The sequence below is a fragment of the Nilaparvata lugens genome, chromosome 5, assembly GCF_014356525.2.
Source record: "Nilaparvata lugens isolate BPH chromosome 5, ASM1435652v1, whole genome shotgun sequence".
NCBI lineage: Eukaryota > Metazoa > Arthropoda > Insecta > Hemiptera > Delphacidae > Nilaparvata > Nilaparvata lugens.
Genome location: NC_052508.1, coordinates 17,770,046 through 17,842,134, shown reverse-complemented (window position 1 = coordinate 17,842,134; position 72,089 = coordinate 17,770,046). Strand labels below are relative to the sequence as shown.

At 34.5% G+C, this 72,089-nt stretch overlaps 5 protein-coding genes and 1 long non-coding RNA gene across 9 annotated transcripts; 2 read left to right on the top strand and 4 right to left on the bottom strand.

Moving 5' to 3' along the window:
• Positions 1–2,118: 2,118 nt before the first annotated feature.
• On the bottom strand, positions 2,119–5,476 carry LOC111053243 (extensin-like). Its single transcript, XM_039427795.1, has 2 exons — positions 5,453–5,476; positions 2,119–3,107 (listed from the first exon to the last, which is right to left on the bottom strand). The coding sequence occupies exons 1-2, from the start codon at positions 5,459–5,461 to the stop codon at positions 2,223–2,225; spliced, it is 894 nt and encodes a 297-aa protein (XP_039283729.1). The 5' UTR covers positions 5,462–5,476; the 3' UTR covers positions 2,119–2,222.
• Positions 5,477–17,211: 11,735 nt separating this feature from the next.
• Positions 17,212–21,317, bottom strand: LOC120351252. Its single transcript, XR_005571255.1, has 3 exons — positions 21,096–21,317; positions 19,099–19,208; positions 17,212–17,297 (listed from the first exon to the last, which is right to left on the bottom strand). It is a non-coding gene; the product is annotated as an uncharacterized LOC120351252 (long non-coding RNA).
• A 12,224-nt stretch (positions 21,318–33,541) lies between these two features.
• Positions 33,542–37,391, bottom strand: LOC111053204 (glycine-rich cell wall structural protein 1-like). Of its 2 annotated transcripts, XM_039427794.1 has the most exons (4): positions 37,254–37,388; positions 34,750–35,413; positions 34,414–34,701; positions 33,542–33,749 (listed from the first exon to the last, which is right to left on the bottom strand). In XM_039427794.1, exons 1-3 carry the CDS (start codon positions 37,260–37,262, stop codon positions 34,481–34,483), a joined length of 894 nt encoding a protein of 297 aa, XP_039283728.1. In that variant the 5' UTR covers positions 37,263–37,388; the 3' UTR covers positions 33,542–33,749; positions 34,414–34,480. The 2 variants fall into 2 exon arrangements, with proteins under 2 accessions (XP_039283728.1, XP_039283727.1); XM_039427793.1 differs by having other exon boundaries at positions 34,414–35,413; positions 37,254–37,391.
• A 2,567-nt stretch (positions 37,392–39,958) lies between these two features.
• On the top strand, positions 39,959–42,351 carry LOC111053203 (spore coat protein SP85-like). The gene is made up of 2 exons (XM_022340056.2): positions 39,959–40,113; positions 41,632–42,351. Exons 1-2 carry the CDS (start codon positions 40,102–40,104, stop codon positions 42,214–42,216), a joined length of 597 nt encoding a protein of 198 aa, XP_022195748.2. The 5' UTR covers positions 39,959–40,101; the 3' UTR covers positions 42,217–42,351.
• Positions 42,352–42,961: 610 nt separating this feature from the next.
• Positions 42,962–52,541, top strand: LOC111053202 (leucine-rich repeat extensin-like protein 3). Its single transcript, XM_039429396.1, has 4 exons — positions 42,962–42,974; positions 44,677–44,807; positions 48,160–49,007; positions 50,444–52,541. The coding sequence occupies exons 1-4, from the start codon at positions 42,962–42,964 to the stop codon at positions 50,625–50,627; spliced, it is 1,176 nt and encodes a 391-aa protein (XP_039285330.1). The 3' UTR covers positions 50,628–52,541.
• A 1,603-nt stretch (positions 52,542–54,144) lies between these two features.
• LOC111053201 (alpha-L-fucosidase-like) lies at positions 54,145–65,561 on the bottom strand. 3 transcript variants are annotated; one of them, XM_039427789.1, is made up of 10 exons: positions 65,199–65,561; positions 63,719–63,871; positions 61,949–62,090; positions 59,594–59,700; positions 57,833–57,993; positions 57,024–57,216; positions 56,532–56,672; positions 55,896–56,061; positions 55,519–55,663; positions 54,145–54,654 (listed from the first exon to the last, which is right to left on the bottom strand). In XM_039427789.1, exons 1-10 carry the CDS (start codon positions 65,356–65,358, stop codon positions 54,559–54,561), a joined length of 1,464 nt encoding a protein of 487 aa, XP_039283723.1. In that variant the 5' UTR covers positions 65,359–65,561; the 3' UTR covers positions 54,145–54,558. The 3 variants fall into 3 exon arrangements, with proteins under 3 accessions (XP_039283723.1, XP_039283724.1, XP_039283725.1); XM_039427790.1 differs by lacking the exon at positions 59,594–59,700 and having other exon boundaries at positions 61,935–62,090; XM_039427791.1 differs by lacking the exon at positions 59,594–59,700.
• Between the last annotated feature and the right edge of the window lie 6,528 nt (positions 65,562–72,089).

Below are 72,089 nucleotides of genomic sequence, written 5' to 3'. Positions count from 1 at the left end.
TGCGGCAGCGGAACTTCCTTTATTAAAAGTGAATAAAACTTTTTGTATGGATCAGAAAGTTTGTATTCATTTTTTGTAATGTAGTCACATATGTAAAGTTTTGTTTCAATTAGTTTGGAACATCAAAAATCAGGTAGGTAACGTCCCCTGTTCTCCATAAACTTAGTAAACCGATTTATGGCGTTTGTCTTGACTCCTGCCAGCATTGCAGGCGATATGTTAGAAATTTATTCCCCTGATCTTGTCGTCGAGTCTTGTATGGTCCTTGCACGGTTCAGATAAACAAGGGATTTCAAAAACCCCCATAGAGAAAATCACAAGGGCTCAAATCGGGATATCGGGCTAGCCACTCCAAATCACTCCTAATTGAGATGAGGCGCTCTGGAAATGTTCCCTCAATTGAAGTCACGTTCAGAAAGTTTCTGCACAATTGCCATCTTGTATGGATGGAAATGGAGATCATAATGAAGAATTCTTATCACAAAACGAACGGAAATCCAAGAGCAGACACATGTTTGCGCGCAGAACTCTGTGGTGATTGCAACATTGAAACTCTCACTGCCTTAATGTTCTCACGTTACCTAACGGGCTGAGGAACTTCAGTTCTAGTCGCACTTGGAGTTTATCTGAACGTAGTGACCCATGTAACAATTCATTTTTGGACCAGGACGGTAGCCAAAGCAGCTAAATTAAAACGATTTCGAAATGCGCGCTGGGTTGTGATCACAGAACTAAAAAAATAAGTCTCAACAGCAAATACACGCTTCTCATCGTTCTAATGCATGATGGCGACTAAGCATGTCGGGAAGAAAACTTTATAGTCTGGCCCCTCTAACAAGACCAATTGCGACATCAGGTGACTGAATGGCATTCACTTCAAAAAAGGAAGTTTTGCTGCCGCACTCGGCATATTAATATTACACAATATTCGTCACCATTTTGAGAGAATGTCACTTTCCAACCAATTGTCGATTTCGGGAGAAAATTTGAAGCTTATGTCCACTCTCACTTCAACTTAATTTTTATTTAGTCGAGGTCTATGATGGGCTTATCACTGGTGGTTTGTACATATCTTAATTGAAGAAGACGACTTTGAATTGTCACAAACTTTTCATAGAAAAAAATTACTATTGAGCAATATTGACTCAACAATTAAACAATCTCTAGTAAACTAGAACTTAAGCATGTGGCAGCCGAATATACTATGTATATTGTGGATTGAGCTTCAAAATTGGAAGTTGTCTATTCCATCAAAGTGAAGGTAGACCATTGCCTAAGACAAACCAAGCCCTGTTTGTACAGATCATTGAAGATACAGCTGAATGTGAGGAGCACACGTAAGATTGACGGAAAAATGATGAATGAACGACCACAACTCTGTCATGAAACCGAATTGTGGCCATGTTCTTTCTGAAATATTTTAATTATGTTCATCTGGCTGTGGTACATAATGTGTATATCTTTGACTGGAATCGCTATAGTTGTGAAGATTCAAGAGTACTCAATCATCTGCCTTGTCTTTGCCTTGCCTAATACGAGTACTGTATTCAAAATCTTCTCCAGCATCACTCATAATGATTTTTAACCAAATATCATACTAAGTAAAGTTATTTGAATCTCAATCATTCCTCTCATTCGGAAATGATTTCTTCTTTCCTCATACTTCTTTTTATTTGGCCTAGAAAACTAGCTAATTGTAGTAATTCCTCAGTTAGTATCTTACTGAGGTACTAAAAGTCTCATCAGAATTTACAATCTCCAATAAAGTGAGTGAAGAATATTTAATTTGGACGCTGGTGTTATCTTACTCCCTGTCAATTCATGGTATTCCTAATATTCTAAGGAATACGTTGATCTGTTCTCAAGAAGGATTCAATAATTGGATTTGCTCATTTTAGAGGTTTTCCCGATTTTTATTTCTTGCATTCATCCAACTCGATCAATATTGATGAGTTAGAATAGCATAGATACACTTATCAGTTGAATAATCTCGCAACACACAGACATTCTTCTTCTACAATGATATGACAGTTATGTAAAACCAACACTTTCTGGGGTTCAATCCAATTCATTTAATCAGTCACAGCGACAAAATATAAGGAACTGCCAAAGATTCGAATACAACTGTACTTGAAATATTTTATTACATAATCATAATCACTCACATTTTCATTTCAATACATAGTGATCACACTCACATCATCAAGAGCTAGATGAAGACTCTAGAAAATGGATGGCGGTCCATACGTTGTGGCAGGAGCTGGTGGTGGAGGAGGAGGAGGAGGTGGAGGTGGAGGAGCAAAGCTTGGTGCACCGACAGCGGTGACACCGCCCTCTGGTGGCACTGGGTTGAATGATGGTGTATAGGACGCTGGGGATGGTGGTGCAAAGGCGGGTGGAGGTGGTGCAAAAGCTGGGAATGCATCAGATGGCGATGAAGGTGGCGGTGGAGCATAAGCAGGAGGTGGTGGTGCAAAGGCTGGGGGTGGTGGTGGAGCATAAGCAGGTGGTGGAGGTGCAAAAGCTGGGGGCGGTGGTGCAAAAGCTGGGGGTGGGGGTGGAGCATAAGCAGGTGGTGGAGGTGCAAATGCTGGGGGCGGTGGTGCAAAAGCTGGGGGTGGTGGAGCATAAGCAGGTGGTGGAGGTGCAAAAGCTGCGGGTGGGGGTGCAAATGCTGGTGGTGGAGGTGCAAAAGCGGGAGGTGGGGGTGCAAAAGTTGGTTGGACTGCTATCACCTCTTGTGATGGATAAGGCGCTGGAGGTGGCGCGAACGCTGCAGCTGATGGTGGTGGAGGTGGTGGTGGCGGTGGTGGTGGAGGCGGTGGAGGAGGTGGTGGTGGAGGTGGAGGTGCAAATCCAGCCGGTGGTGTTGGTGGTGAGAATGGTGGCGAGTAGGAGACTGGTGTCGGTCCGACAATTGGTGGCGGTAGTCCTCCAGTTGGTGGCGCGAACGACAGTTCAGGTGAGGGTGGAGCGAATTGTGGCGCGGGGGCAGCTCCAGGTGGTCCGTAGCTGGTTGCTTCAGCCCTTGCCGTTGGGGGTCGTGAGCGCCGCTGGGCACACAGACCCTGCGACAGGGCTGTCAGTAGCAGGACTACTATTGCTGCCTACGAAAATATCGAAAGTACAAATCAATACATTTTTCAAACTTAAAATGAAAGTAAGTAATATAACATTATAATGAAGTTGTGACTAATCTAACCATAAATTAAATCTAAAATTAAGTGTAAAGAAATGGAAAAATTAAAAAACTATTAAACAAAATTTAAGAAAACTTCTTGTGTGGTTGATACTTACTCCTGAAACATACTTACTTCCAAAATCATACTGTATAACTATCAACATTCACAAGTCAGATGCAGGAAATTTATGTTATTACTACCCAGGGAAATCACAAGTCAGTAGCAGAGATGCTATTGCTGCCTAGGAAAATATCGAAAATATATCTCACTATCATTAATATCAAGTTAGTAGCAGTACTGCTATTGCTTCCTGGGAAAATATCGAGAATACAATCATTTTTTATTCTAATACATAGAGGTTTTGACAGATTGAAAGCTTGAAGAAAATAAGTGACTATTTTTCAAATATCCAACTTCAAAGCGATATTGTGGTATCAAACAGCATAAATATATGATACAATATCAGTACAGTAATCGTAACAGATAAAGGGAATGGATCAACTATAGAAATGCTTATAAGAAGGAGAGATGTTTAAAAATAGTTATTCATGTTCAATTCAAGAATATGATATGAATTATTATCAAAATACCAGGAGACTGGATTCTGCAATGAACTTTCATAATATATAGAGGCTGGGCTTGCAAAAGTCGAAACTTTTGTACTTGCATTGATTATTTCATTTCTGATAAAATTATTATTTCAATATATGAAATAAAGATTAGATAGATCAATAGAATTTCTCCATATTGGCCTCTTCAAATAAGCTTGTATGGAATGCTTGTATGGAAGCTTGTATCGATTTATAGGTGGTGGCTTCCTCCCTACTGTTCACATGAAGTTTATAACACTATGAGATATAAGTAATGAGGGGAATGCTCTGATGTGTCATTTGTCGAATATTGATGACTGTGTATTGATGCGTGTGTGTATGTGTCTTATCGTTTTCATATGTCCCATTATTCAAACTCCTATTCACGGACAAGGGCTTTGCGGAAGCTCTTTTGTGAATAGTATTTATGTTTGCATCGGTTCTCACATAAAATGTTAAGGTTCATTTCCATCATCAGTTACATTATTCAAAAATGTTGATATGAGTTGTGTACTTATAAGTTTAAAGTTGATTTCTACTGTATTATTGATACATTATGATATAGTGCCAAATTAACCTTTAGCTTAGTATCTTCAAATTGTTAGCTATAGGTATCTGATGAGATGTTTTTTATTTTGTTGTATTGCTGATGTAAACAATAAAACTTGAAACTTGAACTTGAATGCTTCAATGAATAGCCCCTTAAATAATATTGTTGAAGATGGGAAGTAAAGGGAATCTTCATTGTAGCAGTAAATTTATTTAAATAACTTTTACTATTGTCAAGAAGTTCTTCAAACTCTCCTGTTGTTTTGTTCAAACAAATTTCTGTTACTTTTGTTTCCCATTGTAGGTAATATCTTTTGGAGTTTATAAGGAAATTAGATACATCAATCACACTCCAGATAGTAGGATATTGTTGAATTCAATACTGTAGCAGTACTATACTGAGTGGAGGGAGGGGTTTATCTTGGATTTTTGGGCCTCATTGTTGAGCTCATGGAGGGGGGGGGGTTGTAACCTGAAAACTGAAAACCCCCTCATCCCTCATCACTACGCCATGATTGAATAATATTATGGGGAAAATTCACATAAGCAGTGAGAAAGGTAACGTATCACCAGGTCATTATTTGATCATTGATTAACAACTGATTGAATTAACTAAATAATAATATTCGTATGGTTTTTATTGGTGGTAGTTCCTGACGGAAGTTCCTGAATATATCATTTGAACCGTCAATGGGCCTTACGACTGTCATACTTCAGCCGGGACCGACAGTTTAACGTGCCCATCCGATAACACGGAAGTGACCTGTTCAAAAACTTTTGGCTCTGAGTGGGTTCATACGCATTAATTTATACGCATCAGGTTTATAGTTACAGGTCAAAGGAAGGATTACATCAATATTCAGGCTAATTAATGTAATATCACAAATTATTAATTTGGTATCTCCCATTACATGATACTACTTATTTTTCTATCTTTCAATGGAAATAGATATTTGAACTATGAAATACTGATTGTACTATTGGTGTAACTTTCATAGTAAATATGAAGGAGTATAATTGAGGATGAAGTGATTAACTACGATGGAGTTGAGACATTTAGATCACAATACATTGAGAGTTATTCTGTTAGAAGTATGCTCGTTATTGATCAAAACGGAAGTATTCACTTACCTGTTTCATCTTGATGCTTCTAGAGGAACTGATGCCAGAATAATTGTCTCCGAAATTTATATAGTTCTCAATGATCTAATTTGGGATTAAAACAATTAACGTACATATGATTCACATAAAAAACTCAAATTGTTCAACATTTTCATAAGCCATTAGTGGAGTTTTGTGTAGTACATTTTGTACAGTATTCTTCGTGTTAACAATACATTGATAGTAATCAAAATTTAATTGATCACTTTCTAATACATTATCCTATTATAATGTCCAAACAATATTTCAAAGTTACATCAAGTGAATTAAAAGGATCAGAGGTATCATTTGGAGAAGTCATCAACTAGGATGTGCTGTCTTATAAGGTTATTTGAATCTCTGAAGGTGATTGAAATAACTGAATCATTCAATTTGAAATGGTCTACCTGGATGTAGTACTTCTGTTATTGCTCTTCGAGCAATAATCAATAATCAATAACGAATTGATTGAACGTTGATTCACTGAACGTTGAGTGAACGAATTGATTGAACGTTGATCAATAGAATCAAAAATTAGATTAACTGGAACAACAAGAATAATTTCAGTTTTGAATCCTCAACTTGTCGAACGAGAAGGTAATAAAACGAATTGTTCATAGTTTGATAGGGTATTCAAAAAAATGCTTATGGTAAGGTCCACGTTATGATGGCAGTATTTGATTAACATTGGTGTGTCTATCATTCAACAAAGCAAAAAGCTATACTTTTCTATCTCCGCAACGTTGTCAGATCAGGTTTAAACAATGTAGAAATGTAATTAATCAACAAAACACAATTATCTATCACAGATCATCAACACTAGACATCACAATTATACAGAGTGAGTCAATATGTATGGAAACCCTTCAAGAAATTGGAGACTGTTGTAGATATGAAGGTGCGTACAGATTTACGTGCCGCGAACATGAGCAATTCACTTTTAATCAGCTGATGCCAAGCTTTTTATATCTGTATCTTACCGTTCCTGTAAAAATACAGATATAGTCAGCTGATTAGTGAATTGCTCATGTTCGCGGCGCGTATATCTGTACACACCTTAATACTGTAACTTTCAGCATAAGTCATTGGTCGAATACTCTACCTTTTGATGTAAAACTGAATTTCAACCCCTGATAAGGGGGTAACTTGGAGTTTGTAACTTGAATATTTTGAATTTAAACACCCATTGTGTGGTACATGATTATTTGTGTGGTACCCCTCATGGTTGAATTCAGTTGTACGTCAAAAGGTAGAGTATTTGACCAATAACGTATCCTATAAGTTACAGTATTACAAAAGGAAAACTGGGAATGGTGAAATAATACATCATTTCAAAGATGAAGCTGTATGGATGCTCTACACTTTTTGTTCGCTGGAATTTTGTGATATTCTCAACAGTTCCCGAGATATTTGCTCTTGAAGGAGTGTAATTGTTAAAACAGCAGGTTTTTATACAATGTTTTGCTCTTTCAGGGCTTATAACTCTCCATCAATGCACCATAAAGACTTATGCTTATCGTGGGTTTGTAGAGCATTGAATCCTCTTTGAAATTATGTATTATTTCACCATTCCAAGTTTTCCTTTCATTGTTATAGCAGCTTCAATGTAGGGGGTGAAATTTTCATAGCTGCGACAAGTGTCAACTCAGCGGTTCCACACCTTCAACAGAGGAGATAAAAATGCGCACTTTTGCTATATTCACCCATCAACTAGTCTAAATTGAGCTGCAAAGTCAAAAATTTTGTCACAGATACCCCCTTCAAATGTCATTGTCAAACGATCAATTTTTGCAGCAATGAATACTTCATCCCCTACATTGAAGCTGCTATAACAATGAAAGGAAAGCTTGGAATGGTAAAATCAGGGGTGCCCAGCCCCCCCAAGGGCAATGGCGCATGTCCCCCCCAATCCAAGAGTAATGTCCCCCCAATCCAAGAGTAATGCCCCCTCCCCAAAGTACCCCAATTCCCAACCCTCTAGTTTTTAACATTAGTCAGTGTATGACAATAAAATTCACATCTTACATTCTAATCTTCCAAAGGACATTATTCACCTTTGGTCTTGTAAGGAATTCTTTCTGTGTTCATAATATTGTAAAAATATATACCATCGTTTCTTATCTCGTTTAAAATAGAAATAAAGTACCTTTTTGATATTGTTTTTGAGACTAGCAGTGCACCCGTTCTTGTTCGGGAGGACTAGAAAGTACTACATTACATCAGGAAAAACTACATGGCAAATATTTTAATAGGATATTAAAAGATAAGTAAGGGAGGCTTTGCTTTTTAAATGTTGAGGTTACTTTTGAAAAGTTGAATAATAATATCATTGATAATTCTTTATTGCAAAAGAATATTGCATAGCAATTTTGGTACCTAAACATTCATACAATTTTGAACGATTTTATTCATACAATATTATAATGTCGGCAAGTTTAGGTATTCCAAATCCTATAATATTAAACGAGCAATTTCTGTTTAGATGTTTACATGTTTTGATGTTTGAATGTTTAGATGTTTGTATTCCACCGGATCTCGAAAACGGCTCTAACGATTCTCACGAAATTCAGAACATAGTAGGTTTATAATAAAAAAATTTATTGCACTAGGTCTCATCCCTGGGGAAACTCGCTGAAGGACATTAAAAGAATTTATCCATCCTTCGTGAAACAGCTGATAATTTCGTCGTCTGTTGATAATGGGAGTGAGTAAGCGAGTGCATGAGTGTGGGACTGAGACAAAATAATGACTCAGCTGTTGAACTTTTGTAGGTACCTGATTCAATCAGGTACTTAGTGGCAGTTGTACAAAAGCCGGTTAAATTTTAATGCTGATTAATTCCAGTAGAACCGATCAGATAAGCTATCTTCTTGAGATGGTCTTCTGTGATTTGGTTCACGTGAAATTAATCAGAATTAAAATTTAACATGCTTTTGTGAGAGAAATTTTGGCATTCCTCTGCGAATTAATCTCAATCCACTGTAATTAGATAGAACCTTTCTGTATGAACTATGAATATTTTTTATAATTTCTTCTTTCGTAATAATTTTTATATGCTTTTGTAGGTACTCCAGAGCGGAGCTCGGTGTCTCGATATTTATCATAAATTGGAACAGGTTGTCACTGATGTTGTGTTGTTGGTAGTATTCACTTTTTAAAATTACAGGAGTAAATAACACAAGTCGAACAAAATGTATCTTTAAATGGTTTGGTTTTTGGAATAAAGATATCATCTGAACAAGTACATTTTGTAAATTCTATCTATTGATACCAAATATCGGGGCACCGAGCTTTGCTCGTTATTTATTCATTGATAAACAGAACTCAATTCTTTAAAATGATTGGGGAAGTACTAACAGGCACAGCCCAAAACTGTTTCTTCCCCGAATTTTGATTTATATACTAATAACAAAATAACACTCACTAATCACTTAGAACTGTAAAATGATGATTAACTTTGAATATTATGATATATACCATCTCATGTCAACAAATCATATCACTGTATTTTGATCGAGTCAATTAAAATTTCTTGATTTCTCGCGAGATACGGTAAGCTAATTGATTACACAGCTGATCCACACAGGCACACGCATCTTCTGTTATCGACAGACGACGATATCATCATCTGTTTTTACAAGGATGAATTATCCTTTTCATGTCCTTCAGGGAGTTTTCTCAGGGATGAGACCTAGTGCAATCGAATTTTGATATCATAAACCTACTATATTCCCAATTTCGTGAAAATCGTTAGAGCCGTTTCCGAGATCCGTTGAACATAAATAACCATATAACCAGATAGCCAGATAACCAGATTTAAAAATAGAGAAATATGAACAGATATACAGAAATTGCTCGCTTAATATAATAGGATAACAACTTATAGTCCATTTGACTGGTCGTTTTTCAGGAAACTGCCCCGAAAGAATTTTTTTTATGGTTCTATAATATGTATTTTGGGGCGCTGAATTCTAATCTGAAATTTGCTGACACGCCAAAGGGCGACTTCACCATCAAAACTCTGCACTTTTTTTAAGTTTTCCATTTAATCTCGAGAACCTTGAATTTTTCGAGAAAAAGCATTCTCTATATAATATTAAAAATAATGAAATTTCCAATTAATTGAGTGGTCGCGCAGGACTATTTTTTGGATTTTTTATCTGAAGTGTTCCACAAGATACGCAATTTTGAATGTGCGAGAAATTTGTGATATTTCCTCCATTTTCACAGTCTCGCATATGCAACGTTGCGTATCTTATGGAACACTTCAGATAAAAAATCCAAAAAGTAGCCGAGGTTGTGATGAATTTTCTCCTCTTCTCACTCCCATTAATATTATACTTCTGTTTCCAATACCGTTCAAAAGTTACAGCCAATTGAATGATGATCTTTATTTTCTCATTTTTCTTGCGATTTTACTGTTATTAAAGAGTCTCTAAATTGAGACATGATAGTAACTTGCGATTGGTCTTAAATGAGAGAAAATTTCATGCTCTATAAGTTGAGTTACCTTAAATTGATCTTGCATTACTGTTTACATCGAAAAACTGTCGAGACTGTGAAAATGAGAAAAATATAGCAAATTTCTTGATTTTTTGAAACGAACGTATCTTATTCCAAGATTATATTTTTCAAAAATCATTCACCTCACATAAATAAGGAGATTATTTTCTTCAAATCAAGACCAAGTATCATTTTGAGTTACCGAGACACACAGTTTTGAATATAGAAATCGCTAATTTTTCTATGCATTGAAATATGGGCTAAAATACACTAAAGGAGGAATTTCCTATTTTTTTACAGATTTTAGTGTTATGATACATGATTTTCAACCGTCTTGACGAGCTGATATGAACGAGCTGTAGTACGAGAAGATGTGATCATTCAGTCAAAAGTTATAAGTGATTGAAGTTTTGATCCTGGACGTATCCTTATGTGTGCCCCCCACTAGGAAATACTGAAATCTAACGAGTGATTCTCATAGAACACAACCTTCGTAAGGTGATTTCAGCCGAAATATGTTTCTTTTTTCTAGGAAGGCCATGATAAGGTATTATAATGAGAATTTGAATTTTGGCAGTAGGACATGATTTTCTATTTTTGGGTGTATTCCCCCTGCCACCACTACTAAATTCAAAAATACCTAAGGAATTCTGTTCAGAATTGATATTGTTAATTCACGTGATATGTGGCTTTCTATCATTACTAGAAGAAGATCCTAGTTGTACAGGGTAGAAGTGGTAGGTTTGCATAATTTTGAAAACCCCTTAAAAAATACCCCATTTTTGAAAACTCTTAGCTCCGGAATAAAAAATCGTAGAGTTCTGCGCGACCACTCAATTTATTGGAAATTGTATTATCTTCAATATTTTAGAGAATGCTCTATCTCGAAAAGTTGAAGGTTCTCAAGATTAAATGGAAAACTTGAAAAAAGTCCGAAATTTGGGGTTTTTTGGGAGTTTTGGAAGTGAAGCCGCCCTCTGGCGTGTCAGCAAATTTCAGATTAGAATTCAGCGCCCAAAATACATATAGAACCGTCGCGAAAAAATCTTTCGGGCTCTTTCCTGAGAAACGACCATTTGACTGGACTATTATACAAAACAGAAAAAATTAATAAAGCATTACAATAATTAGCCTACTTGATTACTGTGTGGTAAATAGGGTGTAAATTTGAAAGATTAAAATTGGCTTCATTTGATATTTTTCACAAATTTTTGATAGGAGTAGTTTTTTCTTCTGTCAAATTCACTAGAGTTTGCGATGTTGTTTATAATTGCATTCCCATTTCAGAGACATTAATATCATCATGGAACGCCTTCGAAATTAAAATAATTATTAGATTAAAATGTACATTACAATTCAACTTATCATTGTGCTTTTAAGAAAATTAAGTTGCAAGGAAACTCAAACACAGGACCATTGAAAATTAAAATTAAGCAAAGGAAATCAGAATAATAGTAGATGATGAAGTTAAAATTCATTTTTGTCGAAGTCATTTTTTACCTTCAAACTCATAGACTTGAAATTACTAAAATTCCCGCTCACAAAATATTTTTTATGCTTTATATTAAGTTACACATGGCAAAATATAACATTGTAAAGGTGAGAAAAAATATTTAAATTAACTACATTAGGATATCTCTATTCAATACCTTGATTTTTTAACCATGATTCAAAATGTTGACATAAAATATAAAAAAAAATCATGCCCCCCCCAAAATGTTGATGGCGCAAATTGCGCCATGCCCCTCCCTTGTGGGCACCCCTGGGAGGTGCCCATTTCATTTTTACCGTGAAATGATACATCATTTCAAAGAAAGTTCAATGCTCTGCAAACCTACGATAAGCATAAGTTTTTATGATGCATTGTTGGAAAATTATAAGCCCTGAAAGAGCGAAACATTATATAAAAACCTGCTATTTTAACAATTACACACCTTCAAGAGCGAATATATCGGGAACTGTTGGGAATATCACAAAATTCTACTAAACAAAAAGTGTAGTGCATCCATAAAGCTTCATCTTTGAGATGATGTATTATTTCACCATTCCAAGTTTTCCTTTCATTGTTATAGCAGCTTCAATGTAGGAGTTGAAATATCCCAATTACACACCTTCAAGAGCAAATATCTCGGGAACTGTTTAGAATATCACAGAATTCTACTAAACAAAAAGTGTAGAGCATCTATAAAGCTTCATTTTTGAATGATTAGTTTTGTTGATTGAACGCATTGTTCTCGAGATATGAGCGTTGAAGCAAAATGCTGAAAAAGGCAACTTTTAAACCACCTCATCCCCTTAGAACATAAGTTAGGAATGAGGACTTTTGATATGTTTTCCTCCTAACTAGTCTCTTCAAAGCTGCAAAGTCGAAAATTTTGTTAAAAACAATCCCTCCAAATCCCTTTGTCAATTGGTTTATTGTTGCAAAAATGGAGATTTCACACTCAACACTAAAGCTGCTGCAAAAGGTGTAGGGAAATTCGTAAATGTGTAAAATTATACATAAAACTGGAGAGAATCTAATGCTCTATAAGCTTATAATCAGCATGGATTTTTCCGTTGATTTTTAGAAAGTTATAAGAATAAAAATAGAACAAAATTGGTGGCAGACATGTTTTTTTTCAAAAATGTCACACCTTCAAGAGCGGATGTCTCGAAAACTAGAGGAGATAAGAAAAAAGTTGAAGAATGAATATTGTAGGAAATAATGTAAGCTTCAATTTTTCATATGACAGTAAAGTCCTTAGGAAACATAGTTTTTGAGTTTTATGCGAGAAACCCCTTAGCACAGGGGGTAGGGGTGAGGACTTTTGAGATGTTTACCTCCTTCCCACCCTAAACAGAACTGTGGGGTCAAAAATTGTCTTCCAAACATTTCCCTGTATACCCTTTTTGAGCATTCATTGTCTGGACTGAATGGAGAAGGAGAGAAAATTGAAACTACTCTCTTACCTGGCATTTCCACTCTCTTTTATTTAGAGCATTCATCTATTGTAATATCATTGTGGCTCCTCTAATCTCATAATTATGTAGTAGAAGAGATGATTTTACGAAAGTTGAAATTCTTGTTACAATCCTATACAATGTTTTACTATTCATTCCATTGTGGAATTTTGCTTCTTGCTTGCTCTCTCCATATCACTCTATTTTCTTTACATAACAAATTTAACAGTTCCTGTCATAGTTTGGCTATACATGCTGGCTCATTGAGTTCAGAGAAAGAAGAAATTATTTCAGTAGACTCGAAAATCCATTTTATTATAAACTAACGGGTAACCCGTGCTCCGCAAGGGTCTATTTTGGAATTGAATGAAAAAGACTAAGAAATTGTCAAAAAACCACTGATTTATTGATAATTAGAAAGACCGGTTTCGGTTATTACACCATTGTCAATCTCTGATAAACTAAAACTAAATACAAGAGCAGCAGAATTTATACTAGTAGGCAAGTACTGCTATTGGTCGAGGGCATGAACGCCTGCCATTGGCCTAGATAGACAGTCTCCTCCCCCTCAACGGTGTGACAAAATGGCGGCTTAAGCAACAGAATCGCCATGATAATAAAATTTACTTTTAGTACAAAATAAGAACCAAGAAAACAAGTGTGAAAGATAATAAAACAAATATGTAAATGGAAAAACTATTGACTAATGTATGCTTACAATTTTATGATAAAACTAAATTCGTAGTGTTGTACTGGTTGAAATGAATCTGGTCATTTAAACTATACTGGGAATTTTCCTTAATTACTCTTGTTATTTCTAAAGCCTCTAGAATATTCAAAGATCTGCCTTTGTTATCAACATGCAAAAACTCAACATTCTCCTTAACTGTGAACTTGTGATTATTTGTTATCAAATGTTCTGCAAAGTTAGATTCCCCATTGTGTTTATTCCAATCTCTGATGTGTTCTTTAATTCTACTTTTGAAACTTCTACCAGTCTGACCCACATAACAAGCATTACAATCATCACATTTAAATTTGTACACCCTGCTTTTATCCCAAATATCAATTTTGTCTTTACTCCCGCTAAATAGACTATTTAAAATCGGTTTGGTCTTGAAAGCAACATGAAATCCATTCCTCTTCAATTCCCTACCTATTTTATCAGATACAAGGCCTAAATATGGGATTGTTATCCAAGTCTTCTCCTCACAGTTTGAGCCTACAAAGCTAGAATTGATTGAAATTTTTCTATTAATTTTACTCAATAATCTGTCCACAATACTTTCTTCATACCCATTTGTGACAGCTATCTGTTTAATTTTAGTGATCTCAATGTCAAAATCATGATGGTTCATAGGTATTGTTAGTGCTCTATAGACCATGCTATTGAAAGCAGCAAGTTTGTGAGAAATAGGATGACAAGAATGAAGAGGAATGATAACATCAGTATGGGTTGATTTTCTGAAAATAGAAAACTTGTGAAAACCAGTGCTATGATCTATTCTTAAATCTAGAAAATTCAATACACAATCCTGTTCTACCTCTACAGTGAATTTTATACTCTGATGTAATCCATTCAGATAGGAAAGAAAATTGTCTAGTCTCTTACTTCCTTTCCATAAGCAAATAATATCATCAACATATCGAAACCAGTGAACAATTTTATCTTTGAAATGACTATTTTCAATGATTCTACTTTCTAACTTATCCATAAATAATTCAGCTAGGAGTGGTGAGAGGGGTGACCCCATTGCCAACCCCTCTCTTTGTTCAAAAAATCTATTGTTAAATTTGAAATAATAATGCTGAGTGCATAACTTCATCATTTCATTTTTCATTTCATTTCATTTTTTTATTAATGGATCATTAATAGAGGCTTCCATTATTTCCTCAGCTCTTTCAAGACTTTCTCCCACCGAAATGTTAATGGAAAAAAGTCTATTTTGGAACTTGACGAAATGAAATCTTGTAAAATTAAAAATAGGCCTGTAACCATCGCGGGTTAATTGAGAATCTATATGCAAAACTTCAAGTAATTCAGTTGAGTAGTTCAGACGTGATGATGCTTGATGCGTCAAACATAATTTTCCTAGCCCGTACGTGAAGACAGTTCTTTCTTTATTGTGGTAGGCTATAGATGATATGGATTCTTACTTATGAATTTATAAATTATATAACTCAATCGCATTATATCCATTACTGTGAATGTGTCAGTAAAAATGTTGTGACTATGTGGAAATCAAAAAGCTTCATTTTTAAAAACTTCAATTTATCATTCACAACATACGATGCCATTTTCAAGTTGATGAATTGAATAGAGGGGAAGAACATTATTTCATTCATTCACTCAAAAATGGTATTAATATATTGGAACATGTCTTGAGTAATATAATAAATTTAAAAAAATAGCAAGCCTTTTTTGATTTCTTAATTTTCACACAGATACAAGTAGCCCTTACAAAAATAGTTGATTTGTCTATTTAGTATCGTGTAATCTTATGAAAAAATGTATTTGACTTGTTAACACAAAAGCCGTAAAGGATTCAACAAGTTTTCATATCGCTCTGGACTCAGTTGATTTTCACTCTTGTCTGTTCATCATCCAACATCTAATATAAACATCTAATTATGTTTTTACAGAATAATTCGAGCTATGGAATGGCTTTAGATGTTTTCCATTTGCTATGAAATGGTTTTAGATGTTTTCCATGAACTAGCTATGTATTTTCTCAATTTATTACTCGGTTGAAATTCATGTTTTTATTTCGTGGAATCATGTAATGCCCTATCATGATGTTGCCATTGTAGTCTAGGCCTATTATTAATCAAGATTCACGTCTCCTACCGTGTGAAAGGACCCTATGTGACGGAAGAGGCAGAACATTCTCCAATCTCTGCTTAGAAACCTGCTTATGTAGTTCGCGAATGACATTCGCTCTTATTCTCTATTGAGCTCTCACAATATCCTCATTATGGACGTCTCATAATGTTTAATAAATTAAAAATAATTGTTCAAAAATACGATATTGATTGAATTTATGTGCTACTTTGTGTGAGCCTATTTGTCTGATTACCTACAATAGGTTATCAGATCTCATTTGAAATATCACTCCACATCAGTGAAGGTTCTTCCAGGTTCTGCTTTCCAGGTTCTGTAAGCTCAAAATCATCTTCTTTAAAATCAATTTTCCAATACTGTTCTTTGGTATGTCTGATATTGATTGAACATTCTATGCATTTTATGAGAATATTATTAAATACATGAATAGGCCTATTTTTTCATATGAAATTTCATTCATAGCAAACATAAGGGCAACTAGCATAAGGGAGATAGTCCAATGATTCAAAGCATAACGTTTCTACGAAAACAATACAATCTTTATTAACAAGTTCATAATATCCTATATACATCAGACTTATCACGTATTTTAACAAAATTGGTGTTACAAAATTTAACGAACGGTTACATCAAGAGAAATGAATAGAAAATCCTCATAATTCGTCTATGAGTACTGGGTATTTTCATATTCCCATTCATGTATGAGGAGAAATGTTTTCTTTGCTTCAAGAACTGACAAGGAGTCTCTTATGGTTATTTATGAATTCGATTCCATAACAAAACGTGTAGCATTATATCATGTTCATGGAACGTCCTACATAATTCAATTCCAGTTTAAAGGAAAACCTCTCTGAAGAGCTACAATCAGAATATGCGGCGATACTTATGTGGGCGTCCAAAGTGATTGATTGTCGATATAACGGGAGAAGGCGAGTACTGGAAATCGTCGGATGGGTCAGTGGGCAAGCCGGGAGGCAGGTCGATGAACGTCTTCTCCGATGGAGGAGCTGGAGGCGCGAAGGAAGCCGAGTCCGTCAGAGCGAATGAGATCGGAGGATTGAAGGTGGGTGTGTAGGAGCTGATTGGGGGTGGCGCAAAACTATGCTGTGACTGCGATGATAGGAGGTAGGGTGGTGGTGGTGGAGGAGGAGGAGGTGCATAGCTGGATGGTGGATATGGAGCTGATGTTTCTGATGATGCTGATGGTGAAGAACTTGATGAAAATGGTGGTGGTGGAGGAGGAGGTGGCGGTGGTGGTGGAGGAGGAGGAGGAGGAGGAGGTGGTGGTGGTGGAGGAGGAGGAGGTGGTGGAGGCGGCGGAGGAGGAGGTGGGGCAAAGCTGGCAGCAGGATAAGGAGCAGATGGAGCTAGTGCAAATGCTGGAGGTGGTGGTGGAGGAGGAGGTGGAGGAGGTGGTGGAGGAGGAGGAGGAGGTGGAGGTGGAGGAGCGAAACTTGGAGGTGGCTCAATGAACGATGACGACAGCACCCGGTACTCCACATCGCTTCTCACTCTCCATGCCAACACCAACGTCAAAAACAGTGTCAACTGCAATCAAATATTGTCAATCATGATAGCTTGTGATTATTCATAATTACAATTAAACGTAATTAGAGGTTCGTGTTTGTCATAAATCATGATTTTGAACTAAATAACGAATCATCTCAATAAAATAATGTTTCTGATCATCATTCTTCTCATCTATTCCGCTATGAATTATAATTCTGAAACTCCACTATATTTAAATATCACTTTTCAAGAGTAATGAGTCCTGATCTTCTCAAAATGATTTTGCGGTTATCTCCCGCAATAATTCATCTATTTACAACGAAAATGACACTAATGTAGTAACATTGGTATATAAAATGATAGGGTAGTCCTGTGATATTTTTCTTCCAAATTTATAGGTGACAAAGTCCAAGATAAGGTTAGAGTTCCACATGTACAATTTTTACAAAATTTTAGTCAAAAATGAACATGAAAACTATACATTTCGAATTAAAAAATTCATTAGAAATAGTTCACTCAATCACCACTTGTAACGAAAAGAATAATATTGAGTTATTAAGGAAAATTAATACTAGAATACGAAATGTTCAAACGTCTCAGATGTTAGTTGAACTAACGAATCTTCAATTCATCTTTTAAACTACAAATGAGAAGTTTCATAATCCACAGGGATTACCAGAGTCTTGATGTCCTCAAGACAACGGAGATGTTATGAGACTAGCGTGGCTAGTGTCACAGTGTCAACATTCATTTTGATTGATCTATAACTTCATACAAAATATATATGGGGTTGATGATAGAATAAGATGCCAATTATTCATGCGTTATATATGGGAGGAATCAGAAAACGATATTCTATCAATGATCAAGAAAACTAGAGACCAGCAAAGGAGACTTAATTTGTGGCAACATGAAAATCATAATTAGTTGAAGTATTCTAATTTCCAGGCAAGTTCCATGGGAATGGCTAGGATATTTCTATTCACATAATGTGAACATAATAATAATAATGTTATTAATATCTACCCTTGAATACGTATGACACACACAGTTATTATCACAAACATGCTTATTTATCCACAATTTCTGCTAGAAAAGAATGGTTGTCAATATTGAAATCAACATGAAAATTGTAGACCTGATTCGAAAAAATTCAAAAACAATCAACATAAAAGACTTGATTTTACAGGGTCGAGTGTTGATTTTCGGAATTATTACAGATGAATATTAAGAGAAATATTCGAGATTTGATCTTCATCATATGATAGCTAATATCTTTATAGAGACTATTATAGCTAAGAGACTATACAGCGACTACTGAGCTGTTGGTTAATTCTCAGAATCATGACACCTATGAACACACAAAATATTCAAAATAGAATAATCCTGAATCAAAAAACACGAAATAGATGAAATTATAGAGTTGCTTTTCATATCAATGAAGTTGATAATCTAAGTAGATAATCTCAACGCATATTTTCATTAAGCAGCGAAAAGGTTAACTATGTAAACTACTTACTACAAACTATATTCACTACTTAAATGAGTCATAATTCGATGTTGAATAGTTGTGAGAATGTCCGATTATGAAGCTACACAGTTGATATTTTGAAATGAAAGATGAAATATAATATAATCCATTAATAAAAATCCTCACTCAAATGCTTAATCAATTTGGGAAAGTTGGCGATGCCCAACTCGAAGACTAAGTTACTCATAATTTGTTGGAAAAACTCAGTGTAAAAAATTAAGGAATATTCAACAGATTGTTAGGCTCTTGTGAACCTCAATTATGAAAATAGCAAATCACTAGATTAGAATAATATTCCAAAGTACAAACCTCCTTGTTGAACATGATGTTTCAAGCACAGTAGTGTTCACATCCAAAGAGTTACTGTGATCGAATATTTATAATGAAGTTTGATGAATGAAATTCATTGCCGCTTTCACCTGTTTAATTTGATGTAACATTCTATTAGACGCAATTTGGTCTATTCTATAATTATAATTCGATAAGACTTAATTTGAAATACATTATCGTAAAGGTTTAAACGTATTTAAGGTACTCCTTCCATCCGTCTACAATCAACATCCAGTAATTGATTGATTGACCCGTGCCATAGAGACGTTGACTCCTTGATATCTTTCAACGATAACTTAATTAAATTACAGTATGGGAGTCCCAACTATAGGTTGGTGACCTGCTATTGAACTGTAGTTGGTAATGGATCATCTGCTTTTTTGGAGGAAACCTCTGAATACTAGCACGTGTTACTAATATTTCTATATCAAATATAGAAATAATAGTGACGCTTTTAATAAAAATATACAGTAGATAATTTTATAAGAAATCAAGAAACTCTTGAATGGAAATCTTCCCACTAAATTTCAATTACTTAGCTTGCCAGTTCTCCTGATAATTGAACCTGTGATGAAATATGGAATAAGAGCTCATAGAACCAAACAATGAGTATTGTTCTTGGTCAGCCTAGTTTTCGGATAAATTATACTTTTTGATTCCCAGATTTCATTATTTTTCAAATTCTGTCTTGCAATTCTTGATGAAAAATCTACTGAATTGATTGATTCAGGTCTACCATTCATGCAATCTTTATATTTTTTAAATCCTTACTTCAATTCGCTACATTGAAAATATGTGTTGGATTCCATCTCACCATGTTTGGTGAATGAGCCGCCATTGCTGTGACGTTTTAAAGAGCCACTTATTGTTGGATAGCTTATTTGAACCAATAGCAGACGTTCTCCTACAGAGGTCGGTCATCAACCAATCAATTTTCTCCCCCAATACTTCATGCTCTGCTGCTCTGTACTTTGGTTTTGATGGAATATATCGACCCCAATCGTGTATTATAATTAATTTGATAGCTTTTGTAAAATTAAATATTACAGTATTTTGATGTACATCAATACATGAAAATGAATGAATTATGCACATCGTACATTCCTTTAGAGAGGATAAGTTCGAATTAAGATTAAAACAATTGTGTGGTCTATCTTGAAACATGAAATCAATCATGAAACTTGAAACTTCAAAAAGTTAATCACATTGTATGAATATTCATCGTGCAACATGAAATGTTCAAATGGAGATTTTATATCTTGAAACTTGGAATCATGAAACTTGAAAGTTGAAGGAATGTTGACGAGTTTAAGATTTCAATTGTACAATCAATGAAGACCTCAAGAAACAATCAGCCCTTAGTTTAGAAGTTTGCATTCGATGTCAGTCATCTTCCAGCTATTATCATAGAGAAAAGAAAAAATAAATTCTTACTAGAAAAAAGGTATGCTATATTTTATCTATTATATTGCCTTATAAGATGTCAGATGGATCTTGAACATTATGAAACTCATTGAACAGTTCTTTAAACAGTTTAAAATTCATAAGTTCTTCACAATAATGGAGAATTACATCTTCTCAATGTAGAAGATTAAAAGAAAAAAGGGCAGAAAACGCAGAATTGAATCAGATCTCTCATCTCTCTAACGAATTGATTCGTATTTGAAAATTGTATCATCTCATAACAAATTATCCAGGAATTTGCATCTTTGCTATTCTTCAAATTTGAAAGTCAAGATTATTGGAATCTTAATAATCAAAATAGGCTTTATTCTTATTGGAAGCTTCGAATCAATTCATCAAATCTCCTTGGTAAAGTACTCAAATATAATTTTCCAAAATCTTGTTCACAGAGGAACCGTATACAAACATTTTTTGATTTTTTCTTGTGACGGATATCAAAGACAGTAAGCTAAAACATAAGTTAGTATAACATAGAATTATCTTCCAATATTGTATTATGTACATCATCTTACCACATACAGAATGCGATCTCATGAGAAACACAAGAAGTATTCACGTATACTAATGAGCAGATGAACACTGAATCATCTTTCCTCTCCAAACGTCATTGATAATACAACTTTAAAACATGAGAAAAAAATCTATTTTAGTCACTTGATTTCACCCTTTGAATATTTTATCATGAATCACTATCCAGTCTAGCTGAAAATACCGTTGTTCCAACTCGAATGCTGATAAAACAACTCTCAGCTTGTGATTCCTTATTATTTATTCAGGAATAACTGCAAATAGATTTTTGCTGATTAGTAGAATATCAAACTTCTGACAACGACAGACTATTCGTAGAACGATGTTATATCAATTTTCATGAAATACGATAATATTAAGTTCAACACACTCCAATCAAATCAATATAATTATTTGTCTTGGTGATATAAAGAAGGAGTATGAGCATCATCTCCTCTCTAAGCTGTCAGTTCCAAGAATTTTCCAATCCACTGCCTTGATAAATTGATTAATAATATATTATAATGTATCAACGTCAACTTCTCTGATTGGATTTTAATTGAAGAATGATTTTTAGCAAAAGACGAGAATTTTTTGTTTTGAATAGTAATCTTCTCAAGATAGTATTATCTAATATTTATTTCGTGTAAATCTCTTATCGTCTTGCAAATTGCTAGCGCTTTCTCATTCAACGTCTCATCAATGTATCTGCTTGTTTACATTTATTCGCTGTTAAATATAGAAATAAGATTTTCATAGTCATTCTCATTCAACTACGGAGGAGTATTACAGGTTCAAGTTCTTCAGACATTTGCCAGATCAAGTACAGAGGATAATATTGATGGATTCTATTTATAAGTGAATCAATTCTATCATGAAGCGAGAATCAATATTGAATGTTTTTGGAGTGGATTCAACTGCCAATACTGTTCAGTGAGCATGATGGATTCTGGAGAAAGGTGCAGGAAAATAATCTTCTACTATGAAATGTTTTGTATTTCCAAATAGATCGAATTAATAAATAGTTGATTGATAATCCAGTGATATTCTCTTGAATTTTCACACTAATAATATGTTGAAGTTCCAACTGTCCAATTCATTGAAACTCATGTTGGAATAAATTGTTGGAGAATCTGTATCTGATAGGAGGAATCGAATTCACGACTAGAACATAAATATAATGATGTATGGCGATACACCAGGCCACTTGACCATTCGTTATCTAATAACAATTGCTTAACAATTGAAAGTACCTACATTATTCTTTAGTAAAGCATCCTAAATCTTTTATTAGCAGGTAATTCTCACAATCGAAGGCAGATTTTTGAAATTACTGTTATGAGTAATCAAGTGTTCCATATATAGGATATATTTTATATCAATATATATAATAGCGAAATTGCACTGATTCATTCACTCACTCACTGACTCACAATTAGCAGAATCCAGAATAAACAGTCCACTGGACCAAATACGTTCAAATTTAACATGTATGTTCAGTTGGTCTTCGAGAGGCGCACTAAGAACGGAATAAAAAAATCTAAAGATATACCCAAAATCGGCGTTTTTAGCTTTTTTACTTTCCTTACCTATTGGGTACTATATTGCTTTCCGAAAAAAATTAAGGTACCCCAATTTCCAAATTTCTATACGTTTCAAGGTCCCCTGAGTCCTTACAATATAAGGATCCGACACGAACAATTTCGATCTAATGCGATTCAAGATGGCGGCTAAAATGGCGAAAAATGTTGTCAAAAACAGGATTTTTCGCGATTTTCTCGAAAATGGCTCCAACGATTCTGATTAAATTTATACCTAGAATAGTTAGTGATAAGCTCTATCAACTGCCACAAGTCCCGTATCTGTAAAAATGTCAGGAGCTCAGCCCCATCTATGCAAAGTTTGATTTTAGATTCCCAATTACCAGGCTTCAGATACAATTTAAACAAAAAAATTCTAGTGGAAAAGATTGAAAATGAAAATCTCTACAATTAATGTTGGGTAACATTTCCACCTAAAATTGAAAATAAGCTCAAAATTCGAGAAAATGTGATTATCCAATTGCAAACTGTTGACAACTGTTGATTCTATTAAATGATTCACTATGAAGAGCAGACCTCGTATGTGTCCAGCGTTATTGTCCTGTCACCAACTGGCTCAGATATTTGTTTATAAGTAGACTTGAGATGCGCGGGAACACTAGCGTCAGGTGATCAATTTTCATAACGGCAAGGAAAGTTGTGTGAGTGCGCCACACCAGATTTTTCTTCGTTTTTACTTTCCTTGCCCTACTACCATAGGTAAGGAAAGTATTGCTTTCCAAAAAAAATTAAGGTACCCCAATTTCAAGTTTTCTATACGTTTCAAGGTCCCCTGAGTCCAAAAACATGATTTTTGGGTGTTGGTCTGTGTGTGTGTGTGTGTGTATGTGTGTATGTGTGTATGTGTGTATGTGTGTATGTCTGTGAACACGATAACTCCATTCCTAATCAACCGATTGACTTGAAATTTTAAACTTAACGTCCTTATACCATGAGGACCCGACAATAAGAAATTCAATAAAATTCAATTCAAGATGGCGGAAAAAATGGCGGATAATTACTAAAAAACCATGTTTTTCACGGTTTTCTCGAAAACGGCTCTAACGATTTTCTTCAAATTTATACCATGGATAGCTATTTATAAGCCCTATCAACTGACATGAGTCTCATTTCTGGGAAAATTGCAGGAGCTCCGTAATATTTTTGTGAAAAATGATGGATAATCACTAAAAAACCATGTTATTCACGGTTTTCTCGAAAACGGCTCTAACGATTTTCTTCAAATTTATACCCTAGATAGCTATTTATAAGCCCTATCAACTGACATGAGTCTCATTTCTGGGAAAATTGCAGGAGCTCCGTAATATTTTTGTGAAAAATGGCGGATAATCACTAAAAAACCATGTTATTCACGGTTTTCTCGAAAACGGCTCTAACGATTTTCTTCAAATTTTTACCATGGATAGCTATTTATAAGCCCTATCAACTGACATGAGTCTCATTTATTGGAAAATTGCAGGAGCTCCGTAATATTCTTGAGAAAAATGGCGGATAATCGCAAAATAAAAACATGTTTTTCACGATTTTCTCAAAAATGACTTGACCGATTTTTTTCAAATTCATACCCTGTATAGTTATATATCAGCTCTATAAACTAGCATGAGTTTCCTTCCTGAGAAACTAACAGGGGGTCCACCCCATTCTTGAGAAATTTACTTTGTAACCTCCTTCTCGTGCTTGAGGTAGGTGGGTAGAGCAGTTTATTCAAAAGAACACACGTCGATATTTTATTTGTAGAACAGCTGTTTTGACAACTTTCAAAAAATCCTTAAATTTCATAATTCAAACAAAGGAAAATGTACTCTGAAAACAATAACAATAGTATAATCGTAGTTTTAATAAAATTATTAAGCCGCCAATCGGCATAATGTTATTCCCCTAGGTTATCCTCGTTTAAGAATGAGGCTTATAGATCAATGAGCAAGGAAAGTAGTGTGAGTGTACCACACCAGATTTTTTCAGTTTTTTTCAAGAACTAATTATTGACAAAGAATGTTCAAAATCGGTACACTTGCTCAGCTGGCATATAACAATCATTGTGAGATGGTTTCGAAATAACGCAAAAGATCTGCTCAAAATCGGCTGATTCCTAGCGTTCATCAGCGTTTTCTTAGCTTTTTCAAGAACTAATTGACAGAAAATAAGTAGTCTTCAGGGACACTTCTGAGTCACTTACTCGGGTGACCCGGAGCCAGACAAGTTGGCGGCTGACCCGGGGTAGACTAGTGATCCCATTCCACTACATTGGTCGATGCAGTTCCGCGCGTATTTTTGAATATTTGAATAGAAATCTAAGAAGAAACAGAAGTAGCCTAAATCGAAAGTAAATATATAAATGCTATTCGAATACGACATGTGTGAATAGATCAACAATTTTCATGACCACACAGAATAATATTAACAGAATATAGATATTTAATATCCACGATTTCTTGATCAACGCCAAAAAACCTAACAGTTTTGGATAGATCACGTCATGATAATGCAATAATGAAAATAATATTCTCACCAATATATAAAAACACTTCACTCAAATGGGCTACTTTTTAAAAAGATTGATAAAAAATATAAAATCTTGAAGCACCATTCATTTTTTAAAAACTTTAAAATAGTTCAACAACTAGTTTTGACCCTAATATAGGTCATTCTCAAGTTGAATATGACATTATATAATATAATATAGATATTAATTTAAATATGAAGAAAAATAAAAATCTCAGTACCCTTTTAGAAATATTCTATCCCAAATGTTTCGAACATTTATGCCATTTTCAAGTGATATGAAGTAAATAAATAGATACTGCTCAAATAAAGATCCTCATTTTGATCATATGTTATTGTATTCATATGTTTTTATGAACTAGGACTGTACATTTTTTGGTTTAAATTCGCATGATTCTATCAAAAATGGGGTTATTGGTGTCTAATTGGATTAAGTTTATTATTTTTATCTCTGTTCAATTTTGCTGCTTTATAAATATTTTGATAGAATCATGCAAATTTAAACCAAAAAATGTACAGTCCTAGTTCATAAAAACATATGGATACACTAACATGAGATCAAAATGAGGATCTTTATTTGAGCAGTATTTATTTATTTACTTCATATCACTTGAAAATGGCATAAATGTTCAAAACATGTTGTGATAAAATATTTCTAAAAGGGTACTGAGATTTTTATTTTTCTTTCTATTTATATTACAAGTAGCCCTATACAGAAAAGAGATCGATATTAATTATATAGTATTTACTTTCCTATTCATTTTCTACATTTCAACTTGACAATGACCTAAGTTAGGGTCGAAACTAGTTGTTGAACTATTTCAAAGTTTTTGAAAAATAAAGGGTACTTTAAGATTTTATATTGTTCCACCATTATATATATATATTTGCATTATTGTAATATTTGTATTTACCTCTTGTTTTCTTGTTACTTGTTTGCACTTGCAGACTGCAGACCAGTTTACAGCAGATGACGCTAAAACTATCAACCAATAGGAGCGCTCCGATTCCGGGTGTCCCGGGCTAGAACTTCGTAGCCCGTACTATTTGGTCGGGTCACGATTTGCTGACCCGGTCGAGAAAAATCAAAGATGGCGACCGGGTTATGAATTGTCAAAAGTTCCCATGGAACGCGGGTCGTCTAGCTCGGGTCACCCGAGTCAGTGGAGCAGTGTATCCCTGAAGACAACCATTATAAGACCAATTGGTGGATAGGTGCAGATAAGGTGTACAATGTTGCACAAAGACCTTAAAGGTATCTCTTTAAGGTCTTTGATGTTGCAAAAGGTGTTGTAGAAGGGCTTGAGAGTTACGCCAAAGATATGCTTGAAATCACCGTTCACCAGTGATTTACTGCGTTTTCTCAGCTTAATGATGAGCAAATGAACAGAAAATGAGAAAATAATTTTGGTACAGATTTTCAGCTAGGTTCTAGAAATGAGTTAGAAGGGCTTCAAAATGTAGAAACGGAAGTAAAATTTCAAAAGTAGCTTTAGGCCGAAGCTACGCCTGAAATAGGCGTTCTTCTGCAATTTCACAATTGTATGAGAGTTGATTAGTGAGTATCACAAAGTATGGAATATTTTTTATGGTACAGTGGTTGAACTAAGGTATACAAAAATGTTGTGGGCGCATGGAAAAATTGGAAAAGCAGAAGATAATCAGAGTTCTCCCAGCTTTAATTTTTTTTATTGCTTTTTGCAGATGTTTCGAGGACAAAAGAACTGAAGATGTTCAGATCTGTTACAGAGGTTCAGGTGGAGTCCAGAGAAGTTGTGCAGAGAGGTCTTTATAATTCCGCCAAAGTGTTTTCAGGTACGACTGAACTTGAAAGTCCAAACTCGATACATAGATAGGTTTTGTTTGAGTAATGGCGGAGTTGATTTAGAGAGTTCATTTGCTACAGTTTTTCAATGCATTATACAATATTATTCAAGTAAATTGGAGCTTGGAAAGGTGAGTATGAAAGTTTCGTAAGCTCTGTATATTATTTGTTCTGAAGAACTAGAGTGGAATACAACAATATTACCATCTATATATATAAAAGCGAAATGGCACTCATTCACTGATTGACTGACTCACTCACTCACTCACTCACTCGCAGAACTAAAAATCTACCGGACCAAAAACGTTCAAATTTGGTAGGTATGTTCAGTTGGCCCTTTAGAGGCGCACTAAGAACGGATTTGGAAAAATTTCCAAAGATACGCCCGAAATCTGCATTTTTCCAGCGTTTTCTTAGCGTTTTCTCAGCTTTATCGAGAACAAATGAACAGAAAATGTTCAAATTTAGTTCAAAAGTTCAGCTAGGGTCTAATAATGTTGTGTTAGAAGGAATTTCCAATAAAGTCAAAGATACGCCCAAAATAAGCGTTTTTCCAGTGTTTTTTTGCTTTTTCTCAGCTTTATCGAGAACAAATAAACAGAAAATGTTCAAATTTACTACAGAAGCTCAGCTGGGGTGTAATAATGTTGTGTTGAAAGGAATTTGAAATAACGCCAAAAATACGCTCAAAATCTGCGTTTTCCAGCGCTTTTTGCTCAAATTTACTACAGAAGCTCAGCGTTGGGGGAGGGGTTATAATGTTGTTTTAGAAGGAATTTGAAATAACGCCAAAGATAAGGCCCAAAATTAGCGGTTTTTTGCGTTTGGGTGATTGAATCGAGCTAGGACGTACTTTGACTTTCTGATGGAATGAAACATGCTCAAATGAAAAATGCAGGCGAGCGAAGCGAGCCCGCTGATCTCATTTTTGGACGACCCAGTCGGGGGTCCAGGAGGCGAAGCCCCCTTGCTAGACGGATATGGCGAGCGAAGAGAGCCTGAAGGCTAGTATCAATATATTTACTTTTACACGTGGGAAATTATATTAATGGAATTCAAAATTGACAGAAAATTTTCAAACCCCAACTTACATGTTTGATATTAATCTTTTCGACAACTAATCGATAAGAAAAGTTTATATTCTTACAGAAACATACACACATGCTCAGCGAGGGTTTGAAATTTTTTGTAGAGAGAGATTCAGATGTTCGCCAGTGATAGCAAAGTTAGCGGCGCTTTCCAGCGCTTCTAAACTGGTGATTGAATCGAGCCTGAGAGTCTGTATTCGACTATTCGACTGTAGAAACTAAAATTACGGAATGTTAACTTCAGGGAATGATAACTTCATCCTCGCAGTCAGAACCGTCTCGTAGTGGCACAGATTGGATAAGTGCCGTTCTCTTGGTTTTCACTTGTCCCATCATAAAGGTGGACGGTCAAGGCCAGCTTTTGCAACAGACAGTTATAAATTCCAAACCGAGTTCAACAGGGTATTAATTTTTCATACGCAATTATTCGTTCAACTAATGCCCAACTAGGGCATGAGTAATTATTGGCCTTTTGGGTCTGACTTTTTATAGCAACTCTCAAGATGATATATATAATTATGTATCATTCGAATCCTAACTATTTGTTAGTACGGAAGGCAAAATGCGTACAATCAGAGATCAATTATTACTTCTTCTCTCTATGGTACAATACTCTATTCCTTCAACATGATTAGTAACTGAAATCAATGACAAGTGATGTAAATGCTGGAAGACTGGCTATCTTCATATTGAAGCTTGAATTATATGTCTATATTATGAAGCATGAATGTGATTTCATTTTTAATCATTTCTCTATGATTGTATATTGATGATTGTATGAGTATTGTAATGAGTAAATATTTTGGGATACACTTTTAGAGTAGCTTATTATAAAGGAAATCATATTCAATCAAAAATAGCCTATTCAAAAACTTGAAACTGACCTATTCAAGTCTTAAAACTTGAAACTGAATAATGATTATTTCATCCTTTTTTCTGTTCTCACATGAACCCATCTCCAGCATGGAAAAAGATAGCATAAGAAGATATCCCTTGGTATAGGGTGTTGATGTTCCAATTTTCAATGTTTACTCACGCTGATAGTCCTGGTAGTTATGTGACGCTGGTAGTTTCCCATACTGAGCCGTTCTTACACATTCACCCGCTCTAAACATAAATAATGGACAGTAGTTGACAGTAATCGGATTGACTTAACAAAAAAATTGCTTGAAATTTCAAACATGGGATATGTTCTCATGCTATATTCTCTCTATAACTCAAGAAAATGTAGTTATTTCTCCAGCAGACAGTTCAATTTTTAAATCTTAATAAAGTTTCCCTTCATTTAGTTATCAATTTTTATTTCCAATTAACTGCCTCTTATTGAGAAGTTTTTTCTTGATTTCAACATTATAACAATGAAAGTCATATAATAAAATTCTCAAGAGTAGTAAAATGGATTCTCAAAAATGTGATACACAGAACCAGATTTTGGTGACTAGCTTATTTATTATATTCATAACTGATACATATTTACATAATATAGAAACGTGAAATTGAAACTGAAAAAAGGTTCTAAATATCATAAATTTCCTACTTTTTTAAAACTATATTTTGGTTACTAACTTATTTATTATGTTCATATCTAACTGATACATACTCACATAATATGAAACAAACTAAAAACTGGAAATTGAGGTTTATCATATTATAAATTTACTACTTTACTACATCTACTACTTTATCATATTTACTATTTTTGTAGAACAAGTTGTTCCTTGTAGCCTATTGGATTTTTTTATTTTATCTATGGTAATCATTGGAACACATTCTGTTTGGGACTGAGCAAAGACGTACTCCACATTTTGTGCAATACACCTTGGTGTACCCAGTCTTACACAGCTTGCAACGTCCTAGTTTTGCAAAATACCCATGTTCGTGCCCAATATTTCTTCCAGTGTCTGGAGAAAAAGGGAATTATGAAGCTAGGTTACACTATGTAGCAGAGCTACATGTAGCTCAGCTATAAAGCTCTGCTACAAGTTCAAAGAGTGACTTTGGAGATATGCTATATAGCAGTTGAGCCTATTTTCTCAGCTATATAGCAGAAAATGAGCTATCCAAAATTTACAAAATTATCCAATATCTTCTCTCTCTTCTCTGTGCAGAAGCATCACAGTAGCTTCGCCGAAAGCAGTGGCTGCTGCAAGAACTACATTCTTCTTTGGCATCTGGTTGGGATAACTAAGCATTGAATAGTGGTTTATTCCAAACTATATGTAGCTCTACTACATGAAATTTGCATAGATCTCCTTATAGCAGAGCTATATGTAGCTCAATTTCATATAGCTCCCCAGCTACATATAGTGTACACTACTATAATGTAATGTATAATGTACTATAGTGTACAACTACATAAAGTGTAAACGTAGCTTTAGGCTATTTGCTTTCATACCAATGAGTCCTGTAATACAGGACTGCTGACTCAGGTAATGATTTAGATTGCACAGGTAAAACAGACTTTTGAAAATAAATTGGAGAGAATCTTACGGCTAGTTACATACACATCGATTTTTGGTCGTACGATATTTTACCGTCCTTATAAATTCTATTAGATTGAACAGATGATTTCAAACATATGATGTTTGCCAAGTTCCGTTTAATCTCATAGAATTCATAGTGACGACAAAATATCGTACGACCAAAAATCGATGTGTGTGTAACTAGCCTACCTGTACATTATCTTGTAGAGGATCAGCAATAATATTACTGTCCGGTATCTTGATTTCTAAAAAACTATTCAACTCATCTTCAGGAAGATTCATGAGTTTGTCTAAATCTTCATTATCCAAGATTTTGTACATTATAACGAAAAAATCTGGTGTGGTACACTCACACAACTTTCCTTGCTCATATTTGAAACTACGATCAGACTTCTGTATATGTGTATATATATAATTGTTTTCAAAGTACTTTTTCTTTGTGTGAATTGTGGAATTCGATGATTCTTTCAGTCGTCATTTTTTAAAGTCGTCAAAACAGCTGTTCTACAGATGAAATATCTCGACTATGTGTTCTTTTTATGAACTGCGCTACATACCTACCTCATGCACGAGAAGGAGATTACTAAGTCCATTTCCCAAGGATGGGGTGGACCCCCATTGGTTTCCCAGAAAGGAGACTCTGCCAGTTGCTAGAGCTGATAAATAACTATACAGGGTATGAATTTGAAAAAAATCGGTCAAGTTATTTTTGAGAAAATCGTGAAAAACATGGTTTTTTAGTTTTTTTTCTAAAGAATATTACGGAGCTCCTGCAATTTTCCCAGGAAAAAACTCATGTTATTTGATAGGGCTCATGAATAGCTATCCATGGTATGAATTTGAAGAAAATCGTTAGAGCTGTTTTCGAGAAAACGGTGAAAAACATGGATTTTTAGTCATTATCCGCCATTTTTCTCAAGAATATTACGGAGCTCCTGAAATTTTCCCAGAAATGAGACTTATGCCAGTTGATAGGGCTTATAAATAGCTATTCATGGTATGAATTTGAAAGAAATCGTTCGAGCCGTTTTCGAGAAAACCGTGAAAAACATGGATTTTTTGTTATTATCCGCCATTTTTCTCAAGAATATTACAAAGCTCCTGAAATTTTCTCAGAAATAAGACTTAGGCCAGTTGATAGGACTTATAAATAGCTATCCATGGTATGAATTTGAAGGAAATCGTTAGAGCCGTTTTCGAGAAAACCGTGAAAAACATGGATTTTTAGTCATTATCCGCCATTTTTCTCAAGAATATTACGGAGCTCCTGAAATTTTCCCAGAAATGAGACTTAGGCCAGTTGATAGGACTTATAATAGCTATCCATGGTATAAATTGAAGAAAATCGTTAGAGCCGTTTTCGAGAAAACCGTGAAAAACATGGATTTTTAGTCATTATCCGCCATTTTTTCCGCCATCTTGAATTGGATTTCATTGAATTTCTTATTGTCGGATCCTCATGGTATAAGGACCTTAAGTTTGAAATTTCAAGACAATCGGTTAATTAGGAATGGAGTTATCGTGTTCACAGACATACACACATACACACACACACACACACACACACACACACACATACACACACACAGACCAACACCAAAATCATTTTTTGGACTCAGGGGACCTTGAAACGTATAGAAAACATGAAATTGGGGTACCTTAATTTTTTTTGGAAAGCAATACTTTCCTTACCTATGGTAATAGGGCAAGGAAAGTAAAACAATCATCCACAATAATTCAATAAACAATAACTCCACAATAAAACTGTAAAACAATAAAACTGTAAAACAATAAAACTGAGAGAAACACAATAACATAACCTCAAAGTCTCCTCACATGTGACTCCTCTAACGGCCCAATGTTGTTCTAAAACAACAGACATAAAATTTTGAATATAAATGATATTTTTGTTCAAGTTTCTATTCCTATGACTGATATTTCATCATGAAATAATAAACAATTATATGGATATTTTCTATTCTAATTTTCAGTTCTTTAGAATTTTATAAAAAATTATAAAAACCGAAGAAAATTGTCACATTGAAGTGTTGGTACAATTGGATATGACATCATGAAATAATAAACAATTATATGGATATTTTCTATTCTAATTTTCAGTTCTTTAGAATTTTATAAAAAATTATAAAAACCGAAGAAAATTGTCACATTGAAGTGTTGGTACAATGGATATGACAGCTGCTTTTTCAGAAATTAGACTGCATTTGAGTGCTCTCTAGTGGTATAATACTAAACTAGACTAATGTAGCTTTCAAACAAGGCCAGTAGATGGCAGATTCATTAAATCACTGATCCAATAGACATCATAGAAAGTCATGTTGTTCAGGAACAACAGTGGGATAGAAAGGGTTAAAACTTGAAACTGGATAATGATTAATATTTATCCTTTTTTCTGTTCTCACATGAACTCATCTCAAGCATGGAAAAAGATAGCATAAGAAGATCTCCCTTGGTATAGGGTGTTGATGTTCCAATTTTCAATGTTTACTCACGCTGATAGTCCTGGTAGTTATGTGACGCTGGTAGTTTCTCATACTGAACCGTTCTTACACATTCACCCGCCCGAAACATTAATAATGGACAGTAGTCGACAGTAATCGGATTGAGTTAACAGAAAACTTGCTTGGAATTTCAGACATGAATGACCTATACCATGGGATACCTTCTCATGCTATATTCTCTCTATAACTCTAGTTATTCCTCCAGCAGACAGTTCAATTTTTAAATCATAATTAAAGTTTCCCTTCATTTAGTTATCAATTTTAATTTCCAATTAAAATTTGATACTGCCTTTTATTGAGAAGTTTTTTCTTGATGTCACAAACAAAAAATCAGTATAAAGATAGGCCTAGGAGTTTCAGTATAGTAATGTTAATATGTATAGTAGTATGGTAATGAGAAACATGGTAAGAATGAATTTGGGAGTACACATTTCAATATTAATCAAGTTTATTGTTACAAAATCCACTGTCAGTATCAAAAAGTGAAATTCTACAAATTTATATCTACAAATAGCATATCAATTCATTTAGTATTAAGTATATTATTACAAAAATAAGTCTCTATCCCATTAAAATTCTTCTCCTCGAACAAGAGCCATTCCTTCCTTCCACAAGGATGTCACAAAAGATTGACATCGATCCTGGAAAACAATAGTGAGTACACATTAATTACAGAAACTTTATTCATCTCAACTATTAGTACTTGAATAATAATTATGGTTGTCATGCTCTTTTTTTACCAATAGGCTAGAGGAAGTTTCCTTGAAATATGACGACAAATAATCAATATTCTTATATTGCAATGAGTTTCAGTATTATTTTATATGATATGATCTGCAAATATGGAATGGAATCCTTGGAGATTAAAGTTCAACAATAAGAGATTCTACAACACTGCATAAATAATATAATGACTACCACTTCCAATTGTTCTGTCTATATTTAGTGTAACATTTTGAGGAAAGACCATTGTACCACAGTTTCTAATACTGTAAGTAGAGATATGTTGTGATAGATTCCAATCTCTCCTGTACCATTAGTTTCTTCTTTGTACAATCTATCATTCATTAGCTTCCTCTTGTATTGGAATATCACCTATTGAGAATGAGTTTCTGATTGATGCCCCTGGTACTCATCATTGATAAATTTCTCTACAATTATTTATTATTTTTCGCAACAGTTGATCAAAATTAATGATAGATGTTTCAGCTGCCTTTTCCTGTGATTAAAAACGGAAGCATGACCTGATGAGAACTATGGAGATATTAAAACATTGCTGATACATGCTATAATGACTTTATTCACCTGATGAAAATCCTGGATTGAGACTCTCTCTTCAATCGACACCCATATGAATGCTGCACTGGGCTCTCTATTTTCTGAAAAACCGTGCCAGAGACTGAGGAGGTCCATAGGTTGGTGAGGGAGGAACTGGAGGTCCAAAAGCAGGACCAGCAGGGGGTCCAAAAACAGGGGCAGCTGATACAGGGGATGCAACAGCAAAGGGGCCAGCTGGGGCGAATGCGGGACCAACTGGTGGAGCAAATCCTGGGCCTGGTGGTGGAGCAAATCCACCTGCTGGAGCAAAAGCACCTGCTGGAGCGGCAGCAAATCCTGGACCAGGAGCTGGAGCGAACCCACCAGCTGCTGCTGGAGCAAAAGATGATACGCCAACAACTCCTGGAGCAAAAGCTACACCAAATCCAGGACTTGATGCAGCAAAACCACCCGATCCACTCCCAGCTGAACCTGATGACCCAAATCCACTCGATCCACCCCCAGCTGAACCTGACGACCCAAATCCACTCGATCCAACCCCAACTGGACCTGATGACCCAAATCCACCTGATCCACCCCCAACTGGACCTGATGACCCAAATCCACCCGATCCACCCCCAACTGGACCTGATGACCCAAATCCACCCGATCCACCCCCAACTGGACCTGATGACCCAAATCCACCCGATCCACCCCCAACTGGACCTGATGACCCAAATCCACCTGATCCTCCCCCAACTGAACCCGATGACCCAAATCCACCTGATCCACCCCCAACTGGACCTGATGACCCAAATCCAGCAGAGCCACCTCCGGCTCCAGCTCCAGCATTGGAGTCAACTCCGACTGGAGCACCTGCGAACGACCCAGATGCTGCTGGTGCAAAACTTGGAGCACCGCCAAAGGACGGTGGAGGGGCGAATGAGGCAGCTGGCCCTGCTGATGGTGGCCCGTATACATTGGCTGGAGCTGACAGCTGACACCTGACCTCGGTCAGAGCAGTCAACAGTAGACAGAATTTGACGACCTGCAAATATGATAAGAATATGTAAATTACGAGTAGCCCTTACAAAGAAAGTGAATATTATGAGAAGCTACATTCCACTAACACAATCTTCATTGGCAACAGTATCATTCATTCATTGTTTATCCTTATTAGAATATAATGCAATATCTGGCAATTAATAATTTGGGAGTGAACCACATCATTTCAAGTATTTAAAAATGATTAATATTATAATTAAATTCAAACAATTCCGCAGGCATCATTCACATTCAGAAGAGCTTAATTGTTTTTTTTCAAATTTACTATTGCTATCTAGTCATGAGACTAATGAGCATTTTATCGGACCTAACCTACTAAATACGAAGAGCATGATGAGCATTTTTTTCACACTCACACTTCAAATGTAGGAAAATAATGAATAATTTCTTCATAGTCCAGTCAAGGAAAGGTTATAGAGGGAAAAGTTTGGAAGACAATTTTCGACCCCACAGTTCTGTTTAGGGTAGTAAGGAGGTAAACATATAAAAAGTCCCCACCCCTATCCACTGTGCTAAGGGGGTGGTTTAAAGGTACCATTGCTTGGTTTCTCGCATAAAACTCAAAAACTATGTATCCCAAGGACTTTACTGTAATATAAAAAAATTAAAGCTCACATAACTTCCTACATTAGCCTATTCATTTTTCAACTTTTTTCATAACTCCACTAGTTTTTGAGATGTCACATTCACATATAGATTTGTACATGAAAACGATCGGCTGAAAGATGTGTTGGTTTCAACACGAAACTGCAGTCCTATGTACAAATCTAATAAATGTTGATATGACAGAAATGGAACTGTGATTTCTCAATTTTTTTCTTGAACAAATGTATGAAAGATTAAACTTTATTATTTTTCAACAATAAGCAATGATTTTGAAAAGCCCTATCATTAATACGGGTTTATATGGTTCAATACGAGTATATACAGTCTATTAATGCCAGATAGTATAGATGACTTAGCTTGTTTGCAACAACCAACATTTATAAACTCATAACTATATACAGTTTTCGCCTATGGTACCTGTAGTAATCACATACTCCCTTGTATTTTCTATTACAATAATATAGTACCCACAGTAAAAGGTTATAATATAACTTAAATAATATCCAGTAAAACATTACAGGTGCCTCCAAGCTCTTATCTGAGCATATGATATTGGTTGATAAACATGATAGACGTTTGTTCAGTTACAGGAAACGTTCACAACAGAACAATAGATTATCAAGTTACGTAATACTCCACAGAATAAATAGATTGTCCGTTACTATATTAGTGGAGATTCCAACATTTTCTCTTTCGTCTACAGCCTGATATTGTACTGCAGTCTTGTCTCTTCACACTAATGATGAGCTATAAATATTGAGTAGCCTCGTCTCTCTTATCTTACGTTTGACAATATTGTAGAATAATAATGTATCAAATAATTCAATTGTCATCAATCGATTCAAAAGCTATCAGTCAATCTATCAGACCTCTTTTCCCAGACAATAATGAATTGTAATTTCGAAAGAGAAGAGGCAATAAGATCACTTATTTTCAAAGCAATACTGGAAATTTTCCAGGTATGGTCAATTTTTATCATTATATATTATTTTTCAATACTTTATTCTCAGAAAGATGATTATAATAATCATAAGAATCTAATGTAATATGTTGACTGAATAAAATTAGTTGATAGTTAGAGATATATGAAAAACTGTTGAATCATGGAATTGATGTAGTCCAACTCAATATTATCAATCAGTGAAAAGTACAAAATAATCATTGATTATAAAATGATTATCCAGTTCTAGTATCCAGTATAAGAGTAAGTAACTTACGGTATTCATGATGACCTCCTCAAAGACTAATCGAGAATCGTACTTGAACTATTTCATTTATATACCCATTCAGAGAAAGAATGCATATATAGGCCATCATCTGTTGATCCTATTCAATACTTTCAAAAATTATCAGTGAATAACTGATAATCTTTCATTCAATGAGTTTATTCAAAGAAATCGAAAATAAAAGTAGCTATCAGATTTGAAAGATCGAGTGAATAAAGAATAATCATATATTCCAATATTGAATTATAGTCGATCATTCTATTCTATAAGTGGTAGGTTTTCCATGGGAAGATGATAAAAGAAGATAGGCATTGACTAAATGCTGACTGATTCAACTAAATATAGTACAACAGCATCAAGATTTGGGTCAACCATTATGTTTGTTTACTTCCTCTAGGATTAAATTTATTGTTAGTAACAACAATACATACACATTTTTCATGTATCCTTTTGAGTAAGAGAATTGAGTCATAATGAGCACCAATCTGATCAATAAATATAAAATGTTGAAAAAAATGTATACGATTATGAACATTATCATTTAATATCGGGGACCGAGCTTCGCTCTGGATACAAAAGCATAAAAAGTGTATTACAAATGAAGAAATTATAATAACATTCATACAGAAATCACATTCGAATCACGGTAAATTGAGATTAATTCCCAGAGGAAAGCAAAAATTTCCCTTACAAAGGCCCAGTTGCACAAAAGCCGGTTAAATTTTAATCCTGATCAACTTCACGTGAACCGAATCAGAGAAGTTTTTTTGAATCAGGCTTTTTGAAACCGACACTAAGTACCTGATTGAATGATTACAAAAGTTGAACAGCTGAGTCATAATTTTGACACAGTCCCACACTCATGAACTTGCTTACTCACTTCCATCACCAACAGACGACGAAATAATTATTATCAGCTGTTTTTCCAAGGATGAATAATTATTATCCTTTTAATGTCCTTCAGCGAGTTTTCTCAGGGGTCTCATCCCTAGTGCAATCAAATCTTTATAGTATAAACCTACAATGTTCTGAATTTCGTGAGAATCTTTAGAGCCGTTTTTGAGATTAAACATCTTAACATCTGAACATCAAAATATCTCAACATATCAACAGAAGTTGCTCGTTAAATAGTGTATGATATGAATAATTTTATATGATAATGATTTATTTCACAGTGACAGCTAGGAATCACTAAATTGGTTAATGCAGAGAAATTCATAAATAAATCATCAAAAATTGAAGAAGAAATCTATTCAAATAAGCACTTGATTTGTTCAAGACATTTTTTTCAGCACAGTTCTTCAATTAGTTATCATCAATTTCAAATTGATTAAAATTCATAAATTATTGTATCAACAAAAATATATCAAATCAAATCATTCTTTATTGTTGCAAAACATTACAATAATGTTAAAAACAAACGTCATATAAATTAAAAGAAAGTCAGTTATACAAAAGTCCAGTATTATACAAAAGAAATAAAGACCGTCAAATTCCTAATAGCCTAGCTAGTCAAAACAATCTTAAAATATAAGATAACATTCAAGAACATCAGATTTGTCAATAGTGATAACAACCTCAAGCAGGCACCTCATTGAATTATGAAAAAGTTTTCATTGAAATTCATTGATTCCAATCTATTTCGAAATATTCATCAACAGAATACAAACATTTCTTTATCAATATTTCTTTTATCACGCTCTTAAATTCATTCAGAGGCAGCAATTTGAAATTATATGGAGTAGAGTTATATAATTTCACTGACATGAAATGAAAATTTTTTTTGAGATTTTGTGTGAGTGTACTGCTCAATTCTAGGTTTGAGTTTATTTCTTGTGTTGAAATTGTAAAAATTACTGTTTATATTATACTTTTCCAAATTACTATGCACATAACAAACATCATATAAAACATACAATGAGGGTGGTGACAAAATTTATAAAGAGATGTCTACAATGTGTATTAAATGGAACATTGCTGATTATCCTTGCAACCTTCTTTTGTAGAATAAAAATAGATTTCGCTTTCACACTATTCCCCCCAAAAATAACACCATAAGTGAGGAGACTTTGAAAATGAGCAAAATATACATTGAGCAGGATGGATGTAAGCACTGTCACACTAAGTCTACGAATCATGTAGGAAGCTTCTGCTAATCTACCAAATAAGTAATCTAAATGCGCATCCCAAGACAAGTTCTCATCCAAATAGATACCCAAGAATTTAAGGGAATGCTCCCTTAACTCCCTAGTGAATCTAAAACTAATATCAGCGGTTTTACTCTTATTAAGTGATTGATTGTTTGCTGCACACCAGTCATTTATAATTAAATCACTTTAGTTTGTCTCTCTTTCCAGCTCAGTTTTGGACTGACAATTAATTTTTAAACCCAAGTGGTCAGCAAAAAGGTAGCCATCAATATGGATGCTATCAATATTACATGGTAGATCATTAATGTAGACATTGAATGAACTTTCAATTATCATCATTTTATGGATGTTTGTTGAAAAACCGCAATGTTTTCCTCATAGCATGTTCATAATTTATTCTAATCACTTTATATGATTCAAGACATGAGATTAACTCACGCTAAAAGGAAAAAGAACGAACTGGAATCGATAGAGCTTTGGAGATGAGTTCGACTGCGTTTTCGTCATAATCTGTCTTTAGGCTTCAGAAGAGCGATGATCTCCTCTCTTAATTGCTGAATGATAAGGACTTTGTCGTAATGGGGTGATAAAACGCTGGCTGTAGAAAACTTCGAATCACCACTCATAAAATGAATCTAGACAATAGACTCCGGTTTTAGCGAATGTGTCGGTGATGTGACAAAGAGAGGATGTTATTGCTGGTGAGTTTCGAATTTCACAAAATAAATTATTCTAGAACTGTGATAGAAAATACTTTAGGCCTACTGAAAGTAGAGATTGGTATAATATGATATATTGTGAAAGCATGTATTGGTTTATTATGATTGACAACTAATTTTTCTGTTTTATCCACCGTTGGAAAATCCAATTTTTCTAATAATTCAAGTGGAATTGTATTCTATTCTGCATATATTGTATGTGATTTCATTTATTGCAAAATTGCGATGATCGATATGTAAGCTGAAAGTAGTCTCAGCAATTCATAATTTTTATTTCATCATTCTGATTCTCAATACAAAAATTGAGTTGAATATAATTATTTAACTCAATAATCAATAGTCTTTGGAATCATTATATCCATTAATCAGTATTAATAAATAACTCACGAACTCAGTCTTCCTTTATTGTTTCTTCGAGTGAGCAAAATCAGTGAAGTAAGTTTGGAATATAAATTTCAATTGTTCCATCTATAGGAGCACAGATGTTGTGTATCAAAGCCTAATGGACCTACAATAGTACATATTCTATTCTTCTCACATTCTGACAATATTCATATTTGAAGTGATAATAAATCTTATCATAATATCATGAGAATTGAACTCACAATGTGTGCAATTTTTTTATTCCCCATGACCTTCTTATATGAATTAACCACAACTATAATGATAGTTGAATGACATCATACTTTTTTGTGCCCTATATTGCGAGGTATATTGTCATAGATGTATTCAATGAACAAGATTACTAGAATGAATAGAAATATAAATCTGAGTACCCTTTTAAATTATTTCGTCACGACATGTTTCGGCTACTAATGCCATTTTCAAGTGATTCAAAAATAAATAAATATTGATGGAAGATTCTTATTCATATTCTCATTTATATTGAAAGAAAAAGAAACAAGATTACTAGAGTACGAGGGATTCATTTGAGTTGTTGTTATACTATTAGCTCATCAATCCCAAATTAATACAGAATAGGACAATGAAGTATGGTTAATCAGGAAAAGCAGTTACACACTCATCTTTTTAAGAAACATTTCCTTCAATGTGTACATTCAACTTCACCATTTTCATAAATAGAGTGTATGAATTTTAACATTTTGAATGAAAAAGACTAAGAAATTGTCAAAAAACCACAGATTTACAACTAATATTAAAGGTATTTACAACTTCTCAACTACACAAACAGTTGAAAAACTTTAACATTGATTACCGGTACATTTGCTACTCATAAGAGGAATGGATGAATTTCAAATCATCCATATTTTATTGTCCAAGTCTGTATAATAGCTAAAAACTCAATTATCAATATAAAATTCTAATTCATTTCTTTCCATACTTTATTGATTCAAAACTATTGTATTATTCACAAGAAAATTGACAAGTCTTGAAAACGGTGAATACCAAATTAGGAGAATTTTGTGACCATCTATAAGTTCTCTCATGTTTCACAAATATATTTTAGAATAACAGTGATTATTCACTTTTGATTGACAGGTGCTGTACATTGTGTCACTTATTGGCCTATCATCGCCTGACAATGACTGCAGCCTAACTGGAAAGCAACTCATCTATTACCCATACTACCAGGGAGCACAGCCCATTTCATGGCTGACAACAACACCAGCAATCCTGACAACAACTACAACAACAACTTCAACAACTTCTCCTCCTCCTCCTCCTCCTCCTACTTCTCCACCGACACTTCCTCCTACGCCTCCACCTACTCCTCCACCAACCTTTCCCCCACAAACTCCTCCCCCTCAACCACTGATCACCGGTGTGAACCCCTACGATAACAATTACAACAACATTTACAACGAGTACTTATCAACGTACATCAATGTGCCGATGTATGCCGGGGCACAAGTGATCGCTACACATCCTAACAAGACTCAAATACTGCAGATGCAAAAACCACCGCAAGTGTATAAACCACCAGTGATTCTCCCCCCTGTGGCTCCTCCTCAGACTCCCCCTCCTCCTCTTCCTGTACCGGTGCCGGCCAAACCATCCGATATAAGACCCGAATTTGTAATGGTGGATACGATGGTGCCCCATAAGTCTGGCAGGGAGCCCTGAGACGTCAATCATTGTATTGCAAATTGTTTAGATCCAGTATTTCTGTGGTGCCGTGGAAAAAATATATTTTCTGTTTTTTCGTGTTGCATTAATTGTCTTTTCAATCATATTATATTCAAAAGTACAAGATTTGTACTCATTGCTCATCTTATCAAATCTTTTGTATTATGAGGTAATCGTTTCAAAAGTAAAGCCATAGAAAAAATATAGTTGCAGAAATTTGTTTCTCTGTGCTAGTACTCAATAAAATGTTTCAACGTGCTATAAACTATCCCATAAGTAGATGTGCCACTTTCTGAATAATGTGATAATCCATTAATTTCTACAAAGTCGATGTTCTACGTGCTATAAACTATCCCATAAGTAGATGTGCCACTTTCTGAATAATGTGATAATCCATCAATTTCTACAAAGTCGATGTTCTAGATTTATAAATTCAGAGTTTACTTTTGTGCATGAATTGTCAACAGTTGGAAAAAGATGAAGAATCTAAATTATGGTTTTTGTTATTGAGAACTTCCGAGTTTGTAATGAAGGAAAATGGGTATTCGATTCATCTCCACATGAAATTACAAGTTTGTACAATATAATTCAGTTACAATAAAATGATAAATATAAAGATAAATTACAATACTATTTTGTTTTAAAATTGTAACAACATTGAAAAGTGGAATCCCCAAGAAGACTATACGTCAGTGAATGGGGGAGAGTTCCTAGAAGCAAACTCATAGCAAACAACTAAATAATGAGTGAAATAGGTAAGTAGGATATCGTAGGATATATCATAACTATCTTATGAGGCCATACTGTCACAAGACAATATTGAGTTGTTTGAATCACATTTTCTGATAGTGGAAGTGGTCCACAACAAAATTCCTTGCTTGTAATTAGTAGTTGTTCTACTCAGAAACTCATAACTGGCTATGGAATTAACATTCGTTATTGAATTCAACTTCGAAAATCGTATATCTTTCTTGAAAGAAATAGTAATTTATTTTCCAATCAAATTCACACAATAATTTTCATTCCAGAGCAGAGTTTCCATTTGATGTGACTTGAAATTCCGATCATAAATTAATTGCTGTCAAGAATTCTCTAAACATGATAAGCTCGTGAACTAATGAACTTAGTAGATTGAGCTTGTGCACCATTCTACAACATTTCAAATGAATAGGCCATCAGGACGTTCAATGCACCACTGTAATTGGAAATGAAGAGAAATAGCATTGCTTCACTCATTCACTATACAGCAAGTTGTATGGAGTTGAAAATGAATAGAGCCGAATCAATAACTACTGATTCAATTCCATTAACTCACGCAAACAACTTATTAAGTTCTATTGATGTTAAGTCAATGGGGAACTGAATACCTGTTCAAATGCCATTGCTTTTAGGCTGAAATATTTGCTCCCATCTATTCACTACAATCATACCAATATCAGAATAGCTCTGGATGAGATTCAACCCTTGTGACTAGTCAGTGGTGATTAATAATGTAAATTCCAATCTTTGTGATTCTCTAAAGGTGATTAATTTTATTCAAGATATTATGGAGTTTTAGATCAATGAAACTAATTGCAATATTACACCTAAGAATGGACTTGGATGAGATGAAAAATGAGTGGAGCCGATAAAAACTATGAGGATAATGGAAATCTATGAAGATTTTGTTATAATAAATAAGTTGTGTAGTCAGATACGTTATTGATCACTCCAACTTCAAGCTTCATTGGGACGTTATTGTCATTAACATGCATAATTCTATCGTATCCACAATGAATTCTATAGGTATTCTCTGATCGTATCATCTATAATTTGACCTTGTCTACTATTTCAAAGGATAATCATTTCTTTCCATTGCTTCCTTGTCACCTTTCAAATCGAAATGAAGTTGAATTATCATTTGAAAAGCTTACCTGGAGAGGTGAGTTGTTTTACAATATTGTTCTGGCCTGGAAAAGGTCGTTGTAGCTTCAAGTTTCAACCCAAAATAATATGACAGTTTTTCTGACTCTCTATCATCAGTTAGCTTGAAAATGATTTGAATTCTCCTTGAAAAGTGATTGAATACAAATGGATAAGCTGACAAAAAAATATTGGATTATCCTATTTCTTGGAAAGTGATGTAAGCTGTGACTGTAGCCTTAATAGAACATACAATAAAAACTGAGTGATGGCTGAAGTAAAAACCTTTGATCACTACAACAAAAAAAGTATTGTTGAGAAAAAGCCTTCGATCTATAGTGGGATCCACTCCAAACTGTCAACATTGGTTTAATGGTAAGTATTGATGAAGTTCATAAGAAAATCTGACAGTTTGACATGAATCTCACTTCAACACACCCCACTCTGCGACATCTTCTCAAGGATTTTCGTTTTATGGAATCGATGTTGATGTAAAAGCCCTAGTACCAACTCAAAAGCTTTCTTAGCTGTTCCATTATGATTTTTCCTCCCGAGAGAAGCGGGAAAACGTGGATCATTCTTTGTTGGAGAGTTGGACAAAAGACATTGTTGCGTTTACCGATACAGCGTTTAAGCGGCCCCCAACACAAGGCTTTGTTGCGGAGTACATGATGTATTGTGGAGTGGTGAGTCGATTTAGGAGATGTGGGATAAAGTTTTAGAAGTGTTTAATGTGTGTGAGCTGTGAGCCTGCTGTTATATACTCAGCTGGTACATAAAGCTCAAAAAAACATCATTGGTTGAATTGAATTGGTTCATTTTTTTCAGATTGATTTCTACAATTTTGCAGGTTTGATGCCTAGTGACATTAGATTCCCAAAATATATAGGCCTACACATATATTACAGAACGTTACTATACAGGATATTACCAACACCTATTAAATCATGTTCAAGGCTACAACTCACATTACTCCCCCAAAAGAATAATTTAAAACTTTTATTGTAAGATTTTACTTTTTCATTCGAAAGCTTTTGAAAGAAGATTCAAGTTATTTTGGATATTGATAGTAAGGAGACGAAAAACTGTCATATTTTGTATTCAATGTTGAAGTTATAACTTCCTATTCCAGGGAAATCTGGAACTGATGAATGATTCTTGAGAACATTCTAAGCAGAGTAAGCTTCGAGTACCTTGTAACCAATGATTTAGCTTTACTATTCTGATTGAGTTTCTAATAATGCTTGGCTTGGTTTAATGAATACGGCTACATATCTCACATTCGCCCTGAGAATGGTTCTATTTTTTAAACACCGCAATTTTCAAATTTATTTACAGCTTAAAACAGCACAATGGACGTTATTTGGATAAGGTCGTAAGTCGTAATGATTAATTTTCAGGTAGTTTCTCTTATTGAAGCACGATTTGGTTATCTAATGAAGAGGGGTTTTCATATAGTTTTGCTGTTTTTCTCAGTTATTGTTTGACGTTGTAATGAACTATATAAAAGATGAATAGATAAGAACTATATAGCCTAATCAAATATTTTTTTTCAAATCATGGATGTCTTTTTAATTGACTGACTCATTAACTCTCGTGGATACTACGGGTTTTTCCTTGGAACAGATAAGGTAAGACGTGAGCAACATGAATAACCAGAGTAAATTCTCCAATAGAATATTAGATCCTATGAGACTTCATCAACTTGTTAAAGTGGAAACAGTTGAGAGGTTTTTGAATCTGCGTATTTCTCATTCCAGCAACAGACTTATAATGAGCTTAACAATCGCAAGGCTCAGATTGATTCTATATGATGATGAATTATTATTATTTGAAACAACAAAAGAGGTGTGCTCCTGGTTGAGAATTGAGAAGTGACTTCAGATTATCGAATATCCATAAAATTAAATGATTAAATCATTCTCGTCTGATCAAGATTCATCCAGTCGAGTGAATTGGAAATTCAATAATCCCGTACAGCTCAAGAATTGAAAAGTAGGTTTATTCCGATCACAAATTATTTATTCCAATGTTCATTATTGAGCAGATTGCGCATTCTAGAAGAATTAAATTTCAATAAGTTCACCTCTTCTGACAACCCTTTCCTAAACTAATAAACTAACAGCTATTGAGGAAAAAGATCTTGAGCCAATGCATTCTTGTGAGGATTGGATAAGCAATAAATTTCAAACTTCCATGTAAATATTGTAATTCGATCAATATTTATCAATGATGGAAATCTGAGTATATAATATTTCTCATAAAATGAAAAAATAATCTTCAATGAGAATCAACCTCTGTAATTCAAATTCTTCAATAGAATACATATTAATGTATCATTATCATTAGTGTAATTTGAACGTAGTATAAGCTCCTTCACACTTCTAATGAACAGAGCTATTCCAAGTTTTCCTGATTCAGTTTTTGATAGCTGAGTCTCACGTTAATGTAGTGTCTGGTAAAAATCCTAAATGATCATTATAAGCATTATTGATTTCAACGTGAAGCTGTGTTGAATGTCTACCAAAGAGCTCAACTGCGATGTCTGTACAAAACAAACTTTATTATGTAAGTACGAATTTTTTAATTTCTCAATCAACTATCTTTTATTTTTTAACAAATTATTCGAAAACACTGGGTGTTGATATTCTCCCAATAAGTCTTATTATATATTATATAACATATAATTCAATCAGCAGAGAGAAATACTTCAATTTCTTTTCACAGAAAGAAAACTTTTTCTGTGGGATTGTTATTCCTGTTAGGTTCAAGCAATTCTTCATTCAAGTACAATAGTTAAACCATTAATAGTTGAGATTATATTAATTTATACTTCTCATCAATCACTATGATGATCATGATTACGATTCCCAAGAATGAAGAATATACGAATATTATTATTGATTGAAGATCAGAGGATCAACTGAAGAATGACTGACTCATCTGTATCAGAATAAAACAGTTTTCTTCAGTTTTTGAAAAAAACGATTGCTTCCTTGATTAAAAGTGGTTGGTAAATAATGACTGGTGATTCCAAACATCATAGCTCATTACTGTTTCCATCAAAGAGCTCCATGATATTCTGAAAGGACTACGCCCTGTTATAACGTTCTCGCTTCCCTGACAAATGACCATACATTAATATAAATGTGTCACTGTAATTTCCATTAAGGGGCTGCTTCTTTTCATCCGTGGTGAATTCTCTGCGTGATTTTTCTTGAAAAATTGTTCGCTGATTTATTGAAACTATATTGGATTGAGAATCGTCATCCAATTCTTCTTGTTCATTTATAGTATACATAAGAGGGAGTAGGCCTATTGCGTTTTTAAACAACAATTAGGATGTAAGAGGAGAAAAATGCTCTTCGAGGGGATCGAATATGTAATAGTTCTCCACATTTCAATAGTGCTGACTCAGAATTTCATGCTATCGCTTTTTCCTTGAATAATACTTGACATAAAACAACATTTTTCTAATCACCCACCTATTCCAATTATCCAAATTAAATTTTTTTCAACACTACAACTCATGCACGATGCACATGATACTATTTTACCAAGTAAGTTGTTACAAAAAAACTCCCATTTGAGTTTAAATAGAGTTACAACAAAATATAATGTAATAGCATATCGTTATTCATTTCAACGTGAGACCTGATTTTGTATTTTATTGGAAATTTAATTTTGATTGAGATTTTTCGTATTTTGATTTATTTTATGTATATTGTGTTGAATAAAATTATTGATTGATTGATTTATCAAGCAGCATTGCACGGCACACATAGTAAAAAAAGTAGATTCGTATGGCTTTTGTTGGTGGGGAGTCCCTTGCGGGATTCTAGGCACTAGGCACACATAGTCATAGAATAATTGAGAATGAAGAGCATCAAACGTTTCATTCCATATCCAATCAGGGTTAATGATAATTCATTTTGGAAGAAGCAAATAAGATCCATCCCTTATCTGTGGGATGGACACAGACCGTAGTTTTGATAAGTTCTACAAGTTGAAAATACGTTTCTGTTAATGATTTTGCAGGACTACCTATTATTATCAGGATTTTTCATCCTAGTGAGCAACACCCAAAACCCACTGGTTGACCGAACAGGCCAGTACATCTTCACATTCCCTTCAGCGGGACCAAACTACTACGTCAAGACACCGGAAGAAACGTTGTTTGCGACACAGGAAGTAGTTCCCGAACGTCCGCAAATCGGTTTCGCTCCTCCAGCTTCAACAAACACAGATCAAGAAGGCTCAGTCGACCAGGCAGCCATCAGTGCACCACCCAGGCGAAAGCCTGGGTTTTTCGGGAATACTCCTTTCCTGAACCGTCTACCTCCTGTACCACCCCCGCCTAAGCCACCTCCACCGCCTCCGCCGCCACCAACACCTTCAAAGTTTGTGAGACCGACCCCTCCTCAAGGGCAGTTCATGGGCAGTCCTCCCATAGATCTACCGCCTCCTCCACCTCCACCACCACCTCCGCAACTGCTCACACATTCCAAGAAACCGGACAAAAGTCCGAACTCGAGGAGACCTCCGCCTCCTCCTCCGACTTCCAATCGAAAACCATCAAGACCAGCTGCAGCTTCTGCTGCACCTGCTGCACCTGCTGAAGAGTATGGACCACCTGATCAAATGTCACAGCCTGCTGCAGAGTATGGACCACCTGAGCAAATGTCGCAGCCTGCAGCAGAGTATGGACCTCCAGAGCTGCAACCTGCTGCAGAACAGTTGGCACCTTCATCAAGTCAGTTTCCTCCTTCGGTTCCACAATCTGGATATGCTATTCTACCGCCATCTTACAATCTGTCACAGAGGTCTACAGACTATCCTGGAACAGATGATACTGTACTCGACACTGTTGGCGAGTATTACTTCAGGTGAGTCCGATTACTCACATTATTTAACTTTTAATTGAATTTTTAGTTATTTATGAATTACTTATGTCCGGGTTAACCAAGCTCGGTCAAAGCATTCGAACATGGTCTAATCAAGTACAGATTACAATGAGTGCACTGGAACATATGATTCCTATAATAGATAGATACTATTGATAATTCCAGTACACACTTGCGAATCGTACCCAGCTTGACCATGTACAAATTTCTTGACGTAGATTGATGAGACTAGACATAAGAGTTTTCTCCATCTATAGATGATAATATATTTACTGGTCGGTTAATTCCAGATATGAGAAGAAGCTTGCAAGATACTTTTAGCTCAACTGCTAGCTTATATTATACCTGTACTCATTGTGAGCCAAGCCAGCAGTCCATCGGACCATTTTCCCCGTAAGCTTCTTCTCAATATTCAGAAACTGAAATTTAGCTACTTGCCGATCATCAAGAATACAGTTGAATGAACCTACTGTGATTGTCGTGGATTCCATAAGATTCACTTTCTGTTATCTTCAACACAATAACCACAGATACAAATACAAGCCTAACATAGATGTTACCACAGGTATAATAGCTTCTTGGCTGTGATATAATGCACATTTGCCAAAGCCTCAACTCCTGGGCCATAATAAATGATCTGACCCTGAATTGCGCCGATATAATTATAAGTTGTTAAATACTTTTAAGCAGATCAACCTGTCACGGAACATACTGTATTCATATTATCTTCTCATATATCATATTACTAATAGTTCTGTGAACAGTAGACCTCGTGCTTAGTAAGTTACATTGACCTGTTGTTATGTTTTCTCAAAAATTAATAAATAATTCATCTATTTAAAATGTCTAGAAAAAATCCTAAATAGACATAGAGCTTTCTGTCCTAACGGACCGTGACGTGTCGTCCCGGAATGTGAGTGTGAGCGCTGTTATCAGGTCTGGCTGCAACTGTCTACAATGTTGATGGAAAGATACATTTTCAAGATGTTCGATGTTTTTGAACGGGTAGTATTATAGTCCACAAGACAGCTGATTTGTGATGAATAATTCTAAAGTCCGATTTTTACGGTAATATTGGCGTTCAAAGGAGACTCCTTTTCCTTTTGTATTATCCTTAAAATGCAAAATTTCAAAAAAACATATGTATATATTGACGCGAAATTCAAAAAGGAACATACCTGTCAAATTTCATGAAAATCTATTGCTGCGTTTCGCTGTAAATGCGGAACATATAAACATACAAATATGAAGAGAAATGTAAAACCATCGACTTGAATTTTAGACCTCACTTCGTTCGGTCAATAAATTATGATTATATATTGTAATAGTTTCCATTATGGTGTATTTTTTTATCATCCGGAGGTTAATTTCTGAATGACCTATTGTGATAATCCCTGAACCCTGCTTTCTATTCACAGCTACGAGACACCAGAGGGCTCAAAACGTGCTGAACAAGGATCACATCCCAGATATGAGGATGGAGTCAGGAGTCTGCTGGTAAAAGGCTCTTACTCCTACACATCACCGGAAGGCAAGCCTGTCCAGGTTTACTACAAGGCTGATCGTCAAGGATATCGGCCAGAGAATACTATTCAACATTGACCAAAAAAATTAAAAATAACGAGAAGTCGATAAATATTTATGATTTTTTTACAGAAAAAACTGCTTACTAAACTACCACAAAACATATATTGGCGTCTGGGGTCTTGTAGTAGGGGGGAACACGTGAAACTATGTTAGAAATAGAATAAGTGAAATACAAGAGATCTAGTAGGTATTGAACATTGCAGTAGGAATGGAAAGTCATTGATAAAATGTGTAAACGCAGTTTTCTACCGCCAATGGTGCAATATGATAATTGAAGTGTCACCTACAAAAAATGTATATTTTCAAGTAGACCTAGCAAACTTATACTTAACACAATAATTGTATTCAATGAGAGAAGTTGTGTGTATTTTTGGGTTCAAAATTTTATAAAATAACTTGAATAATTCAATATGAAGTTATGATTAAGTGTTATATTCAACTATAGCTTGGTGTTTTAATTTCTCTAAATTCAAAATGTTTAGCTTATATATTTTTTTTGGACGAAAATTGAACTTGAACGTTTTACAGTAGAAACAACCTATTTTTTGGACATTTTATTAATTTATCAACATTTGGGAATGGAATAGATTTAGACCAAGCCTGTTGTTCCTTCCTAATCATATTTATATGATTTGTAATTCTGTCCACGAATGAATAAATAAATAAATTATGTATATTCTGATAAATACAGAAATACATGAAATAAATGTATTGGTAAACAATTGCTAATCCATTGAATAGATTGATCTATTGAAGGTTGTTTTTCATAATATTTGATAGTTGCTGAAAAAACTGGAAAATTTCACGAAGCGAGTGAAACAAAATTTCTAAAAAATACAGAGATGCGGAAGGAATTTCTGATTTTGAACTCATTCTGTGACATGAAATATTCAAGATTTCATCAATTATTATTGAAATTTTCCCCTTAGAACTTGAGAGATCTAGCATAGAGAAAAAATAGCATTTTCTATGCTAGTTTCTAGCATTTTCTGTGCTATTTTTTCTCTATATGGTTCTAGTTCTGAGCTCGGGATTTAGCTAAGTTCTAGACTTCTTCAGATGGAGTCAGAAAATTGGGTTTCCGAAACTACGTAGTCGTAGTCTACGTTCAAATTAAATTTCGAAAAACGAGAGAATTGAACTCAAAATAAGATAAAGAGAAATTAGGTAATGTTTCAGCTATTTTGAATCACTTAGGAATGTCTCATTCAGTGAAGAAAGAACGTTTCCAATTATAGAAATGAGAAAACAAAGGTTATCATAAAAATACTACGACTACGCCTTTTTCGTTTCGGAAAGCCAATTTTCTGACTCCAGCTCTTTTAAGTCTAGAACTATGCTAAATCTGGAGTTAAGAAACCTACTCTTAAGAGAGCTATTTAAATTAAAATTCGGAGTATTTCTTATTTCACAAATATGAGAACATTTTTTCATAAAAAATAAACAATGAATACTAGGCCCATTAATTCTTGTGGGCTACAACTATTTTACAGCTAGCTGTCTTTATTCTTTCCTGGGCCTGAAGGAAGTGTAAGGAAATGGAGTGTAGTAAAAGAAGAAATATAGTGAGTATTGACTAAACGAAAGTGAGTATTCAAAAAATACGAATTGAATTAATGCTAATTATACTGATGAATGCTTTTTTTCAATTTTTAAGTAATTACGATTAATTACTATCCTAGATAAAAATCGATCACTATCGACTGGGCATTTAGGTCATCAATCATAATACCATACTTTGTAGAATAGAATATCATGAATGGCTGATCATTTAGTTGTAATAAATTCACATGGATTTTCCAATCTAATTTTTGAATTCGTCATCATTGAATTTAGATCTGATTAGACTGAAGATCAACTATATTATTACTGGAGTCATTTATTGAAAGATACTATAAGATAAGCTCCACATTTCGTGTACTCTATACATAAATCTAACAGAATAGTGATTGTATTTGGTAGACGGAACCGGTAGTTATAGTTGATAAATGGAAATACTCTCATCCAAATGCATTCGTATAAAGATTGATTAAGTTATTTATAGAACATGGATCTGTTATTCATTCAATCGACAACATCATATCATCATCATCATCACCAGCAACTTTTTCTCAGCTTCCCATTGTAGACATGGATTTTATATTAGTCTTTCAATAATAGTTTATAGGAAACACATTGTAGATATGAATTTTAAATCCATGCCTAAGTGCATCCGTGTAGTATATCCGTGGTTATTCATAAATTCTTATTTTCGAGCACTGATCATGTATACTTGATAGAATAATTTCATCACAATGTGCACACTCCACAACAAAATAGTTGTTAGTCCCCCACAAAATTAATGTGAGTGTTGGATTTTCTATTTTGAACAATTCGAAATTTACGCTGATTAGTGATAGACTCATGTTATCGCTGAATAGACATACAGTAGAAATCCAATTATCTTAATTCTGTTAATCCGAATCGCCGATTATCTAAATCGGATCCAAAATAAACTAGGCGAAGTTTCTGTTGATTTCCGAGAATTTTAGATAATGTTCAACGATGATTAACATTCTTCTAGCAAAGTTTATTTCATACCTTTAAGTATTCAACCGGTTATAATCAGAATAAATAATACCATGAACTAAGTAAACAGGTTAGATCTATGATAATACTATAATATATTATTATTGAAGGGGTTTTCACTGAATTCCCGTTTTTTTGTGAGAGAGTCAATTATCCGTCTGTCTGATCAACAGAATGGGGTTCGATCCCGATTAATTCGAATAATTGGAGTTCCACTCTACTCTTTTTGAGACAGATCTGAGCTCTACTTTAGCTGCCAGGTAACCGGCAATAACAGCAATTAATCAGTACTATTTTTGTCCCAAGTGCTAAGTGATGACTTATAACAGCAACCAATCAGTACGATTCTAGTTCTAAGTGCTAAGTGATGCCTCGATAATACTCGAATGGGTAATGTGACTTGCATCCCAAGTGTGGGGGATGCTCCCTTCGTCCCTCCTACAGTGAAATTCACTTCAATCTGGCAGCATTGACTTGAGTTAGAAAGTTGGAACGATTCCGCAAGAATTGCTGACTGTTCGAAGAGCATCCTACTATAGATAGTATCATGATTGACAGCAAAAGGCTGATGCAGCAAGACGTCTTGGCTTTCCAGTAACATGACTCATACATTATATTGAGAGCATAGTCGACAAGTGGTCAGCATCTACACATGACAGCACATGTAACAATTCACTGATGAGTGGAGTGGACGATATGTTGCGCATATACGTCACATGTGTGCCCCATATTAGCAGATGCATACATCTTGTTTGTGGGAGATGGATTGGCCACGTGAAGCCTCATGTTGTTCAGTTACCGATGTGGAAGACAGACCATGTCTTGACATCGATCGAAGATTATCTATGAGGATGTATGGCTTTGGATTTCCGATAAATGCTTATTATATAATTGGTGAAGAACGTATTTTGATGATTACACTCATCATTCATATCACGACATACGACAATTTATTCACAAACGATTGAACAAAACAAGTGCATAATTATATTGGAATTGGGATAAACACAAGAATTGGTATGAAAACCACGGAAGCACGGAAGGCTGAGCTATTTGTGTTGTCTTCTTTAGGTTGTGTTATTTGTTTATCGTAAATAATATTGGTTTGTTCGCCTTCTTCAAAAAGGTGATTGAAATTCACCAAATTTAATAAGCACAAGTTCAATGATGAATACTGATGTTGGAGTACCTACATATTACATGAACTCAATTTATTGAGGTAGCCTCCTGAATAATGCTCTACATGATAATACTGATTTATCTCACAAGATAGGCTCACATCTTTGAATTGATAAAATGTGTTTTAAAAACTATATTATAAGCTTATCATACAATGCAATTTATTCATATTCATAATCAACAAAGTGATATTATCGAATTAATAATATGATATTAGCAGACACCAGGCCCAATCGTTACTGGTGTTTACTTTGTTAGGGAAGTATATCCTTGTACTTGCTGCTTGAGGCTCAAACTGGAAAATGAGAGATTTATTATTACTAACCATATACCAAAGGTAATGAAAAGGTGAGACAAATAGAAGATAAATGTCAAAATGCATTTGGCATATGAAGATAAATGCCAAGGAATTTTATGACCAATCATTTAGAGAGATGAGTTTTCAGTTCAGGCCTATCACATGCATGAACTTGCCATGCATATAATCAATTCATAGATTATAGTAACAGTCAGTATTCAATTAATGAACGTATTATATTCAATCTTTTCTATTATGATATCACCATTTGAAATCTATCAATCTATCTATCTATCCATTTGAAATCAGAGAACTCACAATCATCCAAACAATCTTTGAAAACTCCAAGATTAGAACATTCTAGGCACTCTTTATCAGGAGTTGTTCATGTACTGTACTTTCAAATAGACCTGATGCATGGCAAGTGGAGTTCATTTGCCAAACGGAATTATTGGCAAAAACAAAGTTACAAAGCAATAAGTTTTGATATAACTCCGAACTCAAAATGTAGGATCAGCTCAAAAGAATGCTAGTTCTTGGTTATAAATTTGATTCATATTGGAGAAAATGAACAGAAGACATTTAAAATGAACGTTGATTGAATCATGATCCGGTTTCTAGAACGATTACGATTACGGGAAAAATTACTGCAGTAACAGTTTTATGTTTTTTTTTAGCAGAACTATAACATGATACTGGCATAGAGTGATACTGGAGTGAAACGTCTCAAAACTCTATTTATGAATATGAATAATGTCTGGAATTATTCACATAACCTAAGGAAATAGCGCCGGCTCATGGTGATTGAATGCATAAAAATCTCCACAATTTAAGGATTTGTGAAAAACTAAATTCCTTCACCTTCAAACTCCCTTGAACTCCAAGCATTGATATGGTTTCAATAATCTTTGCTTGTAAACAGCCAAGGTCGATGTAGCCGACTTTGGGCCATTCTAGAACTATAGCGAATACGTCGGTTTTGTATCCTTTAGCTTTCGCTGTGTACCTGAGAAAAAAGTTTCTTCTATTAAATGTGATAACATTATCATGATACCAGGATATATTTTGAAAATTCGTCAATAATAAAAGAGCTTCAAACTGGATAAGTGCATGAGCTTTGTTACTTTGTCAATCAAAACATTAGGAGCTCAAAATAAACATCTTCATTACGCAGAGTTTCAACTGTATTAGAATGAATCAGGATTAACAAGCAAGATGAGAATAAAGCCAGAACTAACCAGACTTTCTCCGCCATTGAATCTCTCTGACAATGGCTCCAATGTCGAGTGCTATAAATGGCTTGTCCATTGATATTCAACCATTTTCCCAAATCTGCTAATCTTTCCTGGTAAATTGGGCTAATTGTGCCCTCCTTAGTTATACCAACATTCAATGCTATATTACCTGAACAAAATTAATCATACAATGAATGTAGAAAACATCTACCAATACCTCAAAAACAGAATATGAAAGTCAATAGGAAATTGGTTTTGCTGAAATGATAAATATATATTATAAACGATAAAATGTTGATGAATGGAATTTCTGTATGTAATAATCACTGCCGAAAAGAAAATTCGAACATACACCATCAGAGTTGAGAAATTTGATAAAGTCCTGTCATTGGTTTCGTCAAACGTAGAGTCTATTGAATCAATGCAATAAACAAATTGAAAGTTGATGATTGAAAATAAATAAGGTTTACTATTCAACAGTTCCAAACCTGAAAGGGAAGTCGTTGGTATGTTTTGTAGATTACCCTACAAGTTATATTATCGAATTTAGCGAACTCAACTTCAATAGGGAATGAATTAATATAGTAATAGTCATCGAACAAAAATTCTAATCAGATGCTGTCAATCAATATAGCTCACCATTGAAGCTGACAGTTTGTGCAATTGTTGTGAGAATTTCTTCAATAGTCAGAAAATCTTTGATATTAGCTTCTCTTCTGAAGACCCAGGCATACTTATCTATTGTCATAGCATTTTCCCATTTTCTTGAGAGGAGCTCATCTGTAAGCAACAAGATGAGTGCAACATTGAGAGAAAAATGTTTTTTAACTCCAGAAGATAAACTTTCCCACACAAATCAAACATTTTCATACTTTTTTGAGAGAATGATCGGTTAAAAAAGCACACCTTCAAAGGCAGGACATTCTACAGCACAAATCATCTGTAGGCCTGTTCTACTATCTACACTAGAACATAATATCTAATGAGTCAATATTACAATGGTACTTGTGTTCCAGCACTGTTTTCCACTATTCATGGCTCAAGTGTTTTGAGGTTCATCAAATTATTCTTCTATTCCAACTATACTCATATCCAGTAACTTATGGATATTATCAATTACTTCGGACATACCAGGATCACGACAGGTTAAATAACCGCCATGATGACAATCCATATTAGTTCCCCATCGATCGTTGACAACGACTGTGTCTTTGACAGGACTCGAATTGTACAACCAGGCAAGAAATTCGGTCGATTTCCAGTAAGAATGAGGCTGGAACCAACCACCATCCGACCAGAAGATTTCTGGCTTGTATTTGATGACCTGCAGAAGTATCCAATATTTATTGATGTATTTCATCCATTTTTTGGAATTCATCTATTGATTGGAAATTATTTATTGATTGGAATTGAAGAGAAAGAAGAAAGAATTGAGTTATGAAAAAGAGAAAGAAGGCGTTATCCCTGAACATCTCCATTTATGTAATCCATTTGATTCTAAATGATTTTATTATCTCAATTCTGATTTTAATGAGGCGAAGAACATTAGTAGAAGTTGAACAGTGGGCAGATATTGTCCAAACCTCGCTAACAATAATTGATAATAATATGTCAATAATTGTCAAAATAATGCAGACATAATAATTAATTATTAATATAATTATTAATTATGAATTGATCTATCCATCTCGCTCCTCCCTCACTGGCCTATAGGGAAATATTTTAATGCAAAACCCCCAAATTATGAACTATCAGGAGTATATTGAAAATCACCTAGTTAGTTGGTAGAACCACGTAACGCCCTTGTGCTCTTTAATTTACGCAATACGCTACTATAGACATGTCTGAAAACAGAAAGGTAGAATATCAAATACGATTATTGAGTTGAGTGAAACTCCCACTAATAATAAGGATTTCAAATAAGATGATGTATAACCAACCAATTCTTTCATCTCTGGTATAAGTTTCTGGTCAACAAACAGTTGAGTTTTCAAATCAGCAGCTATATCAGAGAGGTGAAGTGGATGAAACCATTCCAGAAGTGAGTAATATAGACCAAAATGGAGTTTCGTTTTACTTCTTACAGCTTCTGCCAATTCTCCTGTTAATGAAGAAGACGTATCATTATCCTTAAAAATATTGCGCAGTATTGGATTTAGGTATTGTGATAATCAAAATAAAAAAGACATTAGGGAAGAAAAAATGAAAATAGTTAGATACCGGTCTCAGTTATCACATAACTTACAATATTTCTAGTAGATTATCATTGTGGTATAGCAGCATAGAGATCCCGGGTTCAAACCCCACTGAGAGCCAAAAGTTTTTTAAACAGATCACTCCCGTGTTATCGGATGGGCACGTTAAACTGTCGGTCCCGGCTGAAGTATGACAGTCGTAAGGCCCATTGACGGCTTAAATTATATATTCAGGCGGTGGAACATTCCCGCAAGGAACTCCCCACCAACAAAAGCCATACGAATTTATTTTTATTTTTATTGTGGTATAGAGCAGCTGAATATATAGTATTGAGCAAGCGATATGATTGGTAGATGACAACCAATGAGAAAGAATGTCTGCCATTGGCACAGATAAGTCACTCCCACAATGAGCGATGCACGTGGACTTTACAGAAATGGCGGTTCATATTATAGCAAACACAGTAATTATTATATTATTGGAAAAGAGTAACAGCTGCATGAAAAGCACGTTGTAGTAGTGGCTTATCTAGGCCAATGAGAAACGTTCGTCTACCAGTCACATTGATCACTTCTTTATTAATAATATAAAATTCTAAATCAGAATTCTGAGCTGGCACCTGTTTTTAATGCTTCAACTAATGAATGAATAATATTTTACCGAAGTTTGATTGATTTGCGTTGCAACAGATATCGATGAACCAATATTTTTATAAAGTTATGGTTGTTACAACTACGAGTATTCCTTTAGAATCCTATTATATTCAGCGAGCAAATTCTGTATTTATATATCTGGTTATTTCTATATCTGGTTATTTTATATATGGTTATTTTTATATCTGGTTATTTATGTTTAACGGATCTCGGAAACGGCTCTAACGATTATTACTAAATTTGGAACATAGTAGGCTTATGATATAAAGATTCGATTGCACTAGGTCTCATCCTTGAAAAAACTCGTTGAACGACATTGAAAGGATAATTCATCCTCGGCTGAAACAGCTGTGGATATCAAAAAGGGAGTGAGCGAGTGAGTATGTGAAAAATCAAAATATCGCATCCCCGAAATTCATAAGATGACATATGCTGTGAAATATGAACTCGATCATTTCAGAGAATTGTGTTCTGTTTATCGGTAAATAAAAATAACGAGTGAAGCTCGGTGTCCCGATAGTGGTAATTTGAATTGACAAGGCTATCACATTGGAACATTCCCAATATCAAAAACTTCAGGGTCACCATGATCTACTATCAATATAATAAAAAGACCGATTCTTCATGATAGATGATTTTTGAATCCTTACGTTTCTCAGACCAAGGGAAAAGTTGTCCATTAAATATATTCAATACATCTTCCATAACAGACTTCCCCTTGATCACTATATAAAATATGATGATTCTCTGAGAGTGGAGGTTGATCATGATTGCGCCTAGGTGATCGAATTACTAAACTTGGTTGATTCTACAATTTTAGGTGAAATCCGAAATACCATGAACTTCCTTTACCCACAACATCGCGTTTCAGTCCAAGAGCTCCGGAGTTCCAATTATAAGAATAGCTAGATGGCCACATCGTATAACCCTCGTGATGCTTGCTGGTAAATATTATGTACCTGAAAAGGAAGGCTAGCATTTTTTATAATAGCACTTGCACCAAATATGCTACCCTACCGTGGGTGAATGACCTCTCCAACATTCAATTTCAGGGTGGTCATTAATTTCGAAGCCTTCTCCTCAATTTTGAGGAGACCTATTTAGCATTTCCAGGTATTAAGACAACCAGAGGATCAGAAAGGACAGGCCCATTGTTAGAACGCATGCATGAATGCATAATTGTGAATGTATAGTTTGAATGGCATGTGGGAAATGGCATGTTTCATAGGATGACGACCAGCACTTTTCAAGCATGGTTATTTCAACACTTTCAACCAGGAATTTTAGAAAGTTGTGCACGTGGTAATTGAGGATTTTTGACAAGCATGTGGCAAAACTAATATTCTGAGAGGTCAATGACAAGCCTCAATTGGAATTTAAAGACCTTTTTGTAATTGAATAAATAATGATCACTAAAACTGTATTTTGATACCGGTAATCCATATTATATGTTACATTACTCATGAGTATTAGGTAGGCTGTTTCTTATAATATAGGGTAGTGCACTACAAATAATTATGTATTAAATTTTTTAATTTTTACTGTAGACTACAATTCATTACTTTATGTGATTGATGTTATGTTACTATGTCACATTTGAATTTAGATTGATGTATTTGGCACTTGTGAATTTGATGCATTTATTCTCATTTTTGTATTGTTTGTTTTGTATTGGTTTTGATGTAATATTGATGTATATATTCATATTATCGGAGTTGATTAAATCTTTAAGAGGGAAAGAATTATTGTATGTCTTGTTAAAGAATCAGTTTCATAGCTGAGAGTCAGGGAAGATAATTTTTTTCTTGAATGAGCTTCAGCCTATTTTTTTATTACAAACTCTAGATTATTATTCCTCTGAAAGAGAACTGCGAGTAATTAATAAAGTTTGAGTTATTAAAGTAGAGTCCCCAATATTGTTAAATACTGGAAAGATAAATATTGGCAAGTAGTGGTGGTAGTCACAGATCCCTTATGAAGAGGAACCCCACACATGAGCGACAGGTTGACACATTAGGCTATATATGGAGGAACGAGAACGTCCCAAGCCAGTCTTGAAGAATTGGTCATTGAGAGGTGTCAAGTGTCCTGTGTTGAGGTATTCTCTGGGATTGGCAAACAGCAGCATCAGATATCACAATTCATAGGAGAGTGATGTGATCAAGCTACAGTGAGTCTTATCATCAGTTTTATTCTTGACACATACTAGGATTTCAATTATTGATTTGTGACTCCACTAAAGCCAAAACTAGCAACAACCTTCCAGTTTCCTTTTTCAAGTAGGGTCTAACAAAGAATTATTAGTAATTTCAGAGGAAGAGTTTTTATTCAATTCCATAGATTTCAAATTTATTCTAAATTATTGCTTTTGAATTTCAGTTTTGAACATTTCTTGAAAGATTTAAATTCTATTGATAATTGTACATATTGATTTTAATTACTCACTAGCATTTCTTGGATTCTATGTTATTATCAAATTCAAATTGAAAACTTCATTTTCAATTTTTAAATTGATTACATTTTTGAGTAAATTTAGTTTTGAAGCTCTATTCATATTTAATTTTCTCTCATTTGTGAGGCTTCTCAGCATTATTGCAACTTTATTTCATTTTCGTCTATTTGAATTCTCAATATAGTTTAGCAATAACTGATTGATTTCTTGTTTTATTCAACAAATCCCGAATTCACGACCCAGAGTGAGAGTTTCAGGTTATGTTTATTTATATTTTATCATTTTACTAGTATTTATCTATCAACTATTATTTTCCTAGTCAAAAAGGACTGGGTGGCGCCCATACAGAAACCATTATATTGGCAAATTATCCATTGAATTTAATGAATTACTCATTATATGATTATTTTTAATTTCAAGTACTTTATGTAAAGAGCAAGTTGACAAAGAGCTCACACTTGAATCTGTGGTCAGAAAATAGAGTTATTAATATTGAAAGAATAACTAAAAAAAAACAATATTATCGAAGATCAGTGCTCATTTGCCTTCCAACTAATATTTATTTCTATTTCAAATTGACATGTAATTGATGAAGCATAGCTTCCCAATGACATCTCAAAAATGTTCTAATGGAGAGCAGGTGACCCTCCATATTTGTGAATATTTATCGTCGATTAATAATGTTGTTATACACTCTAGAATCTTAAATTTCAAACAGTGAATATGTAAAATGTGATATACCATCAGAAACATACCGAGCTCCTGAGTTTTCAAATATTTCTGCCCATTGCGTTGCATTAAAAAACTCCCCAGTTAACTCCGAAGCAAATTCCTGGTATGTGAAATTTGGTGGATAGTTCTTCTTCATAAACTCAACAAAAACTGACCTTCTGTTCTCTATAAAACATGAATATAGCTAAATTATATAATGTATTTTTGAATAATTCGAATAGTTATTATTACAGTGATTTTTCCTGCTTAGGTGAATTTATCGGCATTATAATTCTATGAGAGCAATACATTTTTCAAACAGTGGGTTATATAGGATATAATTTCCACAGCTATAGCTTTGAAGAGGCACGGCCCTAGAGTCTTTGCCGCCCTGGGCGAAATCGCGCCCCCCCCCCAACATTAGGTATCCCGTCTAATAATTGTTTACTTAGAAATATGCCCGAAGGTTATCAGCTGTTCAAGTTAAAAATGACATTTTAACAAATATTTGACAAATATAAATATTGAGGAATAAGTAAAGGCAACGAATGCTTAAACAAAGGTATGGAGTGAAAATTTTGGAACAAAATTTTCAACTCCACAGCTCTTTTAAGGATAGTAAGAGGATTAAGATATCGAAAGTCCTCACCCCTACCCCATGTGCTAAAGGGGTGGGGGTGGTTCGAAAGTACCATTTTTCGTTTTTCGCATATATCTCGGAAACTATGCATCTTATGAACATTTGTATCCCATACAAAATTGAAGCTCACAATATTACCAACAAGTTTTGTTCTCTACATTTTTTCCATATCTCTTATAGTTTCTGAAATATTCACTCTTAAAGGTGAGTAATTTTATGAAAAAATTCTTCTGCCTCCAATTTCTTCCTCTTTTCGGCCTTGTAATTTTTGAACGATTGATGAAAAAAAGGCTGATTATGAGCTGATGGAGCATCAAATTGGAGATAATAATCCAATTATCTTCAATTTGATGTATATTTTCATCATTTTACGCATTTCCCTACGACTGTTGCAGCAGTTTTAGTGTTCAGAGAGTAAAATTTTCTGTTCAGCAACAATAGATCAGTTGACAATGGAATTTGGAGGGAATGTTTGGAACTCAATTTTAGACTTTGCAGCTTTGTTGACACTAGTTTGGAGGTGAGCATATCAAAAATCCCAACCCCTACATCATGTGCTGAAGGGATGAGGGTGGTTTGAAAGTTCCATTTTCCACTTATTACTTACATGCTTATATTTCGGAAACAATGAAACTATTTACATAATCAACTGCATAAAAATGAAGCTTAATAAATTTCGTACAAGATTTGTCTGGTAGAGGTTTTCGATAAATCTGACACTTTTCGAGATATATTATGCTCTAAAGTGATGCATTTTCGAAAACCCAGTTTTTCTTCCATTTTTCGCTCTTTCAAGTCTTTACATTGAATATTCACATTGAGTATTATGAATTTACTATTTATTTGCATTTAAAAATTTTCCGTTCCTCAAAATTTGCCGCCCCCAAAAATCTGCCGCCCGTTGCGCCTACCCCTGGGGCCGGGCTTTGAATACAATATTGCTTTGACTATTACTAATTAATAGACGTTGGTTCCTTGTTTATTGATGTGGCAATGAGAAGAAGTCAAGCTTTAACATAGATCATCAGAGAATAATAATATTATCGTTGGACATGTTGGCGAGGAAAATACAAATGGGAGAACAAAGTATTGAGTGTCAAGTGGAGAACTTTGTGAATATGAGCTTCAACAACAAGTTTTCTCGTGAACTGTGATAACCATGAATTCAACTCACCTAATCCGTACCAGAACCATTCATTTTTGAAGCTTGGAACAGAATACACTCCCCAATGAATAAAAATTCCAAATTTCGCATCTTCATACCATTTTGGTATCGGTCTTTTGTCAATGCTTTCCCAATTCGGTTCAATCCGGGTGGATTCTTCCTCTGGAGAAAAAGGAACTGATTTGAAATAGAGTCACAGCCCAAGATCTATAACGTGTCGATTGTTAATCAAGAAGAAACAATTTTCACTTAACCTTCCGGCAGTCGCGTTGTTGTAGAAAGTACAACAGTAGTAACAGTTTTTTTGCTGCACAAAACTATTGAATATGGTGGTGTCAGTGAATGAGTCCAATGAATGCATTCCAAAACTTTCCCCCCATCACTCCACTGAGTTTCAGTATCAACCAAGCAATGGTTCAGTCTTTAGGTGCTATTCAGTCCTGACAGTGCATAAGTCGCACTGTGCATTACATAGGGAAAGACTGTATACGGGGACTGTGAACGAACCAATAACACAGAATTGATAGCTTTGCTTGATGTACCTTATTGGGCTATCAAATGGTAATCATCCAAATGTTCTCATAGGCGTAAAATAATCCAAGAAGATGGAAATAGTAATTATACAATTAATTAATATGTTTTGACAGTAAACAGAGTACATTACACTTGGAAAATTGTATATTGTAGAAAATACAACACACGACTGCTCGTGTCATTGAGTATACCGGGAGGTTAAAAAGTAACAATTTTATAGTTAGATGGAACTATTCATCTTTAGGGATATTGCTGGTTCCATAGAGAAGCCTATATTAACCACAATACAGTATAACCCCATCATTCAGTAAACCACTGTCACAGGAAACTATACTCTGTACAAAATTACTTCTTACTTGGGATTGACATGCGCAGCAGAGAAAGCACTCAGCAGGAGGGATACAGAGGCGCGATGTTGCCGTTTTCAAGCGGCCAGCGTTCTCCATCTTCTAGTGACTGTCCATGTGCTCCTGCTATACATGCGAAGTTTCCTGTCTGATTGCAGTCAGACGACTGACAAATTGGCAACTGCGCTTCTACCTATGACTCTATTAATCACTGTAATTGGCTGATCTCCCTCCATTTCTCTGCGCCGCATATTCCTCCAAGTCAAAAGTAGTTTTGTATGAACTTTAATGATATTTGAATGATGATTTTTTCCATAATGACCTTATCATGTCATGATAAGTGATTGATATCAACTCATAGTTGAAAGGGAAGATGGTTGCAAATTGTCATGGTGAATATTTTTATAAATGAAGTTGAGTTTATACTTCATAAATGGAGTGTTATTGGTAGTATATAACAGAGTTGAGCCTTGAACATGATTGCTAGATAAGAAAGTATACGGATCAGTGATTTCTTATGAGTAAAATAATAATTATTAAAAATATCATAAGATGAACATACGTAATAGTATTTGGAAAATTCAAGATATTTTCGAGCAAAATATCACCTTCTATCAATGGCATATGTAAAACACCTTGTTCCAGTCTTTCAAAACCGTCAGAATATTCAGCATTATAACAAATCACCATGTAAGAAAGAGCTACCATGATACATAGAAACGTAGCTACACGGTACTGTTTGTTTTTGTAATAAAATATAACATTCATTTTTTGCTGAAATTCTCTACGAAAATAAATTCAAATTCCTATTTTACTGCATCTACACGAAACTATATCAAACAATCGAGGTCATCATGAAACGAAATCTTCACATCTTAAAAGTAATCTTCATTGGAGAAAACTCAAAGCAGAATAAATTATGGTATAACAAAAACTGAAATTATTGAACAGTCAAAGCTCTGATATCTGCATAGCTGTGAGAACCACCAAAACTGAACAAACAGTGTTAACTTGTTAACAATGAGCACACTATAAACATAGTTGGAGTTTCGTGTCGATGAATACCGGTACGTGATGTATGATTTGTTGTTCAAATAGAATGAATTAGGCAAGCTTTGTTCAATAGTATCAAGATCGAATTAGCAGTTATTCAACTCGTTTATTCACCGAACGTGAGTGAGTAGATAGATGACATTTCCTGATCCAGTAGAATTTTAGAAAAGCAAGCATTGGATGATAAGAAGATTACAACAGAAATTGAGAATTTTATTAATGCTAACATATATATTTTTTGTAGTTTATGTTACTTTCTTAAATTTGTTTTTTCCATCCACATCATCAGAATTTTCCTTCTTTTTCAAAATAGCTGAATTCTCATTGTTTATAATTATGTTTATCATTTAAAACAACAAGGATTTGCCCTTTCACCGAATTCCAACAAATGGAGGTCTTGTCTTTGGATTGTGATCATTTGGAATTTATCTCGGGCCAGTCCCGTGCTTTGGATAGACACGTTAAGTCGTCGGTCCCGGCTGCCTGAAAAGCAGTCGTTGGGTCATGTCAGAGACCCTGAAATTGATCAGTTGCCACCTGAAAACTCTGACACCAGACCTGAGCCAGCCAGGTCACTCGATATTATTATTATAATTCAAATTTCTCGGTAGGGAGTTGAAAACTTCATGAAAAATAATTCACTCTTTTGTGAACATGCGAAAAGGGGGGTTATCTATAGTGGGACACATATAATAATTTTCGAAGGAATATACTCATCATTATTATCCGATTGATGACAATATGGTACATTCTCACAGGAGATGATAATTTATTATTAGTGAAAATCTTTCTCAAAATATCCGGAAGCTGCATTATTACATCACGAATTTCAGAGTATAAGAATTAGTAGTTCCATGAGAAAAAAGTCACGAATTTCTCTACCCCTATTTTTTCTATCATTTTTTCTCCAAATAGCTCTCAAAAATCAGAATCTCCCTCATTGCAATCAAAATGTCATGGCATATATTTATTCAATACTATATAGATATGTTTCAGTTGAAATCTCTACGTGGAGTGGCAAAGTCTGTTCTGTCTCGAACTCTTTCGACTCAGTTCTCTGATATTAATGTGAATTTTTCTTTCTTTCATCATCATATTTCCAGAACAGCATCCATATATTCAATTATTTTCGCGGGGTTTGCTAATTACCATTGCTGGAGGCAAAAGCGCTTCATTAAAGAAAAACATCATTACAATTTTTTCTCATTCCTGATAGTAAACTAGTCTCATTATACGTCCAATTCTCCATATTGTAACACACTCATCGGTTGAATGAAAATTGTATAATTATATCAAATGGAAACGTACATTTATTTCAACTTAAAATGATGATAATGATAACGAATTCTTTGACAAATTTTTAGTATCCTCATTTTATCACAAGAATGTGGTTTTTAACATGAGTTGATGACTTGTACTCATTAGTTAATAAACATCAGACGAGCAAAGTAAGTCACATGATCTATCAATTTGCTGCAGGATGAATACTACTTCTATTTCAAATTTTCCCACTATAAAATTTCATGCAAATAAAAACAACCATAGACTAAGTAAGCAGATCTGCGACACAACTTGGTTAACTAGAATGAGCATCCAATCCTGTTCACCCCTCTCAAAATAGCTCTGATAGAATATTCAACTCTCATTTTCATTTATTTGATCACTCCATCCAGAATAATAATAATATTATGATTATATCCGATATGATAAATGTGGAAGTAACTCATAACCTAACTCCATTTGGACTGTCGTATAAATTGGAATTGTAACCGTTTTGGGCTTAAGCCTGGTACTTTTCTGGAAGTTGTATGATGTTAGATGATTAATAAATAGTGTTGAATTACGTAGAATTTCTGCTTTTGACAGTAACTAACTGTTTTTGGCTGTGGACAAAATTAGGCTTGCCATACTGGTTGCCAACATCCGAAACGGATAGCAACCACAAGAAGAGGAAGAACTGTTTTTTAATTTTTGTTTTGACAAGAACTAACTGTATAAAAGTTCATATCTTTATTTCACTGAGTTGTGTTTTTGGTCAAAATAAAAATATGATTCGATTTCGCTAACAAAAATGAATTGAGAAACGCAAGTTTGATAATTGGATAATGCTTTCGCAGTAAACTCTGTTAGAACTAATTGCCAGTTTGACAAAATAGCAAATAAGTAGACAGGTATAATTATTGTTGGGGTCGATGCATGAGTGTGATACCGCTTTGCCTAATGGCCGGTAATGGATTCAGAGCAGCATGCCATCCGGTACAGGGAATATCAATTTGGCTGTGTACCTGGCCGCTCTATTTGCGCTTGCTGCTGTAATAATAAGGGCCGGTCGGTCACAGGATCACAGATCACAGATCACAGATCACAGCTTCACTGGCGGCTGCTTCATTAGTCACATGAGCAGGAAGCTCCGATCACGTGACCTCATCATGAAGAGGGGAAATGCACCACTTGCATTCTATTATGATGCACTTTGTGCATCCTCTATTATGATGCACAGTGTCTCCAGACATTGCACTTAAAGGAAACTGTTATCAATCAAATCAGCCGTCATTGCAATTATAATAATCCATGAGAAGCCAGTAAATGTTTGCACAGTTGATGGTTTATGTTGATAGTTTATGGCTAGTACGTAATGCCGGTATCTGAAATAGAACTTTAATAGACTAGAACTAGTTCTGCTGTCCCTATCCTTGAGGTAACAATAAGATCGACAATTTCCAGCTCTATCGAGATTAAGCTACTGCAAACGACATTTGAACATTCATGTAGCCTTCATGCACATTTTATTCAAAGCACAATTTCAGACGGATTATATTGAAATTTGAATTATAAACTACTTGTATGAAGAAAACTTGGGAGATAAAGAAGAGGTGAATCCTAACTACTCACTCCCTGCATTCAGATTGATGACAAAGTCCAAATTAGTATTACATTTTTATTTTCTACTGAACACATCAATTTCCGTGGGTGATGGAATTGTGTTATGACTAAGACAGCCATAGAAAAGAGTCAAAGGTCAAAATGGAATTCGTGAATACGAATATGGAGTGATGGATTCAACCATCAAGAAGATATCATTATTATCAAATTTGACATACTGAGCAGAACTGAGCAGCAGGATTATTCTATTTTTCAACTTATCCCCTAATGTTTTGAACTTGAAGTTGGAAGTTAATACATTAATAATTTATTAACATATATCATTATAATTCAAACTGAAGTGGAATTATTTCAAATTTTTGATAAGTATTCAATTTGAGTGCAGAATTTATCTAGACACTGAATTGATGTTGAATTGTTCGAATGTCCAGGAAAATATTGTAGTTCATTCGAGTTTCAAATAAGTTTCCACTATTTAGACGATGAATAATTAAACTTACATGATCACGCTCTCATGCAGAATATTTAGCTCCATCGATTTGATTCTTTCCAATTTCGCAATCAAGTTGACCGTTATCAAGTAAATTTGAGAAGAATGCCGAGAATTCAATCTTTTGACTCACATGTCATATAAAATATTCTGATCAGAACGTTCTTGTTTGTTGACCTATTCAGCTACGTTGATGCTGATCTGAAGCCGAATTAGTTGCGAGTTATAAATTGTGTGAAGTGCTCCTAAATAAATATGTTCAATCGTTCAAATTGTTTATGAAAATATCATACTTGTTCACATTCGAGGGTCGAATCACTAATCGAATGCTCAAATGTTATGGATACATTAGAGTAATCTTGTAAATACTGTAAAGCTTTTCCTGGGGGAGTCACTCTCACCTCCAAGGATAAGTCGATACACATATAAAGAATCAGATGTGGAATGTAAATAGTCCCACGTCACTGGCCAAATCATGTAGTGTTGTATCTAAATGCCTCACGTTGGGCCGGCAAATCATGTAAAGCGGTGGTACACGCCTCACAAACGTAGAGTGAATCTTGTACTGAATCAACGGTGTTGAGGCTATAAAGTTTGTAACTGCGTGCGTGGACGCTAAGTGTACACCAGACTGATTGGTTCACTACAAGATTCAATACAATTGTCGGAATCGCAGGAGGCCTAAACGCTCGCTCACCCTTGATTCTTCTTATGACAGATTGTATGGTGATGAAATTTATATAAATAGTGTAGTGATCGCTAAACACTGAATACGGATACCTTAAAATTATTACCTGTGATGAATGAGCATACAAAATCATACAGGTCGAGCAAAAATCCCGATGTAGATAATTTACGGGACTGCGTCTCTAATAAGTTCCGAAGATTAAGATAGGGTACAAGGACCAGATATCGTTCGGAATATGTTTCGAGAACAGAGTCTTGTCGGGCTTTAAGCTCTATTGTAGGAAATTATATGATCTCTGGCTGCATCTGCTGTACAGTTGATATATTCGCTCCTAAGTCGAAGTTGGTAACAGATAAAAGCTGATATATGAGCAGGTAAGGACAGAGAATATATAATCCCGATCTGACCCCACTCACTACATCCACTTAGACCTGTTCCAATATCCAGCTTACTTCAATTATTTCAATGATCGTATTCGATCGGTTCTTGATAATATAGAACGTTTCAGACACAATAATTGACAGGCTTAAGAAATAATCGAACTCAGAAGACGAATTAACAAAATTGAAATATATTATAATAAAATATATGATCACACAGTGCAGATTCAGAATTTGATTTACAGATTGATAATAATTTAGCATTAACAAAGGAGTTAAAAATTTTCTTGTGCTTGCATGACACCATGCATGATTCGACAGAACTTTACAATTGATAAAATTTAACAGTTTGTGAAAAAATGGTGAAAATAAATTATAAAATATTTTAAAAAATTTGCTCGGGGTCGTGGTTCTGGCAGCGGAGGATAGTTAATCAACTACAAGTTCTTATAAATTCTATGCTGAATAAATTCTAGGCTCTTAATGACTAATAAGCTCTTGTCGGCGTGGCCAATAATTTAACGAAGAAAAAATTTATATTTTCTGCACTGAAATATTTTCGAAGCGTAGATTGGGGCCCCTTTAAATTTTACAACTCACGTGAAACTCCTTGGCGGTCGTGGTTTTCTTCTTTAGATCAAGATCGTTTGATCGGCGGCGGGTCCAGGCTTCGGTCTCAGCACGTGGGGAATTTTAATTTAATATCTCATTCACCAAATTAATTAAGGGATAATTTAACTTTAAACTTTTGATTTATCGATTGATGAACATAGATTTACGAATAACAAATAGAATAGCCTAAAAATATTGGCTCACAAATAAAACATATAAAATCGAACGAAAATTTTTACGAATAGGTCTTGGTAACTTTAACGAGGTCTGAACGGTGAGGATTTCAAAAGGGAAGTGAAGTCTTTTCTCTAAGCTTCTTGGCTAGAACCTTTCTCTAAGAATCTCGGTGTAATAAATTTGCATGAAAATTTGCCATTGGTAGAACGAATGTGACGTAGACGTGACGTCAGTGGCAAGCAATAGAATATAATTCCTTTAATTATGATAATAATCCAATTTGTATAATTCTTAAAACTGCTTAATCTCCTCGACATAGTTCCTCTTATACAATGTACATGTGCTAGTGTATATGATAAGGCAGGTTTGTTGTCTGATAACAGATTAACATGTGTTGTTTTCAAACGATCGCCTTTTGGTGCTATTTCTATGCACTATGATTGGCTTAGACTTGCCAAAGAGATTCAAGCACCATGTGGTTCAGTTGAAATAATAATTAATAAATGAATATTCTTATACAATTCTTATTATGTCTGAGACTGTTATAATTAATTTCTGCTGCTCTTATCAATAATATAATGTTCATGCTATGACCTAGTTAGTTACAATAATACTTGACATTATAATATAATTTTTTAAGTAATAAATAATTTCAACGATAATACATACATTTTGTTTTTTATTCGAAATTCTTGGTCCTTTATTGATAGTTTTTACTTTTTTAGAAATAATATTATAGCTTGCATGAATCTGGCATGACATTTTACAATATGTTGAATCAGTCAGCTGTGTTTGAGCTGCTTTAAAACATCTGATCGATAGTAAACAAAGTGTAACCTCAAAATTCAATGAGTAATTCAATAAACGATTCGTGCTCAATTTGCAGAATAATTATAATTTTATTAAATAATTCTTTAGAAAATATGCAGTACAGAACGGTACTCTTATCTGATTTACAGTTACTGATAAGGAAGCTTTATCGCTCGGTCGCTAACTATTCCTCTAGCAAATTCTTCCATTTTAAAAGGGTAATCACAATATTTCTCTCTTCTCATGAGGTCTATTTGAAAAATTCATCACAATACTTATCATTCAAGTACTGAAATGTATTTTGATGTGATGTGCAATCTCCAATTATCGGATAGATAGGGTGCAAGTTGATGAGGGACTGTGACGGGCTGCTGGTGAAGGCACGTTGTCTGCGGTGGAATGGTGC

Bases quoted from the DNA above. Each gene is read 5' to 3' on its own strand.
- LOC111053202 (XM_039429396.1), top strand. The intron at 44,808-48,159 runs GTGAGTCGATTT...ATGATTTTGCAG, and splicing joins ACATGATGTATTGTGGAGTG to GACTACCTATTATTATCAGG. The intron at 49,008-50,443 runs GTGAGTCCGATT...TTCTATTCACAG, and splicing joins GTTGGCGAGTATTACTTCAG to CTACGAGACACCAGAGGGCT.
- LOC111053201 (XM_039427789.1), bottom strand. From the start codon at position 65,358: ATGAATGTTATATTTTATTACAAAAACAAACAGTACCGTGTAGCTACG. The intron at 63,872-65,198 runs GTGATATTTTGC...CTTTTTCTCCAG, and splicing joins ACATATGCCATTGATAGAAG to AGGAAGAATCCACCCGGATT. The intron at 57,994-59,593 runs GTAAAGGAAGTT...CTTCATTAACAG, and splicing joins ACTGAAACGCGATGTTGTGG to GAGAATTGGCAGAAGCTGTA.